Source organism: Lygodium microphyllum, chromosome 4 (assembly GCF_053477565.2).
Source record: "Lygodium microphyllum isolate KBCC chromosome 4, Lygodium_microphyllum_v1.1.10, whole genome shotgun sequence".
NCBI classification, from domain to species: Eukaryota; Viridiplantae; Streptophyta; class Polypodiopsida; order Schizaeales; family Lygodiaceae; genus Lygodium; species Lygodium microphyllum.
This window is the reverse complement of record NC_141138.1, coordinates 57,170,979-57,243,067: the sequence shown is the minus strand read 5'-3', so window position 1 is coordinate 57,243,067 and position 72,089 is coordinate 57,170,979. Positions and strand designations below refer to the sequence as shown.

Genomic DNA, 72,089 nt, shown 5'->3' with positions numbered 1-72,089 from the left:
AAAAAACACTCTCTCAAACTCCTCAAGTAGGGTCATAGCCGTTCGATGATACATACAAAGAATGGGATTCCGCACTATGTATGTCCCATCTAGCTGATTCAGGATCAACTGGGAATCCCCTTTTACTAACAACTGTCGAATACCACCTTGTTTGGCAATATGCAGTCCCATAATCAAGGCTTTATACTCCGCCATATTGTTAGTGAATCCTACCCCAAGATAAGCAACTAACTTCATCGTAACTCTACGTCGGGAATCTCGGATTACTACTCCAACACTCCCTTTTTTATTAGGGCCTCGGGACGCTCCGTCAAAATATAATCTGTACATCCACAATGGGTTTACACAGCCTGCCATCACGAACTCCTCTCGTAATTATGATAGTCAAAATTTAGCATGTTTAGAGGATGAACTGACGGCTCCATCCCACCTTCTTCATTAAACTCAATAGGGATACTTGTCAACATTCGTAAGCAGTGATGACAGAAGACTTTGATCTCCCATACAAAGGTTCTATCTTCTTGCTCAATCACTTTGTATCCTTTGCTCCACCAGATAAGTTTCCCTTGATGGTATCTCTGCTCCAGATATGGGTGCTCCAAATAAGGAATTAACCGCCCCATCAACCAGCTTTAAGCTCTTTTGCAGGTCTCAACTCAGCCTCAGCATGGACGTGCAATGCATTTTTTTTGTATTAGTATATTTAGAAATAATAAGGTTTAATCTTATTAAGATTAATCTTATTTTTAAATTCTACTCCCTCCAGATCAGCTAGTAGAGCCGTAGACTTATTTTTCCCTATCCTGACAATCTTGTAGGGGCCATCCCATCTAGGTTCCAGCTTCCCTGGAAACAACTCCCTACGCGCATCGTAGTACAGAACTAATTGCCATTTTTTAAAGGTATATTTCTTTGCTTTAAGGTTGTGCAACTGCTTTATCCGACGTTTAGCTACCTCCTAGTGTAATAAGCTCTGCAACTTCAGTTCATCCAGGTGGGCTATGGTTGTGAAACATTCAAAGAGTGAATCCTCATCTCCCAAAGAGTGGTTAATTGCAAACCATATGGTTGGCAACTCGATTTCCAAGGGTAACACACACTCTTCCCCATAAACTAATTTAAATGGAGTATGGCCAGTAGCTCGCTTGAACGTTGTATTGTATGCCCATACTGCCACATACAACTTCCTGTCCCAGTCTCGTTTCTTCTCAGAGACTATTTTAGACAAGATACCCACAAGCTGCTTATTAGTAATTTCAACTTGACCATTTGCTTGCGGATTATAAGGGGTCATTTTATTGTGCTTGATTTGCCAAGCCTCAGTCACGCTTTTGATCACTTTATTTAAAAAATGGGTTTCACAGTCCGACACTAGTTCCTTTGGTGGACCGAAATGGCAGATAATCTGCTCTAAAAGAAAACTTGCAGTCTCTTTTGCATTGTCCTGCCTCGTCACCTGTGCTTCTGACCATTTTGTAAAATAATCAGTTGCTACTATAATGTACCTCTTCTGGGTAGTAGACGACGGGGTGATAGGACCCACAAAGTCAATGCCCCACTTCTCAAATGGAAGGATAGCCATGATAGGCGTAAGTGGGTGTTTCCTATTCTCTTTGCTGTCATGTCTTTGACAGGTATCACATCTCTTAACATACTCAAAGGAATCTTGGAAGATGGATGGCCACCAATATCCAGCTCGTAAAGCTTTCTGTGCCGTCAACTGTCCAGCAAAGTGCCTTCCACATGCAGAGTCATGACACTCTTCCAAGATAAAAGGAACCTCGTTAGGCATCACACATCGGCAGTAGATATCATCAACACCCTGCCGATATAGTGTTCCTGTGATCAAGGAAAACTTCAAAGCCTGTTGTCTGATTTTCCTCTTTTCAGATTTTGATAACCCAGCTCTAGCCTCTCTTGTTGATAGATAATGCATGATAGCAGCATACCAAGATGGGATAGAAGCTGTATCAATTTTAAACATTTCTTCAATATCACTTCCTCCAGCCAAAGTCTCTTTCAGCTCCCCGAAATCCATAAGGCATTCCACAATCCCCTACAACTTCGGTGGCCTACTCTTAATCTCATAATCGAACTCTGCAAAGTGATTAACCACTTTGCCAGATGATCAGGCGCTTGTAGCTTGTTCATAAGCAATCTAAGCCCTTCCGCCTTCGTATAGAAAACTACCTTCCCATAGAGGATGTAGTGCCTGAATTTTTTAGTCGCAAAGACCATCGCAAGGCACAACTTCTTCATATAGGTGTAGTTAATTTCTGATATGCCCAATTTTCGACTAGCAAAAGCTATCGGATGATACCACTTTTCCTCCCAAATTTGGGCTAAACAGCAGCTAATACTATGCATGGTGGCTGCTAAAAATATGTAAAATACCTCACCTATTTTAGGTGCTTTTAGAACTGGTGCTTTTACTAGCTCCTGTTTCACATCCTCGAAAGCTACCTTACAAGGATCGCTCCATACAAATAGACAGCTAAAGGATAATAAGTTCATTAGTGGCAACTTCCTTTCTGCCAAAGCATTTATAAACCTCCGATAGTACCCTATCGATGACAGAAAGCTATGTACCTCTTTTGGAGTGCGTGTGGACTCATGGCAACTATGACCTTGATCTTTTCAAGGTCAGTTGTTGCGATCCCTACTGAACTGACCACATGGCCTAGTAATAGCCCATAGGGCACTCCAAAGACACACTTCCGTGGGTAAAGGGAGATACAAAATTGTCTGCAGCACTCAAAGCACTTTCTTAAAATAATCAACATCCTTTCCCTTACAATGGCTACCCCCAGGTCATCGATAAATACTTTCAACTCATCTAGGGAGATGTCACCAAAGGTCTTGTCTGCTGTTCATTGCCATGATCCAGGTGCATTGCACAAACCAAAGGCCATCACATGGTATGCAAAAGTACCAAAGACAGTAATGAAAGTTGTTTTCAACTTGTCCTCTTCTGCAATTGCCATCTGGTTGTAACTTGCAAAGCAATTTTTACAGGAATAGTATGAACAGCCAGGCTGGGAGGAATGCCTCTCAGCTCGTCATAACTCCAAGCAAAGATGTCGTGGAATTCTTAAATCAAGGACACATAGTCCTCCCTTTCTGCTGAACTGAGCATGGAACCTAATTTAATTGGCCACGAATCATTTGACGTGCCAAGGTCCAACTCAATCACATCCGCATCTCTTATCCTATCTTGCGGCTCTATCGGCTCATTTAGAGTTATCTGATAAATATCCTCTGTAGTGGACCCCTCTTTAGATTCGTCACTGGATGATGTCCCACTACCAGATGGATCATCCGGTGTTTCTAATTCAGTAGAGGATAAAGGAGCTCTCTCACTCTGAGGAGACTCAGGGTAAGCATCGACTATTACTCGATTAGTACCTCTACCTAGAACCACTCGACCAGCGGGTATATGGACTTGACAGTCTGTTCGTAAAATCCAAGGCCTGCCTAGCAAGACTCGATAGCTAGGACATCCTGCAAATCTTATCACCCTAAAGTCCAAGAAGCATTCTACACTTGCAACTGTAACATGGACTTTAGTAATACAACCTTCTGGTTGCCTTAGACTATCATCAGCCATTTTAAGAAGGGTGGAGCTATCTTTTTGGATGTCTATGTTGATATATCGAGCTCCACTCGTGATATGCCAGGGTGACCGTTGTGCATTTATGTCACCGACTTGTCAGTTGTAGATGCGGTTGGTACATCGCCCATGAATAATAGCTAGATGATAGCTATCCTTATCTACTCTAGTTCGTGGCTCAGTTAGTATGCCACCTTAGTTATTTGAGTTTGGTTTGAGACCCATATATAGGGTTCTTCTATTTCTTTGTATGAGAGTTCTTTTTGGCTTACACAACTAAGAAGAGGAAAACTGTTTTCAGTCTCCAGAGTCTGTGTGTATTCCCCCATTGTGCAAGCAAGAAAGCTACAAGTGAGACTCCTTCATTCTCTCCCACAATCTTGACATGGTATCAGAGCCTTGTTCGTGGTAAGAAGCTCAAGAAAGCAAGCCAAGCTCACGGTGTTTTAGTAAGAGGAGCAGTGTTGCTTTCATTTTCTGTTTTGGGAGTAGATCTTTGTAGGTAGCACAGCCAGAAATTGCAAGAGTGCATTGTCTCAGGTTGAGACGCCCTTCGCGGTGAAGCAAGAGGGCATTTCGGGGCCTGTTTTCGAGGCGGAAGTTTTTTGATTTGAGGCCATTTCGGGGCCTGTTTTGGAGGCGAAAGTTTTTTGCACGCACTCAGGAAAAAGCCGTGTTTTATGCTGTGCACCACTGTTCTACAGGTCGGTGAAAAGTTACCACAGATATTGCATCGTATGCTCGTGTGCAGAGACATTGGGAGTTACAGAATCATCCTTGGTTCCTGTATATGCAAAATCGTCACTAGGAAGTGACTGTGCAGTCAAATACCACTTTCGTCAGTTTTGCAGATTTGCCCTTGTGAGGCTGAAGCTATGTTCTTTGCAGTGGCAGAATTTTTTACAGTGTTCTATAATGGCGTCTGATTCTCTTTCACAAATTGTAACTGAAAAGCTTGACAAGAACAACTTCCAAGCATGGAAGTTTAGAATGACGAATTTCCTTATGGGAAAAGGATATTGGGAATTTGTTGCAGGAAATGAAGAAGAACCAGTTCTTCCTGATGTTCCCAATCAATAGCAAATGCAGGCATTTAAAGCATGGCATGAGAGAGCCAGGAAAGTTATGTACTGGCTGTCTATCAGCATTTCAGACTCTATGATTGTGCATATTCAGGATGCAAGTATGCCAAAGAAGGCATGGGATACTCTGTCAAAAATGTATAGCACAAATATACAAGCCAGGAAAATGCAGCTCAAGCAAGAGTTGCGCAATGTGCAAAGAGAAAATATGAGCATCAATGACTACCACATGAAGGTGAAGAAGATCGCAGATGCACTTGCTTCCATTGGGTCGCCAGTGGAAGATGATGATTTAGTTTCTGTGACCTTGAATGGTCTAGGAAAGGATTATGCACAGTTCCGAACATCCATTTCCGTCCGTGAAAGATTTCCTGATTTTGAGAGTTGATTTCTCTTCTAATTTTTGAGGAGCAGAGAAATGGTGGTGCATCTTCTTCAGGAGGAACTTCAAAAGAAGTTGTCTTCTACTCAAATGCTGGAAGAGCTAGAGACAGAGGTAGAGGAGGCCGATCTAGAGGCCGTGGTAGAAATCAGAATATGCAGCAAACTCAAGAAAACCAGTCCTATGGAGGAGGACGTGGTAACTCTAGAGGCAGGGGGGGCCAAAGAGGTTGTGGTGGATGGCAAAGAGGCCAAAATGCAAACAACAATGTTGAATGCTACTACTGTGGTAAAATGGGTCATATGGCTAAAGACTGCTATAAAAAGCAGAATGACATCATGAATGGGAAATTGCAACAAGGGAATTATGCATCTTCTAGTAGATAGGGTGATGACAGAAATGAGCATTTGTTTATGGTGCAGCACATGAACAATTCTGTGACAAGTGCAGAAGAAAGCAATGATGTATGGTATGTTGACTCAGGTGCATCAAACCACATGACAGGTCATGCAGAATGGATGGAGGATGCAAGGAAAATGGAAAAACCAGGATTTGTGGAGACTGTGATGATACTGCACATCCTATTGTGCAGATTGGAAAAATTCCTTTGTCTATGCAGGATGGGAAAAAGAAATACCTGTCCGACGTATTTCACGTCCCGAATATCACCAAGAATCTGGTCTCTGTTGGTCAAATGGTTGAACAGGGCTTGCAGGTCAGATTTAATCCTCATGGATGCTTTGTTGAGGATATAAAAAATAAAGGTCGCTTGATAGCAAAAGGAAAGAAGAAGGGCAGAATGTTTACGTTGGATGCAGACATGTCTGAATTGAGTGCAGCAATGTTTGCACATGGGACCGGTGTAGTTGCAGATATTGATATCTGGCATAAACGCATTGGTCATGTTAATGTACAGCGACTTAAATCAATGCAGGCCCAAAATATTGTTGCAGGATTGCCTAGATTCAAGGTTGCAGAAATGCATAAGGTATGTGAAGCCTGTCATTTTGGAAAACAGGCAAGGAAACCATTTCCTAGACATGTTCAAGAGAGTAAGAAGCCATTGGAATTAATCCACTCTGATGTGTGGACTACTAAAGCTGCATCTCTTGGAGGCTGTCATTATTTTGTCACTTTTATTAATGACTATAGCAGAAAAGTTTGGGTGTATTTTATGAAAAAGAAAAGTGAAGTTTTTGGGCATTTCAAAACTCTTAAAGCTATGGTTGAAAAAGAAACAGGCCTGCAAATAAAATGCCTAAGGTCAGATGGAGGGGGAGAGTACCTCTCAAATGAGTTTGCAAGGTTCTTGCAGGAGCATGGCATAAAGCAGCAATATTCATGCAGTCATATCCCACAACAAAATGGAATTGCAGAAAGAAAAAACAGGCATATTGGAGAGGTATCTTGTGCCATGCTCAATGAAAAAGACCTACCAGATTTTTATTGGGCTGAAGCAGTTGCTACAGTAGTCTACATAATGAACAGGACTCCCACTGCAGCAATACATGGAATGACTCTAGAGGAGAGGTATACTGGTAGGAAACTAGATGTTTCTCATTTGAAAATCTTTGGTTGCATTGCCTATGTTCATGTGCCAGATGAGTTGAGATCCAAGTTGGATCCAAAAGCTGAGAAGTGCATCTTTATTGGTTACTCTCTGTAGCAGAAAGGGTATAGATTCTATAACCCTTCTACTCGTAAGTTTACAGTGAGCAGAGATGTTGTTTTCGATGAGATGAGTAGCTGGTATAAACCAGTAAATGTGATTGATGATGTAGATACACAAAATGGTAATGCTGCACAGAATTCACAGCAGCAGTCACAAAATATTAGTGGACCTGGAGTGTATTCTAGCAGTGGTTCACATTCTTCGCCATGGACAGGTAGATTGAGATCAGGAGAATCTTCTCAAAGCAATGCAGATAGTGGTATGCAGGTTTCACAAAAAGGAAAAGAGAAGGTAGATCAACCCATGTTTAATGTGAATGCAGGTCACTCTTATGTGGATGGTGAATCCAGTGGCTCAGAACAGAGCATTGATGATGAGTTCGGTATCCCCTCTATTGTTACACCTGGAGTAAGGAAGACCAGGGATGTTTTGAGAGCACGTGGAAGTGAGCCTACTTTGCGTAGGTCTACCAGAGCTAGGTATCCTGTGGATAGACTGAAATATGATGGATTTACAGCCATCCACTATGCATATATGGTCAAAGTGATACAGGAACCAGAACCCACTTCTTTTGAGCAAGCCATGGGAAAAGAAAAATGGGAGAAAGCCATGGATGAAGAGATGGATGCCTAGGAAGCAAATGCTACATGGGAGTTGGTACCTTTGCCTAAAGGTAATAATGCAATTGGCTGTAAGTGGGTTTATAAGGTGAAGCACAATGCAGATGGTTCTGTGAACAGATACAAGGCAAGATTAGTAGTCAAGGGGTATGCACAAACATATGGCATTGACTATGAAGAAACATTCAGTCCGGTTGCAAGGATGGCAACCGTAAGAGCAGTCATTGCTATGGCTGCATCAAAGGGATGGTCTTTACATCAGATGGATGTAAAGAATGCCTTCTTGCATGGTGATTTGTAAGAAGAGGTCTATATGGAGCAGCCACTAGGTTATGTGCATGCTGTTCATCCTGAGTTTGTTTGCAGGTTGAAGAAAGCTTTGTATGGCTTGAAGCAAGCACCTAGAGCATGGTCTGACAAGATAGGACAGTATCTTGTCACTATTGTCTTTCAGATTTCCAAGGCAGATTTCTCACTTTATGTGAGAAAAACAGAGAAAGGTATTATGCTAGTCATTTATGTTGATGATTTGATTATGACAGGTGACAGTGATGAAGATATCCTTCATGTGAAAATGCTATTGAAGCAGAAGTTTGAGATGAAGGATTTGGGAGAGCTGCGTTATTTCTTGGGCATTGAGGTGATTAGATCACCAAGTGGGATACAGCTCTTGCAGAGGCAGTATGGATTGGACATGCTGTCCAAATATGGGATGACAGGCTGTAAGCCTATTTCAGTTCCTTTGGAGTAGAATGTGAAGCTAAGCGCAGATGCAGGTGAGCTTCTGGAAGACCCTACTATGTACAGACGCATAGTAGGAAGCTTGATTTATATGACTATTACCAGGCCAGATTTGAGCTATGCTGTTGGATTGGTAAGTCAGTTTATGCAGGCTCCAAGGAAACCGCATTTGGATGCGGCTAGACGCACACTCAGGTATGTGAAGTCCACATTGCAGTATGGACTATTTTATGAGACTGGGGCTCAGATACAGTTGCATGGATACACTGATGCTGATTGGGCTGGTAGCATTTCTGATAGACGATCTACCAGTGGATATGTATTCTCTTTTGGGAGTGCTGCAGTCACTTGGAGCAGCAAGAAACAGCCTACAGTTGCCTTGTCGAGCACAGAGGCTGAGTACAGGGGTGCAGCAATGGCTGCATGTGAGGTAGCTTGGTTGCATAAGTTACTTTATGATATGCATTAGTCTACAGATGGGCCAGCTGTCATTTATTGTGACAACATGAGTAGTATACACTTGGTAAATAACCCAGTCTATCATTCTAGAACAAAGCACATTGAGGTGCATTATCACTATGTGCGGGAGAGAGTTTTACTAGGTCTTATTGATCTAGTTTATGTCAGCACAGAGGATCAGGTAGCTGACATATTCATGAAGGCATTGGGCGCAGAGAAGCTACGCAAGTTCAGAGACCTGTTTGGTGTGCAGGAATTGGGATTGAGCTCGAGGGGGAGTGTTGAGATATCGAGCTCCACTTGTGATATGCCAGGGTGACCGTTGTGCATTTATGTCACCGACTTGTCAGTTGTAGATGCGGTTGGTACACCGCCCATGAATAATAGCTAGATGATAGCTATCCTTATCTACTCTAGTTCGTGGCTCAGTTAGTATGCCACCTTAGTTATTTGAGTTTGGTTTGAGACCCATATATAGGGTTCTTCTATTTCTTTGTATGAGAGTTCTTTTTGGCTTACACAACTAAGAAGAGGAAAACTGTTTTCAGCCTCCACCTCTGTGTGTATTCCCCCATTGTGCAAGCAAGAAAGCTACAAGTGAGATTCCTTCCTTCTCTCCCACAATCTTGACAGTCTAGACCCAACCTCTCCATCAACTCTGAACTCATGATATTGACGGAGGACCCAGTGTCTACAATAGCATGCTCCACTAATATTCCATCCACGTATGCTGGAACCCTAGGGCAATTCTTTTCAGCATGATCAAACCAATCTTCCCCTACTCGTGCTATGCCCAAAGGTTCTACAATATGCCCAATACGCAGGATCTTCTTGAATTCCTTGCGTACTCCTGGAGATAATTTAATCAATTGTAAGAGGTTTATATCTGGTTTGACTTTGCACAGAGAACTTACTAAATCAAAATCATGATAGGTAGCCAAAGCTCTCTTTTCTCGCCAAACCATCCTTTCTTTTGGTCTTGGGACCGGCTTTGGTGCTTCTCTTTTAGCTCTTGCCTTCTTTCTTGGCACTTCCGCATCTTTCTTAGGATTGACTTTTTTGTCAATAGGCCTTAGAGGTCCACCTTCCACGCTAGGATTCAGGACTTGCGTCCCCTTATCCCCTTGCTTAGGGCTTCCCTCAACCGGTTTTGCATTATCTTTGTCAACCTCTTTAGCCTTTTGGCCTCTTGTCACGGCTCGTAGGTTAGAGGTTTTAGCGCCATTGACGCGTACACTACAAGATATAGACCTTATATCGACGTTTAAAGCAACGAAAATACAAACAACAAAATTTGCCCCCGTCGTCGCAAAAAGCGTCGTTATTGACAATGCCATAGAAACGTCGCTATATGCGTCGCTATATGTGTCACATTTACGACGCATATAGCGATGCAACCAGTAAATTTGCGACGCTCATAGCGAGTCCAATAGTGACGCGAGCAGTAAATTTGCGACGCAAATAGCAACGGTAACAGGGAATTTTTTTTTTGTGGCACTGTGTGCTATATGAGAGCCATACAAAATAGTTTTTGCACTACTGCATACAAAGCGTTTGCAAACAAAAAGAATGTATACTGAAATCATAAAACTGATACATGAAATAAATACATGATCGCATAAAATGCGATTTGTACAATCATGAAAGGATATCACTAATACATAGAAAATGTCTACATAGATCAGGCGACTAGAAACTAAAGGTGTGTGAGCTCCAAGGATCCAAGGGCGAGCTAGAAATCCTCGTCCCTCGAAAGCTCGTCCCGCCGCAAAGGAGCATCGAACGGATTCTGCAGAAAAAGAAATAACATATCAATCCACCATACAATAATGCATTCAAATATCTCATGGTAACTACGGACAAGAAAGATGAGTGACTTACAGGGCCGCCGCGTCTATACAATTGGTCGATCAATGCATTGAGACCGTGCCTCTCTGCATATCGAGTCTCAAGGCCTTGCGGATCGCGATTTGTAATGGAGTGCTGCAAAGAAAACAAAATGCTAACTATTAGAAACATGATTGTTAGTAGAAAGAATATTTCAAAAAAACAAATAAGCAAAACAAAAGAGAAACTTACAAAGTCCTCCAAATATGTCCTGTGGCCGCCACTCCCAAGATGATGCACCACTCCGGTCTCGAGTTGTGCCCTCGCCGCCTCCCGCTGGTGACTCCAACATCCTAGCGAATCTGTAGCCTCCTCCCTCAGTCGGCGCCAGTCGTCTGTATCTAACCACTCGGGCTTTGCAACCCCACTGTTGATTGCCTTGCGTGCGTCGGATCGTCTATGTGACATGTATGTACGCATGCAATCCATCATCCAGCCCGTAGAGAATCTATCTATTACGGCTGGCACCGGAAACTCCTCGTGCAAGGATGCTAATATGTAGTCCTTGCTCCCCTCCGGTATGTTCTTCCAATGATCCAGGACGTTGTGCCGAAAAACTTGTTGGCACAACTCCCTCATGCGAGCCATCACCCTCCTCCCCTCATCATTCATGATGATGGCTCCTGACCTACTATCAACTAGGTATCCATAATCCCTAGGAGTCTGCCTAAGATGGGTCCTCTCCCATCTCCGTCCACGCTCCTGGGCATATCCAGGAGACCCCTATACATCCGGTGTACCGACGGGGGTACCCTCTCTCGGAGTGCCACTCAAAGGGGTGCCACCAAAGGGGGTGCCACCAAAAGGAGTGCCACCAAAAGGCGTGCCACCTGCTGACGGCTGCACAAAAGCCGGAGTAACTGGAGTAGATGTCCCCATAGGTGTGACAAATCCTGGAGGTGACGCAGCTCCAGCTGAATGACGAGACGGAGACACCACGTCCGTGTCTCCACAGCAGCACTCCCCTGATCCCGATGCAGTCCCTCCCTCTGGCCCAAGTCGTGAGCGTCGAGATCGTCTGCTCGAAGCTGAAGCATTTGATCGCGCTGAAGCAGATCTAGCAGAGCGCCCTGACGAAGAACGAGATAGCTCCTGGTCTGCCATCTCTCTGAATCTCGCGAGCTGATCTGGAGACATGCGTGCCATCATGTCCTGAAACTCCTCATCGCTCATCCCTCGACTCAACCTGAAAATGTTACCTGCACAGATAAAAAATGATATTAGAATAATCAATTTAAACTATACAAAGCACAGTAATATAAACCATTTTTGAAAAATCCCTCTTAAAATGCATATTATTCTTGGAGAATACTTCATTCTTAAAATGTCCTTCCGTTGACTAGTTGGCATGATTTCTAATTTGTTATGCCTATAAAGTTAATACAAAAACAATGAATTATGCATATCACAATTAGATCCCCTACTTGGACATTATGAATGACATGACCAATTTTAAGCCATCTTAAAGAGTCACCAATGTACGTGGCCCATGGCAAAGCACATTGCATACCATTATCGATAAGTCTATTATCTTAAATTTCCTTCCCCTCCCTCTCCCTCTCTTTCTCTCCCTCTCTCTCCCTCTCCCTCTCTTTCTCTCTTTCTCTCTTTCTCTCTCATTTCCTCTCCTAAACAAGCAAAAAAGAAAGTGATTCAAACATTAAACAAGCAAGAGGGAGAGTGAGAGAGAGAATGCACTCTCTCTCTCTCACCCTCACCCTCACCCTCACCCTCTCTTTCTCTTTCTCTCCCTCTCTCATTTCCTTCCCCTCCCTCTCCCTCTCCCTCTCTTTCTCTCCCTCTCTATCTCTCTTTCTCTCTCATTTCCTAAACAAGCAAAAAATAAAGTGATTTAAACATTAAACAAGCAAAAGGGAGAGGGAGAGAGACAATGCACTCTCCCTCTCTTTCTCTTTCTCTCCCTCTCCCATTTCCTTCCCCTCCCTCTCCCTCTCCCTCTCTTTCTCTCCCTCTCTTTCTCTCTCATTTCCTCTCCTAAACAAGCAAAAAATAAAGTGATTTAAACATTAAACAAGCAAAAGGGAGAGGGAGAGAGAGAATGCACTCTCCCTCCCTCTCCCTCTCTTTCTCTTTCTCTCCCTCTCTCATTTCCTCCCCCTCCCTCTCCCTCTCCCTCTCTTTCTCTTTCTCTTTCTCTTTCTCTCTCTCCCTCTCCCTCTCCCTCTCCCTCTCCCTCTCCCTCTCCCTCTCTTTCTCTCTTACTCTCTCGTTTCCTCTCCTAAACAAGCAAAAAAGAAAGTGATTTAAACATTAAACAAGCAAAAGGGAGAGGGAGAGAGAGAATGAACTCTCCCTCTCTTTCTCTTTCTCTCCCTCTCCCTCTCCCTCTCCCTCTCCCTCTCTTTCTCTTTCTCTCCCTCTCTCTCCCTCTCCCTCTCTTTCTCTTTCATTTCCTGTCCTAAACAAGCAAAAGAGAGTGATTTAAACCTTGAACAAGCAAAAGAAAGAGAGAGGGAGACTCATCGATGAGATATGGCGAGCGTGGAGCGGCTTCTCTTTGCGATGAAGGCTCCTCCTCTCCTTCACGAACAACGGCGGCGGCGGTGGCGGCGGCGGCGGTGGCAAGTCTTCTTCCTCTCCTTCTCTCACGACGGTCACTCTCTCCCTCGCTCTCGCTCTCAAAACTCTCAATGGAGCAAACAAGAAATGAAAACCACGCTTGGTTTCGGCCGCGTTTTTTCCTTGCAGCCCATCAAATAGCGACGCCGCTATCCACCGTCGCTAATCGGCGTTGCTACTAGCCCAAATCCTTGTAGTGGTACAGCCTCAATAAGGCTGACTTCATTGCCTTGTGGCAACTCTTCTATAGTGGTCTTTTCCCTTTGCAATATTTGTCTTGGTCCATCATTTTGTTGGAGGTTATTACCTTGTGCTCTATGATTAACTGGACCTGGCTGTTTACTCCCTTGTTGGAGGGAACTAATCTTACTCCAACAGGTAGCAGCTAAGTGGCCTGACTTCTCACAAATATCACATTTAACATTTGGACAATTTCTAGGGAAATGTTGTCCGCCACACCACTTACAGCTGAATCTTGAGGGACCACCCTCTTCAGGGTGTCGACTCCCTATCAGATTCTGCTGCTTCTTCAGGAAATTGATGTCAACAGCTATTTGCCGATATTGTTCAGAAATCATATCAGTGTAGTGCTTCATCATATCCTTAACTTCGCCAAGGACAGTAGGGGTGCTCGACTCATAGCCTTGATCATCTATCCATCGTTCCATTGGCCTAACAATTTGATTGGGCATTGGTTGTTGACTCACAGGAACAACATTAGGGTTTGAAACTTGGCCTCCAACATTTGGTGGAGCCAACTGACTAGCCATAGGCACAGTCACACTGGGAGGAGCTGGCAACAAAGGTACATTTTGAACCATGCTTCCTCTTCCATTAGGGCTATTCATAGGCATCCCTTGACTTCCATTTGTCAATGGTAAATTGCCTCCAGGTACTAAACCCGCATTAAGATTTATTCGAGAGGAGTAGGCCGTTTGTAATTGTGACTCTACTCCTTCTGCCCGCGTGATAGCGGTGTCTATATCAGCCAAAGCCACATTGCTCAACTGTACCTGAATATTGAAATCCAATCCATGCAAGAAGTATTGCAATTGGGCAGCCGATGGAATAGGAATGTAAGTTTGTAACTTACGAAACACTTCCTTAAGCTTCTTGGCATAGGCTTTCACATTCTCATGGGGGTCTTAGTGTGTTACATTCAAAACACGCAACCAGTATTGGCCACCTCTTTCAGGGGCATATTCTCCTCAGAAAGCTGCATAAAATTGGTTGATTGTGGTTATAGTTCCAGTCTCTATGCTATGATACCATATCGCAGCCCTTCCTTTTAATGTCATATTAAAGAACATCATGAGATGTCCCTCATCTTGGATGCGGTAATTAAACATTAATCTTTGAAATTCACAAATGTGAAACTCCGCATCTTCTTCGGCTAACCCATTAAAAATGGGCAAAGGAACTCCTAAAGCTGGCAAATCCGGCATTGTCAAAGAGTTTACTGTTCATGATATAAATCATGGGATTCTTATGAACGCAGAAGAGTTTCACTGGAAGTTATATGAGATATTTGCATACAAAATTCAGGCATTGTTATCCAATAACCACCTTAGTTATACAAGTTCTTTTGTATTTGGCATATAATTTTCAGTTATACCATGTACATTTATGAAAAATAAGTCTATGGGAACCTACTGTAAAATATTACACGGCGCAGCGAACAGAATCTGAGAAAGAGATAGAGAGTACACAACAGATAAGAGGAGAATCAGTAAATTCTTTAACTCCAAACAACTGATACAAAGATGGCTCTGTCCACCCGTGCGCTTCCACTGTGTGAAGCTTAGATGGCGATCTAGACAGAAGATAGATGAAGAGCTTAAGGCTAGCTGGAACAACAACTCTGACTGGGTGAAAGATGAGTGTGGATGGCTGCGAAGGGGTTTAGCTTTTATAGCCCGCGAAGGTCGTTAGGTTGGCCTACTGACCGACCTACCATATGAGCCTCCACTAGTCGGCCAGGGAATATTCCAGGGAATATTCCCTTTACCATCGGGCCGGGGGCGCTGCCCCCGGACCCCCGCCAGGGGGCCGCTGGCCCCCCTGGGACCCCCCAGCCAGGGGCCGCTTCCACGGCCCCCGGACCCCACAATAGGGGCCCCTTTTAACTCCCTTACCACGCAACTCAATGCAATGTGCCTCGAGTTGCTACCAGCTTAACCACTCCGTCTAACCCAAAGATTAGACCCACAACAGTCACCTTTTTGCCATCCGGTCACATAGACCTCATCTGATATACAAGTCAGGACTCAACCAATGTCCGGGCTCACATTTGGCTTCTCCTCATAATGGGGGCCTTACAACTTTGAGCACCATGGATCATTGGTAGCACCTAATGAGGGTGGGGCATTGATCATATCTAACACCCCCCCTCAATGTCCACCCATAGGTGAACTATCTCCTCGGCCCAATGCCGAGTCTCTGAAGATGAACTTGAAGCAGATCCTTCGTAAGTGCTTTGGTGAAGATATCTGCTCCATTCTCCTCTGTTGGACAGTAGACCAATTCCACTATCCCATCCTCCATCAAATCACGCAGATAGTGATACTGGATCTCTATATGTTTGGTGCGTGCATGAAACACTGGATTTTTGGCAATGGCAATGCAAATCTGATTGTCACATCTCAGCACAGTTGGTTCTTCATCCTGCACTCCCATATGCCATAGAATCCTTCTCAACCATACGGCCTCACATGCAGCAAAACAAGCTGCCTTGTACTCTGCTTCGGTAGAAGACAATGCCACTGTTGGTTGCTTCTTACTAATCCAAGAGAAAATTCCTGAACCCAAAGAGAAACAATAACCAGAAACTGACTTCCTGGAATCAATGTCTCCTGCCCAATCTGAGTCACAGTTCCCCACAAGAGAGGTTCCGAAACTGTATGTGATACCATAGTCAAGAGTTTTCTTCAAGTATCTGAGCACCCGCATCCCAGCCTTCCAATGACTCTCATGAGGTTTGTTTGAGAACCTGCTCAAAACACCAACAGCAAAACTGATATCTGGTCTGGTGTTACACAAGTAGATCAGAATGCTGACCAACCTCCTATACCTCCCAATGTCTGCTAGTGCTGATGTATCCTCAATGGATAACTTTACATTCACCTCCATAGGTGTAGCTATCTCCTTGCACTCGGTCATGCCAAATGCCTTCAAGATCTCCCATGCATACTTCTTCTGAGAGATGAAGATCTTTCCTGGCTCTTGCCAGACTTCAATCCCCAAACAGTAGTGCAGCAAGCCCAAGTCTGTCATTTCAAACTCAGAACTCAAAGCCTTTTGAGTTTGGTTGATCATATCTTCATAGTTACCTGTAATAAGAAGGTCTTCCACATATAGAACAATCACTACAGACTTTTTACCATCCCTGTAAACATACAAGTTAGCATCTGAGGCACATCTTTTGAAGTTTAGGTTTAAAAAGAACCTATCTATCCGCTGGTACCATGCTCTGGGGGCTTGTTTCAGCCCATACAATGCCTTCTTCAGTTTACACACTTTGTTCTCAGAATGGGGGGCCTCAAACCCTGGTGGCTGAGCCACGTACACCTCCTCCTTGAGGTCACCATTTAAGAACGCTGACTTAACATCCATTTGGTACACTGGCCACTTCTTGTGGGCAGCCACTGCAAGTACCGTGCGAATAGTGGTCATTCTGGCAGTTGGGGCAAATGACTCTTGAAAATCAAACCCTTCAACTTGTGAAAATCCTTGGGCAACCAGTCTAGCTTTGTACTTTTCTAAGGTACCATCAGCCTTGTAGTTTACCTTCCAGATCCACTTGGTGCCAATAACCTTCCGCTTTGCTGGTCGATCCACTAGCTCCCAAGTGTCATTCTTCATTATGCTGTCATACTCTGCCTGCATAGCAGCCTTCCATGATGGATCTGCAAGTGCTTCTTCTAAGTCAGTTGGCTCCTTTACTTCTCTCATAATCTCAACCATCAAGGCCATATTGACTATGTGAGCAGAAGCCCTCCTTTGCTCCTCTATTCTCTGAGACCTCCTTGGTCCGTCTGCCTTCTCCTCAACAGATGTAGGCATAGGATTATTGTGGTCATAGAGCTGCTTCACCCAGCGCGGCAATGGCTTTTCCGGTGGGGTGATGTCAGGTTGGTGAACTTTTTCCTCATCATCTGAAGATGATGCTTCCTCCTCCTTAAGGATAGGGATAGCTCTCGGGACAGGTTCATAGTGGACTACTTCTTCGCTTGATGATAAAGTGGAAGAACTTGCCTTCTCCTCCTCCACTGTATGCGGCTCCTCCTTGAACACCACATCACGGCTCGCGATGATCTTCTTTGCCTCTTGGTCATATAATTTGTAAGCCTTCTGCTCATCACTATAACCCAAGAAGATACATTTTTTGCTTTTTGGTTGTAACTTGTTTCTCTTCTCATCTGGAACATGTGCATAACATTCACATCCAAAAATTCTGAAATGTGAAACAGATGGTTTCTTACCAGTGTAAGCCTCATGAGGTGTTTTTCCCTTGAGAGCCTTTGTATAGCTCCGATTTAGAATGTAGACTGCAGTATTAACAGCTTCAGCCCAAAAATGGTTAGGCAATCCCTTGCCCTTTAGCATGCATCTTGCCATCTCCACAATGGTGCGATTCCTGCGTTCCACAACACCGTTCTGCTGAGGTGTGTGAGGCGTCGTCAATTGACGCTTGATGCCTTTGCTCTTGCAAAAGCCTTCAAACTCCTTTGAGTTGAACTCACCACCACCATCTGTTCTAAATTTCTTCACACTTTTCCCTGTTTCATTCTCAACAAGTATTAGCCATTCTTTAAACTTACCAAAAGCTTGAGCCTTATCACGAAGGAAGTACACCCACATCTTCCTACTGTAGTCGTCGACAATCAACATAAAATAAGAAGATCCCCCCAAGGCCTGTGTAGGCATCTTACCACACAAGTCAGCATGCACCAACTCTAGAGGAGCCTGTGCTCTATTCTTGCTTTCTTGTGGAAATGCCTTTCTTTGTTGCTTGCCCATCATACAAGCTTCACATGGTTCCTTCAATTCAGTTATTGTAGGTAGGTGAGCAACCATACCTTGCTTTTGCATCTCCTTCAATACTGCAAATCCGATGTGACCAAACCTTTCATGCCAAAGCTTACTTGTGCCCACTCCAGCGGTGGCTGTAAGAGCACTTAGCTCATACAGGTTGTTCCTTCTTTCTCCTTTGCCAACAATTGTGCCAGCACTATCAATAATTTCTGCACCTGTCTTCTTGAACCTCACTTCATGACCAAGATTAGTTATGGCAGCAATTGATACGAGATTTCTCCTGATTTCGGGAACATACAACACATTTGAAAGCTTTTTGACTTCACCATTTGCAGCAACAAAAGAAATAGTACCTGTGCCCGCAGCAGGGCATTTAGCATCATTTCCAACCGTCACAGTGATGGATTCTTGTAGAGGCTGCATAGAACTGTATAGACCTTTCTTGTTGGTCATGTGACGGGAGGCCCCACTATCCAACACCCAAGAGTCAGTGGTAGATTCTTCTTGCGCCGAGGAGCACACTTCCTCAATGGTCGCCATGAATAATTCCAACTCTACTTCAGCCGTATTGGCTGTCTCTTTCCCTTTACTTTTAAGGGTACCATTCTTTTCATCTGCCTTCTTGACACGACAATCTGCAATTGCATGTCCTTTCTTCTTACAGTAGAAGCACTCTCCTTGAAACTTCTTCTTGCCACCCTTCTTCTTTTTGTCACCATCATTTTTGGTGGAGGAAATACCTTTGCCTTTTACATTGGCAGAGAATGCAGCATCTCCATTGTTGCTTCCTTCTCGGGCTTTCAGCCTCAACTCCTCCTCCATTAATAATGCACAAAACTCCTCAAAAGTCAAAGCTTGAGGTCTCACCTGAGTATTAAGGGCAGTTACTAGTCCATCAAACTTTTGTGGACAAATCCGAAGACACCTCCGAGCTAGCTCTTCACTAGTCTTCTGTATCCCAGCGCCAGCCATCTGGTCGCGCAGATTCTTAATCCGAGTGATGAATGCTTCAACTGTCTCTCCTTCAGCAAACTTCTCCGCTGCTAGTTGATTCTCCAAGTTTTGAATCCTTGTTTGGTTTTGTGTTTCATACTGACTCCTTAGTACATTCCAAGCATCTGACGCTTTGGTTGTATGCTGAATCAGAGTCAAAACACTGTCAGAAAAGCTTGTAACTAAGGCACACAATGCATCTGCATTCCTTCGTTTCTAAGCTCGTAGAAGATCTGCATTCGGAGGAATCATCACACTAGGATTTGATGGGTCGGGGGTAGGCTGTGGTTCTGCGTCAATCCCCAGCACAGTCTCCAGAAGCTCATAAGAATCAAGGATAGTTGTAATTTTGAACTTCCACAAGGTGTAGTTTGTACCATCTAACTTGCCTTCGCTGAAGGTTGGTGGACGAATCCTCAGTGTTTGAATAGCCGGTACAGCAACACCACCTCTTGCACCGCTTCCTGATGCGCCAGAACTGCTTCCCGGAGTCGACATAGTTTCTCTTTGCTGTTGAAGCCTTTGCCTCTTGCACGCTCTCTGATCTCTAGAGCCCCCTGGGCTCTGATACCATGTAAAATATTACACGGCGCAGCGAACAGAATCTGAGAAAGAGATAGAGAGTACACAACATATAAGAGGAGAATCAGTAAATTCTTTAACTCCAAACAACTGATACAAAGATGGCTCTATCCACCCGTGCGCTTCCACTGTGTGAAGCTTAGATGGCGATCTAGATAGAAGATAGATGAAGAGCTTAAGGCTAGCTGGAACAACAACTCTGACTGGGTGAAAGATGAGTGTGAGATGGCTGCGAAGGGGTTTAGCTTTTATAGCCCGCGAAGGTCGTTAGGTTGGCCTATTGACCGACCTACCATATGAGCCTCCACTAGTCGGCCAGGGAATATTCCAGGGAATATTCCCTTTACCATCGGGCCCCACAATAGGGGCCCCTTTTAACTCCCTTACCACGCAACTCAATGCAATGTGCCTCGAGTTGCTACCAGCTTAACCACTCCATCTAACCCAAAGATTAGACCCACAACAGTCACCTTTTTGCCATCCGATCACATAGACATCATCTAATATACAAGTCAGGACTCAACCAATGTCCGGGCTCACATTTGGCTTCTCCTCATAATGGGGGCCTTACAACTTTGAGCACCATGGATCATTGGTAGCACCTAATGAGGGTGGGGCATTGATCATATCTAACACCTACAACTTGGACATCTGGAAGTAATTGACAGTCTCCAGGATAAATCACATTAATTCAGGTACAAAAATATGGTCAGAACCCAAGAATGATGCCAAAAATTGTCAAAAGTCCACTAGGTCCACATGGGACCAGAAGTAACTGACTTAAGTGACGAGCAAGTGACCTAGGCTGGTCAAAAAGTGACCAGGGACTGAGCACAGAGCAGCCAGCGTTTTTCGGTGCAAAATGCGGGCTGCACTGTCTGAGGCAAACTGGAGAGAGCTGGAGCTATGGTGCATGAAATGGAGCATGCAAACTGAAGATTAACAGGCCCAACTATTGAAGATATAAACATGGTGAGAGCTCCACTTCACTGCCTCTTTGGTCTGACGAAAATGCATGCTGAAATAGTCTATAAAAGAGGGAAATCTGAGAGAAGAGTATTCAACCTGCTCTTATGCACGACTTCTCTCATCTTGTTTACCTTATTCTTGGTCCAATGAAGCCCGACTTGTACCCAAGTACTTGAGTGACTTTGGGGCAAGCAAAGGGTGAGGATATTGAAGACTTATGGACTATTATGGGCTGTAATAACTAGTCATAAACAGGGCAGCCCACTGTTATGATCCATTTTTATGAGCAAACATGGGTTTTTTATGGTTGTAATGGAGGGAAATGACCTCTTTTCTTCAGGACATTGTTCATAGATGATCAAAAGTGCTTCTTCTTGAGTTTATGCACTCATTTTGAACTTGATTATGGGCTGGAATTTTCTATTTTAAAACAGGGCTGAAGCTAAAATTATACTTTTTCACTTCATTTCATGTATCTTTGGCCCAAATCTTGGATGTATTTGAATCTTTCAAAGGATTGATGCTGCTGCCATTAAGGCCTTAGAAGCAGTTGGGCATGAGCTCAAGCAATTTAATGGGAAAAATGTGTCCTCTTTTATCCGCCTCTACACTGACAAGATGGTCTTCTTTAGAGTTCCTCAACATGGTTGGAGCCGTTACTTTGCCCGCCTGGCTGTGCATGGTCTCCAGGATCGAATTCATGGTCTTTCCCAAAAAGATGCAGGATGGACTGTGTTCAAGAAGGCTCTTTGAGAAGAATTTTTCCTTGAAGATTCTGGCCTTATAACAAAGAAAATCTTCACCGAATGGGTCGAAAGGCCCAATAAGGGTCTAACTGCTACTGCTCTTCATCAAGAGTTTGAAAGCAAAATTGCCCAACTAGATCCCGATGACCAACAAGGTATGGAAAGTCAAAAGATTGAATTATTTTTAAAAGCTGCAGATTCTTCTCTTCAGGAGAAATTGACTGACCGACTTGAAGACCCTAACTCTGAGTTGGGATTGAAGACTGCTTGGAGTGATGTCACTGAAGCAGTTAATATGATTGCTCGAAGAGAGCGATTGTGCCTAAGATGGGGATCAACCCTTGTAACAACTGAATCTATGAAGGAGCCTATTCCAGTTTCTTGACCTCCTGTCTCTATGGCCGAGCAATCAAGAAATTCTGCTATTCCTTCTCCAAAGAAGGATGTCATGGACGAGTTAATTAAAAGCATGCGGGATCTCCATCTTAATTTAATAGAAATTAATTCTAAAGTAGAAAGGCTTGATGTTAAAGTAGAAGAAAGGGGTCAGTCAACCGCCCAAAGACCTCCACGAGAAGGCTTCAAAAGACGTTGCATTTGGTGTGATAGCCTTCAGCATGACAAGAGGGAGTGTGGTGCATTCCGTGAAGCTGAAGCACAAAAATTAGTCTTTTGGAAGGATGGAAAAATTCATGCAACCGAAACCGGGCTTCCTCTTGAGCCAAACTTCAGCAACGGTGGCATGAAGAAAAGATTGGAGGATTTGGTAACAAAAACGGCCTATGCAGCTGTTGATGCTGCAACTTATGGGTTGCAAATTGAGCCAACTAATGAAACTGTTAAGATATGTAAAACTAATGCAAAATCTAAAGTGTGGACGCAGGCCTTGGAACGCATGGAGCAAGGCAAGGCAACTAAGGATGATTTAACTGCCAGCCAATGTATTCGAGGAAGAACCGAATGGTCCGAGCCTGTGGATTCATTTTCAGCTTTTGCCCGGTTAGCTGAAATTAATAATGAAGAAGCCATGATAGAAGAAAAGAGAAGAAGATGTTGCCGGTCTTTCCTCTTCAGGACCGACTAAACACATAACAAGAAGCAAACCAGACCAACAGAAGGCTGCTGAAAATCCGCCACCACCAGAATTTGACATGGGAGAAGCCCCTCAAGCAAAGAAAACAGAAGGAAAAAGAAAAAGCAAACATCCCAGTTACAAGTTGCAGTTTGACATAGAGACCGCAACGGATCTTAAACGGTTCCTAGAAGAAAGGATTCTTGGAAGCAGAATTGAATTTACATTAGGTGAAATTCTCGGTATTGCAAAACGAGGATTTCATGATGTAATAATTGATGTAATTAAACGAAAAAGACAATATGTTGGTGAGGAAACTAAAGAATCTGTATATGCTTTTTTGCAAGTACTTCATGTGTATTTACAGGATGAAGAGAAGCTGAAAACCCAAGGGATTCGACTGGAGGCAATCAAAGAATTGATTGTAGCCATAGAAGCCAAAGAAGAAGACATTTATGAAGCAGAAGCTGAAGGAGCCATAATGGTGAAAACTTCTCAATCTAAAGTGCAGCCCATGCATAAGAAAGAGACTCTTCTTCACAACATGCAAGAAGAAAGTGAAACTCACACTATTCCAAGTGGTCACTATTCCCATACCCATTGGGCAAGGGCGACTACTGAAACTATTGTTAAAATTGGTGAGAAAGAAACTCCATGCATTGCCCTTATAGACTATGGTTCAGAAATTAATGTTATGTCAAGAAGTCTCTATGAGAATGATGGATGGCCCATTGATGTGGACCCAGGGTGGCGGATGAAGGCAGCCAATAACTCTTCTGGCGATCTTTATGCAGCATGTCCTTATGTACAAGTTACTATTGGTAATGTAAAAGATGAATTTCATTTCTTTGTTCAAGATTCCTACAGTTATCCAATCATTCTTGGACAACCATTTATTTCCGAGTCTCGTTTAGAGACAAAGGCTCTTGATGATGGTTCATCATATGCTCGGATAAGAAGCAAAGATAATGATAAAGCTGTTCAATTCCTAACTGTCTGTGTTAATCACCATCGGAATAGGGATCGATTGAGAGATCATCCTATTCCTCCTAATGCCCGAGAATTTAAGGGTTTTCAGGTAGCGCTGCTATAAGTGGAGGCTATGGTAGTGCATCATGTCACAAAAAATTGCCTCCACATATGAAGGAGGCAAGGCCAAAAGCTGATTTGCAGGTTTTTTCAGCCAATGGAGTGGGCTGTTATAAACAGTTTTCAGCCATGAACAGGGCTGAAAGAAAGTATTTGAGTCATATGGAGCAAGAGCTGAAGCAAATTGATGTTTTACCTAAAGATGAAGAAATTTCAGGACTATTTTATGGGCTGAATTATAATGATACAATGGCTGAAATTTATACAGCCATTCATGCGGAAAATCAAGTTGAAAATCAGTCCATACATGTATGCACATTGGATATGTATGATATAATTCAAGAATTTGCAGATTATGAAGCTTTTGGACAGCCAAACAAGGATGAAGCAAGAGTAGAAACAAAGTATAAAACAGTTGATAAGAAGGTCAAGCCGGTAGCTACTCCTCTACCACCTGAAAGCGAAGGATTGGCAGAAAGGGCTTCCAAACAACTAAGCCTTCGTGATCCTAAAGATATTGGTCATCAATTTACAGCAGAAAGTCTACAAAAGCTGAAAATTGGTGACAACTCTTTTCTCTTGCCAGCTGAAAAGCAAATCTTCATGCAGATGTTAAAGAACCATGGTAAAGCTTTTTCATTTCAGCCACATGAAATTGGCTGTGTGGATCCAAGCGTTGTGGCACCAATGGTAATTTTTACAGTCCCACATGTGCCTTGGAATCTTAAACCAATTCCGGTTCCAAGGGCTCATTTGTCTAAATTATTGGAGCTTTTAAATGAAAAGATAAAAATGCGAATATTGGAGCCATCTTGAGCTCCATATTCCAACCGATGGTTTACCGTACCTAAGAAGAATGGATCTTTACAATTCATTCAAGATTTGCAACCCGTCAATAAAGTCACTATAAGAAATGTTGGATCAGGACCAATTGTAGATGAGTTCGCCGAAGCATTTGCAAGAAGGGAAATCTATTCCATGGGAGACTTATATTCAGGCTATGACCAATTTCAGCTTGCTTTGGAAAGCCGTGACATTACCACAATGAAGACGCCTCTTGGCCTAGTCCGCATGTGTACTCTACCTCAAGGGGCTACGAATTCAGTAGCTCACATGATGAATGCTATGCATAAAGTATTGAGAGATTATATTCCTCAATTGACTCTTCCTTTTCTTGATGATGTTCCAATCAAAGGATGTGAAGTTCATGAGAAAAATGAAGAACTCAATGAACTTGGATGTCGAAAGTTTGTTTTTGATCATATTAATGATTGTGCTCAAATCCTGTCTAAATTAGAAGAAGTTCATCTTACTCTTTCAGGAGCTAAATCTGTTTTTGGAGTTGAAAAAGTCCTTGTGGTCGGTCATATGTGTGGTCCATATGGCCGAAAGCCTTCTCCATCTAAAATAAATGCAATCAGCAAAATGCAAGAAGAATGTACAAATGTTTCGGAAGTGAGAAGATTTCTTGGTGCATGTGTCTTCTACCTTATTTGGATACCACATTTTGCCCATGTCGCTGAAAATCTTTATCAGCTTCTAAGAAAGGGCCAAAAGTTTCTATGGACAAAAGAACACACTCAGGCTATTCGGAAACTCAAGAAAATGCTGACTTCAGCTCCCACTTTAAAGAGGGCCAACTACTCTAATGGACAGCCCATTATACTCACAATGGATACAAATCCTATTGGAATAGGATGGGCAGTTGGTCAAGACGACCTTGAAGGCAACAGATATGTAATCCGCTTTGGAGCGAAGGTTCTTAATGAACGACAAAGAAGGTATGCTCAAATTAAAAGAGAGCTTTGGGGAGTAGTAACTGCATTAAAATGTGACAGGGAGTACTTCATGGGCGCACATGTTATAGTTGAGACAGATTGCCTTCCACTCTTGGGCATGATAGCCAACTGTTCCACTCTTGACATAGCCATTCTAAGATGGATATGCTATATTAAATCCTTAAATCCTGATTTGAAACATATTGCAGGTAGGGATAATCCAGTTGCTGACATGCTTTCACGTGCCAGATATATGGATGAAGAAGAAATGATGGATGAAGAAGAATCAGAGTTTATAAATGATGCTGTTAATGCAAGTTCAACAAAATTACAGCAAGAACAACAGGTTCAGCTGTTAAAATAACTTTTACATCAGCAAGGAAGGATGAATCGACCAAAGAAGGACACTGGACAGCTAGTAAACAGCATATTCCATGTTTTGTTATGGTTTGTTCACACTTTAAAGAAGAATATTATGCAGATGATTGGCTAAAAATTAGCCAATTTTTGAGCACTATGACAAAGAAGGAAGAATAGACTAATGAAGAGTTTAAGAGAATTAAGAGAAAAGCCTATGGTTTTTTTCTTAAAGATGGCTACCTTTGGAGGCATGCAAAAAAGAAAGGAAGGGTGCCTGTTCGTGTCTTAGGTGACAAAAAGACACAAAGACAGGTCATGCAAGAATTCCATGAAAGCCTATTGGCTGGTCATAGAAGCATATGGGGTACTTTTGCTAAAATAAAAGAGAAATTTTGGTGGCAAAACATGTATAAAGACATTGAGCATTTTGTTGAGTCTTGTCATATTTGTCAAATGTATTCTATGATAAAGCATAGAGATGGGCTTTAGCCTACCTATCCTTTATCCATTCACTATAGATGGGTTATTGATTTAGTAACCATGCCTACAGGAATTTGGAACATGAGATATCTAGTACTTGCTAGAGAAGATCTCACAAATCAAGTGGAAGGAAAGGCCTTGACAACAAAATCCACTCATGCTGTTTGTAGATTTTTACTTGAAGAAGTATTTTGCAGGTATGGATGTATTGCTAAAGTAACTGCTGATAGAGGAGAATTGGATGCCGATGAGGCTCGCCGTTTCTTTGCTCAATTGGGAATTAAGCTATCTCTTACTTCAGCCTACAATCTTGAAGGCAATGGTAAGAGTGAAAGAGGTCATCAACCAATTCTTAAAGCTTTAGCAAAATCATGCAAATGAAAGTTGAGGGAATGGCCTAAAATGCTACCATTCGCATTATGGGCTGATAGAACAACCCATAGTGCAGTGATAGGATATATGCCAGCTAAACTCATGTATGGACAGCCACCTATTATGCCTATTGAGGAATCCATTGTCACATGGAGTATCTTGCCTTGGGATGAAGGCATGAACAGGGAAGAATTGCTATCTTTACGCATAAGGCAACTTGAAAGAAGGCCAGAAGATGTTAAAATAGCCATTGAAAGGCTAAAAACAGCAAGATTAAAGAATAAGAAGAGGTTTGACAAGCACCATCGACTCTGTCCAAGAGCTATTCAAGAGAATGACTGGGTTCTTGTTTATGATAGCAGCCTGGACAATCAACATAGTGCTCATAGGAAGTTAGCCAAGCGATGGTTTGGACCATATGTTGTAAATGTAGTACATCATAATGCTACTTACTCTTTGGTTGAAATGGATGGGACCATGATAAAGACTCCAATAGCTGGGAAACGAATCAAACTCTTCAAACGAAGAGAATCTTCAACTTATGAACTTGATGACTTAGATATAAGCCCTCTACTTGAAGACATGCAGGAAGAAAAAGACTTAGAGAATGAAGATGAAGAAGAAGACCCTCCTTGACCTGTAATCTTATGAAATGGCACATGCCGGAGGATGTGCAGGTTAGGAGGGGGTGAATGTCAAAGAGTTTACTGTTCATGATATAAATCATGGGATTCTTATGAATGCAGAAGAGTTTCACTGGAAGTTATATGAGATATTTGCATACAAAATTTAGGCATTGTTATCCAATAACCATCTTAGTTATACAAGTTCTTTTATATTTAGCATATAATTTTTAGTTATACCATGTACATTTATGAAAAATAAGTCTATGGGAACCTACAACTTGGACATCTGGAAGTAATTGACAGTCTGCAGGATAAATCACATTAATTCAGGTACAAAAATATGGTCAGAACCCAAGAATGATGCCAAAAACTGTCAAAAGTCCACTAGCTCCACATGGGACCAGAAGTAACTGACTTAAGTTACCAGCAAGTGACCTAGGCTGGTCAAAAAGTGACCAGGGACTGAGCATAGAGTAGCCCGCATTTTTCGGCGCAAAATGCGGGCTGCACTGTCTGAGGCAAACTGGAGAGAGCTGGAGCTATGGTGCATGAAATGGAGCATGCAAACTGAAGATTAACATGCCCAACTACTGAAGATGTAAACATGGTGAGAGCTCCACTTCTCTGCCTCTTTGGTATGACAAAAATGCATGCTGAAACAGTCTATAAAAGAGGAAAATCTGAGAGAAGAGTATTCAGCCTGCTCTTATGTACGACTTCTCTCATCTTGTTTACCTTATTCTTGGTCCAATGAAGCCCGACTTGTACCCAAGTACTTGAGTGACTTTGGGGCAAGCAAAGGGTGAGGATATTGAAGAATTATGGACTATTATGGGCTATAATAACCAGTCATAAACAGGGCAGCCCACTGTTATGATCCATTTTTATGAGCAAACATGGTTTTTTTATGGTTGTAATGGAGGGAAATGACCTCTTTTCTTCAGGACATTGTTCATAGATGATCAAAAGTGCTTCTTCTTGAGTTTATGCACTCATTTTGAACTTGATTATGGGCTGGAATTTTCTATTTTAAAACAGGGCTGAAGCTAAAATTATACTTTTTCACTTCATTTCATGTATCTTTGGCCCAAATCTTGGATGCATTTGAATCTTTCAACAATATACTTGTTCCAAAGGGTTGAAATTCATCTAAGTACATGAAATAAATGCCATTAGAGCTTGCATTTGACATTCATAAATGAATTGAGAATTTGAAAATATCCTTTATGATATGATGTATGTATCCTGAGGCATTTGATGTAATCGAGTTAGTCTTATTCCTTCTGTTCATGTGTGCTAAGTACATAGTGAGAATGCTTAAACTCTTCTTCCGTACCTAAATCATTTCTAAATCCCGGATCTTATTAAACCTCAATCCATTTTCCCTTTCCGAATCTTGAATCCTAAACTCTTCTTCTGCACTAAAAGCCCCGGTGGTAGACCTTCAACTCTTACTGTGACGACAACGTCCCTGCAGGAATTGCAATGGGTTGTGCCATGACGACAATCGGATTGACAATAGGAGTTTGGACTGATGGAATCACACCCCCACTTGAAGTGGGTTGACTTGGTGGAAGAGAGGAAGAACTTGCGCTTCCTCCTGCACCTAAAGGACTATGTGTAGGAGTTGGGTTACTAAGACCACTACCTCTTATGCGTATCGGGCTACTCCTTTGAGGAGAATAGCGACTTACAATCTCCAACTGCTGTCTAGCCCTCTCAGCACGTTCTGCTTTTTGTATTTCGGCTTGATGGTCCTTGTAAGAGGACATAAACCAACTTTGGGTCCCTAAAAACCCTAGATTCAAGAACCACCACTTGTTGGCAGCTCCCGGTAGACGCACCACTGATGGGACCTGAAATGGGCTGGCACTGGCTATGGCACTAGGCGGACCTCATACTCATAACAGACAAACACACCCTCATGGCCTCGTGGACCAGGAGCGTCTATCTACTGCTAAAGGATAAATTGCCCTAAAGCCTAATCTATGCGTTTATAGTTTTATAGTTTTGTAGTCCAACGTTTCCCTTTCTATAAACTCCTCAGAGGGAGAATCCATATACATTGGTAATAAATACCACGATAATCACATACATGGGAGGCAACCTCTCGGTAGAAACACCACGGCCCCACTGCAGCTCTCCTACATCATAGGGATTAGCCCCTTGATGCGCTGCTCACCATATAAAACAAATGAACAAACTCCACTCTTCATTTCGAATCTAGGAGATATACCATGTTTCCTTACCAAATAATCCCACAAGAACTAATGTCTATCCTACAGCTTAGGATGCCTTTCCACACTCAAACGTGAGTCTTTGTCATTGAAAACAGGTGCTATGCATCCAAGTTTTTTATTCCGATACCATGATCATCATGCACATGCAAATATGTATGATTCTAAAGTGCTCAAATATCATTTTAAAATCAGCAATGTGCTTGTGCACAATCAGGCTTTTCAAAATGCATTTACTAACCTGTTGCAGCGATAAAAGGATAGCACCAAGATAACACTCGTGCTACTATCCTCTTAATTAACATAACACAGACTCTATGACATGATGTGCATCAGAAAATCAGCAACAATCAGCACGCAAATCACACCATTCAAACATCCGAACCCCCTACGTCTAGGTATTGCTTTCGTTGCATAGGTGTAAAGGTTCATTTTGTCATGTTTTGATGTATAAAAAGCGATAAATCACAAAATTTGACAAAGTGATAGGGCAAACTGATTGCTTTGCCACTACCATACATCCACAAACATTCATCATATTTTTCTTATTTTTCCAAGACGTATTTCTATTTTTCCCCTTATTTTTTTCATTTTTTAAATTTATTTGGCAATAAAATGAGCTATTTTTTGGTTTTTCTTATTCCAATCACTTCAGCATACTAACATTCAATTTATCTTCCATATTCCCCCTATGGGAATATATTTTGCCCACCCAAAGTGAAAAAACTACCATTTTGCCATTGAAAAACTGTATTTCGGGTTTACGAGAATTAAATAAAGCATGTAAATCATTGCAAAACCAAGATTTTCTAATGAACAGCAATTACTCATAATGCAAACAACACACACACAAATTTTCATCCAATAAGAACATAATTATCATCATAAACTATAAAAAATCTTTCATTTTCTTCATAAAAATGGTCATACCGTGTTTTTACGTAATCCGAGACTCCTTGAATGACTTCATAACCAGCAAACGGAGCCTCCATTGCTCTCAATCCAATGCTGCACTTCAATCTTCAGCATCTCCATCAATTTCCATCACCACTTTCTTCATTCTTCTTCCCCGGTTCCTTCATCAAGAGGATACACATGAACAGCCCATAGAGAAGAGAGAGAGGGAGGAGAGAGAAAGACTAGAATCGGATCTGTTCATCCACACAGCCATTGCTCACGTGAAGGGCGGCGATAAGACTAGCCAAGAGGGGGAAGTTGGCCCCCAATGTCCATTGCATAGGTTCTTCACAGCCAGTAATCACCATCACGAGGATTCATGGCGCAAATTTCAGCGCCATCAGGCGTCCACATTTTCTTCATCTCTCCACGATTTCTTTCATGCCCACTTGATCAAAAATTGAAGGGGGGTTAAAATTCCCCAAAGGCACCCCCCCCTTTGGTCCTCTTAATGTCCACCTCTTCGTATCTTGACCATCTTGTGGCCATTTTCTCGTTCAGGCTCCGATTCAAGCTCTGAAAAATCCTGGGCATCCGGCTTGACATCCCGCATTGATTGGCAACTCCTGACATCCTGCACGAAAGTCGGAAAATTTATCAAAAATCCACAAGTGTTGCTCGGCGCCTTTTAAAAGCCGTCTTTCACTTGGTGCTTAAAATCGTCCTAGTTGTAGCTGCCGCCTTCGATGTTAAATATTTTTTCCCTAAATTTTAGATTTTTTGGAAAATTTTAGGCACATCCAGGGCTCAAAACTCCGCTCTCAATATTTCTGCTCACATCTCTATCATGTGAAAAGGGTTGTCTTGCCTGCTTACCAAACTGACATGCTTCGCATACCTTATGAAATTCTGCAACTCTAAATGTAGGCAAACCTGTAACCAACCCTTTGGACTACATTAATTTTAGCCTTTGTACATTTGCATGTTGATCTATAACAAATTTGCCTGCTTACCATCCCTTTCAGCTCCAAGTCTTCCATGACTTCCCGAACAACATCCTTATGAAAAGCTCTTTTCAAGATGAGAAGCTCGTATCTGCAGCACTACATTCTCCTTATCTCTCGAAGGGCGATAGTGCCCGGTTTCCATCTCCTCTTCTTCTCTAGTGGTCGTTATGCTCTATGGGGAACACCTGTTGCTACATTAGAGGAGGCTCCACCTTGTGCTCCAGGTGGTTGGCTTTGGCATGAGGCCTTCCCATGGTTGAGAAATGGGGACATGCTTGGTTGGTGTCTGCCATGCAAGCTCGAGGGGGGCAAGATGGAGAAGAGACAGAGGTTGGGGGTTCCCTCCTTCTCCTTTGTAGTTGTCTTCTCTCTTTTAGTGGATGCGGTGGCAATGGTAGTGGCAGTGGTGGTAGTGGTTGCCTCTCTCTCTGTCTCTCTCTCTCTCTCTCTCTCTCTCTCTCTCTCTCTCTTGTGTTGATCTGTCTCCCTTCTTCTCTCTATACATCTCTTCATCAACAAAAGGAGAGAGAGAAGTAAAGAAAAGAGAAAAACAAAGAGAGAAGGGATAATGCATTTACCTCAAAGCTTGAAGAAGAATCCTTCCACGCTTCTCTCCTTCTTCTTCTTCTCCTTCACGGGTTCCCTTCTTCTTCTTTGTAGTTGTCCCCTCTCTTTTTGTAGTGGATTGGTGGTGGCAGCGACCTCTCTCTCTCTCTCTCTCTCTCTCTCTTAATCTCCCTTACGCACGTTGATCTCTCTCACTTCTTCTCTCTATACACTCTTCATCAACAAAAAGAAAAAGAGAAGTAAAGAAAAGAGAAAAACAAAGAGAGAGAAGAGATAATACACTTACCTCAAAGCTTGAAGAAGAATCCTTCCGTGCTTCTCTCCTTCTTCTTCTTCTCCTTCACGAGTTCCCTCCTTCTTTGCAATTGTCCCCTTTCTTTTTGTGGTGGATTGGCAGTGGCAGCGACCTCTCCCTCTCTCTCTCTCTCTCTCTCTCTCTCTCTCTCTCAATCTCCCTTGCGCATGTTGATCTCTCTCACTTCTTCTCTCTATAGACTCTTCATCAACAAAAAGAAAGAGAGAAGTAAAGAAAAGAGAAAAACAAAGAGAGAAGAGATAATGCACTTACCTCAAAGCTTGAAGAAGAATTCTTTCGCGCTTCTCTCCTTCTTCTTCTTCTCCTTCACAGGTTCCCTCCTTCTTCTTTGCAGTTGTCCCCTCTCTTTTTGTGGTGGATTGGTGGTGGCAGCGACCTCTCTCTCTCTCTCTCTCTCTCTCTCTCTCAATCTCCCTTATGCATGTTGATCTCTCTCACTTCTTCTCTCTATACACTCTTCATCAACAAAAAGAAAGAGAGAAGTAAAGAAAAGAGAAAAACAAAGAGAGAAGAGATAATGCACTTACCTCAAAGCTTGAAAAAGAATCCTTTCGTGCTTCTCTCCTTCTTCTTATTCTCCTTTACGGGTTCCCTCCTTTTTCTTTGCAGTTGTCCCCTCTCTTTTTGTGGTGAATTGGAGATGGCAGCGACCTCTCTTTTTCTCTCAATCTCCCTTGCGCACGTTGATCTCTCTCACTTCTTCTCTCTATAGACTCTTCATCAACAAAAAGAAAGAGAGAAGTAAAGAAAAGAGAAAAACAAAGAGAGAAGAGATAATGCACTTATCTCAAATCTTGAAGAAGAATTCCTTCATACTTCTCTCATTTTTTTCTCCTTCGAGAGTTCCTTCCTTTTCCTTTACACTTGTCTCCTCCCTCTTCGTAGATGGTGGCAGCCTCTCTCTCTCTCTCTCTCTCTGCTTATTTACAAACCTATAAAATGCCATGCTCGGGTTTTATATTTTTATGAGCTCCCTCTATCTCCCGTTTTTATTTCTCTCTATCTCTCTCTTCCTTCCCCTCCCTTCTTCTCTTCTTATTTCTTTTTCCCCTCTCCTCCCCACTCTCTCTCTCACTCATCTCATTGCAAAAAGACAATTAAAATATAGAAAAAAAGCTTAAGAAACAAATACATTGAAAAAAAATGTTACCCCACCTCTCTTTATCTCTCTCTCCCCCTTCCCTCTCACTTTTCTTTAACCTTCTCTCTCACTCTCATTGTTTTCCTATTTCTCTCTCCCTCTCTCTCGCTCTCTTTTTTTTATCTCTATCTCTCTTTCATTAGGGGAGTTTTGAGGTCTCGAAAATGCCTTTTAGGACGTGGAGAGTGCTCTAGACCAATAAGAGCAAAGCCTCCGTAACGGAACTTCTATTTAAAAAAAATTAATCATTTTACAAAAATATATAAATATGATAATATTACGAATTTGTATTTTTATTATGTATTTTTAGTCTCTTATATTCGTGATTATGACATCTTTTGCATTAATGGCATAGAGTCTCGGCTACTTTTATTTAATGATATTTCTAGATTAATGATAATGACTGATGTAATCGAAATTCAAATTGGTGAAAAGCATGGCGCTCAGTTTTCTCCCTTCCTTTTATCTCCTTGATTGTTTTTCCCTCCGTTATGATAGCCTAGTCCTCTGTGGATGTATCTCTCTCTACCATGGATACAGAAATTCGACCTTCAACAAGGCGTCCAAGCTTCCAAATCACATCCATATCAGTGTTTAACTCATTCCAAACTGATGGAAGATGGATTCCTACTATCATTAGCAAAGGTAGTTGGATCACCATGCAACAAGCAAAACGTGGAAAAAGGCAAAGACATGAGAGCTCGTTTATCTCTGCTTGGAAGGGCAGAATCCGAGATTTTAAGCTTGGAGCAAATAAGAATAGTATCAAAGAGGTACTAGTGCAACATGTGTTCATGCATAAAGAGCTGTGTTTGAAACCTGGATCTTCAAATCTTCCAATGCATAGACCAAGTTGTAAGAATTTGATTCTTAAAGTTTTTCCATTCTTAAACATGGTTTAGGTTTTTCCATTATAATATTTGTTTGTCTTGTAGATGTCTATCCCTCTAATATTGAGGAATGGCAACCAGTGGAATCTATTATTGATGTTATTGATGTTATACATGGTTCAATTGGAGAAGAAATGTATAGAGGTAGAAAGAAGACAGAGCTTGCAGAGAATGGAATATTCTTTTATGACCATTCTTATGTTATTCCTATGCAGCGTTGCCAATGGGGATCAATAAAACTCCTTCCTTTGCCAGATTTTTCAAGCTTTGAGTGGCCTTTGCCAAGTCCAGCTACTAGTGAGGGCTATAGATGTAAGATATTTTCTGAGATCCAGAAAGCACTAAAATCTAATATCTCAAGTAGGCTAAGCAAAGTTACTTTATTTATGCCTATTAATATATTTATTGATTTCTTCTCTAATATGGAGATAAGAATAACAAAAACCATGCTTTCAGTGAAGAGACTAACATATGATCATATCATACAATTTGTTGATGAAGGATGGGATACAAGGACAGAAGGAAAAATTATATGTAAGATAGATCAAGTCTCTATAGCTTGTAAATATATGATTGCTACTCAAAATTTTATCCTTAGCTTTTACTATAGTCGATGGCATTTTGTTGGTAGTAGTCTAGTTGCTTTAGACCAGAATCTTAATGATTTCAGCAAGGATCCTATTGTGGATCTTGATATTTGGTTCAACGAGGATATTATTGCAATCTTAAAGATCAGAAAATCATGTACGCTACATCAAGTGAGGATGGATTTACAAAATGAAGACATTGAACTACCATGCTCCTTTGTATTCCAATTTGACAAGAAACGAGTAAGTTTTCACATCATATTATATCTACTTAGATGTATATCAAGATCTCACTTTCTAACTAACAAACATTTGTAATTTATTTTTTGCAGATATCGAAAAGGAGAGAAAATAAAATACACTGCAATGACATTCAAGAAAAGATATCTTTACTATCAATATAAAATACATGTACAAATTTTGTAGCAGATGTCTATCTGCCATCTCTATGAGATATACAAGGGCTGAAGGGCAAATTTATATATATGAAGGCCTACAAGGCGATATGGCAAAGCTATTTCTTTTTTGGAGAACTATCCTTTCTAGGAGTCCTTTTGCCTTTCTTTGATGTCTTGGGTATAGAAGGTGTTGAAGCTGTGGATTTGCCTTCCGTGGTTATAGGCACCGCATCTCCTTCATGGTGCAAATCCCCACCAATCTCTGTTATTGGTTGTATACAATTGACCATCATATACTTCAAGAGCTTTGCTCTGATGTACCAAACATGCTCAGATGTATAGAAATCCTTCGAAAACTGTCACGCATTTATAGAAAAAAAAGTTTTAGTTCATTATTGTTCTTACAATAGACTATATTTTTATCATCAATGGACTATTTGCAATTAATATCTATATTAAAGTTTAGCATCTTTCATATTACCTTTACATATTTATCATCATTAAGATAAACAAAGTTAACCATTCTTCTAGCATTTGCAATCACCCTCCAGCCACAAGAATGGCTATCATCCTGATGGGGACACTGCAACCACCAACACAAAGTAAAACTATAAAGAGGACGAATGGTAGTTCATAGAATAAACTCATGTTTCAATTATTTTAATGAATAACTTACCGCAACTTGTCTATATTGCATTGTTGCAAGCAAATCAAATGGCATAGGGGGTCTTTTCTCTAGCTCTTCAATTAATCTTTTGGCACCTCTGTATATAAAATATGTTGAAATTTAGAGTACTTACAAAAAAAAGAATTGAAATATCAAGGAGCCCTTGGATAATATAACTTACAATTTAGCATTTCCATGGCTTCCTTTCATAGAGTTGATTAAAAAGCATTGCTTATCCACAAGGTCTATTGCAATCAAGCTCCAATGAGAACTAAAAGAAATCATATATCAACAAATTAGTAGGATAAAATCTCAAAAACTCTAATAGAATATTGAATCACTTACTTTTCATTATATGGAATTATAAGCAGCTCCAAAGTATCGAAGTCAATCAAATTGAGCCAGTGCTCAATAAAACTTGCATCAAGCTCATTCCTCATAAAGAATGAGATAGATGGATCAAAAACCTCAATTTTTTGTTGTATATCCAAAGGAAACTCATGCATTATACACCTAGAAAAGGCATAGAAATAGTGAGTATAAACAAGAAAAATCTTATTGCTAAAAAAATATCAAAAAGTATAAGTAATTATGGATGGACATACCTTAGGCTAGCAAGAATAAGACTGTCATTTACTTCTCTTCTTTTATCCTTAAGAATCTGAACACATGCAGCATCAAAGGAGATAACCTCAGTTCTTTTGCCTAAGTCACCAGGTAAGAAACAAAACACACTGAATCCTTTTGGATTAGCTGCTTCAAGAAGGGTGGCTAGCTCATTTTCAAAGGACTCTAGTTGCTCTATTTCCCTTTCTTCAACCCTTTGCCTCCTATACTCTCTCCATTTATCTGCTTGTTCCTCTTTAGCCTTCTCCTCTTTTTCATGTTGCCTTGTATCCTTCTCATGGGTGACATCCTCAGCCCTGACACCAGAATCATCTTTCTTTCTTCTAGCTGGGGGCACATTAAGGATATTAAATGTCTTCATATCAGTGAGGGGAATTGGCTCAAGGACCTTTGAAAATATATATCTTAGCCTCCTAAGAATTACCATGTCCTTGTCCATGAGTGTGAGCCTATGAGCATGAGCAGCACAAATGTAGGCATCTTGGAAAAACTCAATTAGAAAATCCTCTGTGGCTTCTTGTATACAATTAAGAGATGTTCTTGTCCATCTGAAACTATCCAAACTATATCTGTCACAAATTTCCCTGACAAGCCTCTAAAAAGACAACTTTGGAATTGCATTGTCAAGAGCATTTACTGCCTTCCTAATCTCCCTTAGACACCTGACATTTTGAGAAAACCTTCTCCTTGGCTTTGATTTTCTAGAGAGCTTCTGAGGCTTTGAAGACTGATGAATCTTTGATGCTAAATCCCTAGGATCAATCTTCTCTTTTCTTGCTGTTGCCTTAGTCCTAGCCATCTGCCAAAAAAACATATGTTACTTCTTCTCCAGCATGTAAAGCAAAACGCGAGTCCCAGACAAGAGTTATCTATGCTGCATGGCGTTTTCTCGTATCAGCTGAATTTTTCTCGAGCTGTCTAGTGAAACGCGAGTGTCAAGCAAGGCGCCTCCTTGTAGCTGCTTCTTTTCGCGTTTCACCGGACTTGTTGTCCATTGTGTCCAGTGAAACGCGAATTTAAGCCAGGAAACCTGCTTGAAGTACCTTATTTTCGCGTTTCACCGGACAGCTCATGAATAGCATAAAAATTGACAAAACCAAGAAAAAAGAGCTTTGATCCAAGGAAAGCTTTTAAGATTACTTAAAATATCCACAGAATTAGGGAGGAAATTTGAATATTTCCTTAAATATCCACAATATTAAGGAATGCTTTCACTGTGGAAAAAATTCTTTTGTAGTGGTCTAGAGCTAATAATAACATAAAGAATTAAGGAAAAATATCAAAACAATGCATTGAATAGAGCTTGTTATTGAAAAGCAAGATGCAGAAATCATACCTTCTTTTTAGCTTGTTCTTCACAATCTCAGCCTAAAGATGACAATATGCTTGAAGGTTTGCTTTGTTGGGGAAGCAGTGAAATGGTTGGAGATTGAAAGGAAATGCTTGGAGATTGGAAGGAACACCAAAAACAAAGATGGAGTAGCGATGAAATGCGATGAAAGGTGAAGGCGGTGAATTTGCATGGACTCAACGTTCTTCGCAAAGTGTTAATAACACACGTGTGACGTACTCTCGCTTACCAGAATTTTTTATTTACTTGGAAAAGGGTTATTTAACACACGTGTGACGTATTTTTGGAAAAAGAGAATGCGCACGTCTTCTGAGGAGTTTATTACGCTGTGTTAAGTCAGACACGTGTACACGTATTTTTCCATTATTACACAAACTTTTTCATTGGAACTATCACCACATGCTTAACGGTCGATATAAAAGCATTTCAAACCCATTTCTCCGACATTGTCTTCTTCTTTGCCAAAATTTCATCTCGACTTCCCTTCAAGGTCCCTGCATCCTGTGTGGAGAGCAGTTCAACAATCTTTGATAGGTAACAAATTTTTTTATTACAAGCATTTTAACAAAATAAATTTGATTAATATAGAAAGAATGTTTTATAACACTTGAACAATTAAAGATGTTATGTGCTTTCTATCTTTCAAAAGCGGCATAGCTTTTCCAAAAATGATTATATCATCAATTTGTGTGTTTCCATAGAATTTATTTATTGTTTATGTTTTTTTTCTTCATTTGTAATTTTTGACCATTGAAACGCGAGACAATGTCTCTGTTGATGATATTTTGCTTAGTATCGCGTTTCACCGCCACATATTAGAATAATTTTTGTCTTCAAGCTAGTGTCCGATGAAATGCGATTTCTTCATAGGCATTTGCCTTACACACTTGAATTTTCGCGTTTCACCGGTCAACTAAAAAAATTCTCCTGTTTTGATTTTTTTGTCTTGGAAAATCAATGTTGGGGCCTGTTTCCATGATATCATCTTGTTTTATTGGATATTGGTTCTATTATGCTTTTTTTTTTCAGGGATAAATATTTTTCTGGTCAAGATGACAAAGAGGAAGCTATCTCTGGAAGGAATGGATGAGGAGGAGATAATTGAGACATCTGATGATAGGCTCTTTGATTTTTTACACACCACTGGAAATTCTTCCAAGTTTTGCTATATCAGGGAAATTTTCAATGTTCCTTTTGATTTGAAGGAGTTATTGGAGGATCTTGATGATAAACTTAAGGAGTACAGATGTTTTTATGATAGACATATGCAAGGTTTGGAAGTCAATGGATTTGTTCATTATAGTGATGTCATGGGAGCCACCAATACATCTAGGTCAACTTTGCTTGGCAGGTTCAACCTCATTGATGAGGAATTCAGAAAGAAAGAAACATGTTGCCCTTTCCACAGGTACCAACACCAATGCCTTCTGATCCACAAGGACGTTGGATTTATTGTGTATCTTCAGTACATGGAAAATTCTTCTCCAGATATAGACCAACAGAGAAAGCTAGAGGATATTGCAAGTATGGATAAGGAGGTCGAAGAGAAGGAGGAGATGTTCCAAGAAGATGTTGAGAATAAACTTGTCCAAGGTTTTGATGTAGGTTTATTCAAGAGTGACAATATCACAATGGTGGAAGAAAAGGAGATTGAGCAAAGTGCACAGGTTGATGAAGAAGGTCCTCTTGCCTGTGTTCCAACATTTCCCACTTATCTTATCAACAAGAAGAGATATGTGTTGCTAAATGATATTCAACATCTTTTTGATCTTAGAGAAGATTATTGCTTAGCAATCCTTGCAGGTTGGCAAAAATGACATGAATTTTATAGGTTATGAACAAGAACCACTAGCAAGTCTTGATGTCGAGGGAGAGAATTTCCAAGATAGCTCTATAGCCTTACATACATGTATTAATCAGATCATAGAATACGAAAAGGGGGGGCTACCTACAGAAGAAGAGTTCTTGCAGGTCCAGAAGAAACTTCATATTGATGATGTAGGGTATGAAGAGAGATTGAAGTCTCCATCAGATGAGAAGCCCAAGAGTTCAATAAATCTTTATGATGATAGTCTTCTTGAAGAAGATGAACACCCTAAGGTATGAAATATAATTCGAAGTTACCCATTGAGTTTATGTTAGACTTTATTATGCATTATAGATAAATATCTTATATCTTGTACTGTTGTGGTTTGTTCTATAGATTGAGATTGTAGATCTGGACAACTTTCTTGGAAGGGCCAAGGGATCTAGGCCAATGAAGCTTGGAAAAAATCAAAGCCTTGGCCATTATATTGGAAACTTAAACAATCAAACAATTGTAATATATCATAGTAGATTGTCAAGCTCTCCAAGTCTACCAATGATGGCTTTGAGAGCTATCTCAAAGGTAATTGGATCTCAAGTTTTCAGCAGAGGTTTGAACAAGATCATTTTGGTGGAGAAGGAAGAAGCCATAAGAGTTTTTGGCTTTATGCTTGGATACAGTGGATCTAGAGCTGGATATTTTGGAGTTCTTGGCTCCTATTTACTCTCTTATGTAGGAGATAGTAAGAATTTGAAGCTTCTTCCAGGCTATCGGAAACAAGAGTTTTTGAAATACAGAGGTCTTATTGAGTGGGATGAAACAAAAGATTCCTCTAAAGGCCCTGTCGAGCTACCTGAAACCAAGAACTCCTCTGAAGGCCCTGTTGAGGTGCCTGAAACTAAGGACTCTTCTGCAACACAATCAGACTAGAAGATGCCAAAGATTAAGGGTTTCTTGAAACCCATCTTTTCCCAACTCTTTCTTTGGTTTGTAACCATTCTGTAAATCTTTGCTTTGCGCAAGAATTTAAATACCTATCTTTTCTTCTTTGGGTAACAATTTGTATAGTCCTTGATAAAGATGATGTATTGCTTGATGTGGTTGTATCTTTAAGCTTGAATTTATGCCAAATTTGTCGATAGAACCATTGAAAGACCTCTAATAAACTGTTGGCTTTGTGTCTTCCACCTCCATGTCTTGTATGTCTGAAATATTTTGTTCTTGCTTGATAATGTGATTTTTCCATACCTTGGGTTGACCAGATAGATAGAGATCCATATTGTTTAATAAAGTATGGAGCATGGTTGTATAGAATATGCTGCATAGTCAACAAATAAGGAAAGTTATTAAAAAACATTATATGAGTTCGACAATGAAGAAACAAACATATACAAACTTCTTACCATATAGTGATTAAAGTGTTGATCACCCCAAGCTTCTGTCATCGCCTTTTTGAAAAGGTTCAATTGGTTTTTAAAGTCTTTGAGATCATCATCATTCCATTCAGTCTTATCACAATAAAAAAACACTTTGTCTAGTGTTTTCCAAACTTTAGCTTTTCTATTTCGAGCTTGTCCATTATCAGTGTGATCCTTAACTGTATTATGTAGGGATTTCCACTGATTAAATTTAATAGTTGAGCCACCATTTCTCGAGTTTATCTTGCCAAGTCTCCCATGAAAGCCTAGAAACCTTCTAGCCTTCACTCCACCAATAGATGGTTTTTTTGGGACACAATTACCATCCTTAGACTTTTGAAGATCTGGTTCAATAACAACATTGCCACCATGCAAACCAATTGCAGAATGAACTTTTTCAACCTTTGTTATAGCATCTGTTCTAGTTGATAATGGCTTCAACTTCCATGCAAATCCTATATAGAGATGAACAAGCTTTTCGATTATCCTGCAAAGTGCATGAAGTGTACAAATATGGGCATTCGCTAAAGAAATGTCCAAGACTGGTTTAAACTGTGGATCTTTATTGTGCCTAGAGGGAGCTCTATTCCAATTGCTTGAGTTTAACTCTACAGCTGGTGACATGCAGTATAAGCAAGGAGATCTCGAGTTAGCTCCCTTTGATACATTATACATACATTTGAGTGTCTTTAGGTCACCAGCTATGTGCCACTCAATCCTGTAGTTCCCTAATCCTTCAACAAATAGCTCTTCTCTTGCTTGTTGCCTTTGAATAACATTAGGTATTGATGTTTGATGAAAAACCCAATATAGTATATCAAAATTCTCAGTATCTACCTCAAATGCTCCTAGCCACCAGATGTTATATTCAGATTGAACACTAAATGATGTTGAGTGATTGCAATGACTTGACGAAAGTGCTCTATTCATCAAGGTGATAGAGATTCTCTCCAATTTTTTACATTTCAAAATCTCACTTTCATCAAGTTTAATCACAAATCTAGCCACTCCCTGTGCCTCTGCTACTGACAAGTCATAAAATTTGATCATTAAGCATTGTAGGGTGGGCAAGTCAAGGAAAATATTGTTAAATTCATTGAATGTAACCTCCTTTTTCTTGCCCTTGAAGCTAGCCTTGATATGAAAAGGCTCACCTAGAATCTCCATCACTTTGTTATTAACTCTCTGTCTGATAGTCCTAACCAATAATGGTTTCGGAAGTATGCAATTGTGTACCTGTCCTTTGCTTCATATTTGATTGTAAAAGTTGGAAAAGTTGCATATAAGCATCTCGACTGATACCAATACTATCCAGTGTCTTCTGTACCAACTCAGAATCCAAAGAATGATCCTTCACAAATGACTCCAAGCATTGTTTCTTTGCCTTTTTAAATTTCTTCTTCTCCAAAATATCCTTTGAAACCACTGAAGGAAGAAGATGATAATAAAACTGAGCTGCTTTTAAAGAATCTCTTTCACTTGCATTTGGTTGTAGAAGAGATCTAAGCAAAATTAACATCACAAATCAATGCAAGTAGTTTAAATAAAGCCATATTTAAGATTTTTCAAGTGAAAAAAAATATACCTTGCTGCTTGGATTTTTTTACCATAGCCTCCTCCTCCTCGTTTGAGATTCTCAATATTTTTAAGAGCTCTTTGTCAATTTTGAAGGCCTAATAAAGTTTGCTTTTGTTGATAAGCTTTGATACGCTTTTCCAATGAATGAATTTTTTATTGACAATTCTCTAGCTTCTGCAACAACTCTATATTGTGTTTCATCAAAAGATGATTCTCTAGTCCAAGGATATCCTTTTCTGCAACAAGATTAAGTGTATAACCTAAAAATCCAGTGTACCCATCACCAATAAACCTCATTAATAACGAGCTATTATAGAAAGGAGGAGTGCTATTTCTGCTAGGATCTTTGGGATATAGTTTTTCATCTAACCAAAGATCAATATTCTTCTTTCCTTCAAACCTCAGTATATGTTTCATAGACTCTGTAACCGTGATAGATTTTGTTCTCTTTCTTATCAGTTCATACTCACTGTCCAACTCAATATGAAGATGATAGAGAGGTCTTTTATGAGAGCTACAGAGATCATTAGATGATTGATCCATAGCTGAGTTACAGAGATCATTGGGTGATTGATCCATAGCTAAGGATATGATTAGAAGCAAGAACGAAAACAAAGAAGAGACTAATAAGGAGGAGAAAAAAAGAAGAGAGAAACGATGGAGAAACGATGGAGGGAGGCAATCGAGTATCCACCAAAATTCAAATTGAATATTACTTTTCACTTTAATGAGGAGAGGTAAGATCTTCATTATGACAACCTTGCCAACTTTATGGCGACCTAGATTTCTAGGTTTGATGTGACCACGAGAATATCACGACAATGACTTATTAACGAATTTTGATATTTTAACTTACCAAAATATAAACCTTTTAAAAATTCTATAAAATGATTTTATTTCGTAAATTGTTCTCTCTCTCTAGGATCTCTTATAGGGCATTTTCGAGACCTCAAAACTCCCCTAATGCTCCCTCTCTCTCTCTTCTTTTCACTCTCCTTCCTCTCTTTACCTCACCCTTCTTTTCTACCTCCTCCTCCTCTCTTCCTTCCCTCTCCCTCTCTCTATTTCTCTCCCCCTCTCTTTGTCTCTCTATTTCTCTTTCTTCGTTCCCTCTCTCTTTGTTTCTCCCCCCTCTCTCTCTCATTGTTTCTCTCACTCATCTTCCTCTCTCCCTCCCTTCATCTCTCATTTCTCTCTTCCTCTTTCTCTTTGTTTTCTTTCTCTCCCTCTTTCTCTCTTCCTCTCCCTTCATTTTTCTCCCTCCCTTCCTCCCTCCCTCTCTTTCTCTTTCCATGTATCTCTTTGCAAAGAAAAACAAAAAAAGAAAACAAGAGAACACAAAAATAAAGCAAGAAGAGGCAATGTACCTACCTCAAAGGCCTGAAGATGAAACCCTTTGTACCTTCTCTTTGCACCTTCCCTTCCTTCTCCCTTGCACACTCTTCAGGGATGTATGACTGATATGGATCAGAGATCATTTGGCCGTTTTCTGGGAGAGGCATGGCACATCAGAGAGCAGAGCACACAACGGGTCCCAGTCAGAGAGGGGCCCACCCAGACGACTATTACACAGTTCTTTCAGACAGACAGAGTGAGAGCTACTGTACCAGCCTCCAGCCAGACCTCCGGGCTCACACTACAGCAGGCTGAGGACCAGCGTACCCGACGCTGCACGAGGATCCGTGGGTTTCGAACCCCACAGTCACACCGACAGGAGATACGGAGGATTCTTGATCTACATCGACCACAGATTGAGATCCGACGACACTCGATACATTGGATCTCAGATCTCCAGTTTGCTCTTTCTCCACCGCCGATGTACCACATCCTGCATCCAGGAGGGATCACCTGCTATTAGCGACTCCGACGACTGCTACTACATCCCAGGATAGTATATCTCCCTACATCTGTTACATATACACATCGCACCACTTTATCACAGCCGACAATTGTTCCCCTATCACAGCCGACATTTGTTCCCCTTTTGTAGCCATTATCTGGAGTACCAGAGCTACATACTCACATACACATACACGACACTTATCACACTCACAGCACCGTATTTTCAGTTTCTAGTTTTTAGCTTTTCATTCAGCACTTTTATTTTGGATAGCTGGACCTCATTAGTTGTATCACAGTTTGTCTCATAGGCCAGTTTTGGTCTTTAGAAGACATTAATATAACTTTCTTTCTTTCTTTCTTTCTCTCTCCCTCTCAAAGCTTTAGCTCTCTCGCTCTCTCTTTCATTCTTTCTCGCAAATGTTTTCCTAGGCAAATGTTACGCTCGGGTTTTCGAAACTTTTTCCTCAAACTGGCATCTCTATTAGCGTCGCTATTTGCGACGCTAATAGAATTAGCGATGCAAATAGCGATACTGCTTTTTTGCATCGCAAATGGCTGTTGCTATTACCCCATTTCCTTGTAGTGAAGTCAACGGCTTAGGGTTTAAGGTGTAGAATCTAGGGTTTGGAGTGTAGGATTTATGGTTTCGAATTTTGAATTTAGGGTTTAGAATTTGTGATTTAGAGATTGACATGCAAGGTTCAAGGTCTAAGGTTTGGGATCTAGGATTTAACATTTAGAGTCAATGATTTAGGGTTTAGAATTTGTAGTTTCTGATTTAGGATTGGAGATTTAGGGTTTGGGGTTTAGAATTAGTGGGTTGAATATTGGTTTTTCGTATCTAGAATCTAGGGTTTGGACTTAAATAGGGTTTCATAGTCTAGGGTTTAGGATTTGTAGTCTATAGTTCAAGGTTTTGGATTTAATATTTGACTTTCATGGTATAGGATTTAGAGTTTATGATTTAGAGATTCATATTTGGGATTTAAGATCTAGAGTTTGGAGTCTAGGGTAGAGGATTTAAGGTTTGTAGTTTCATTTCAATGTTTAGAATTTGAGGTTTAAGATTTAGGATTTCAAATATGTGATTTGGAAATTGAAGGAGGAGAAAAAGGAAAAAATGTATATCATCCTCTTCCTTAAACTAGAAAAATGACTTATGGGCCACATTAACTACATATTTCTTTGCACCATTTCCTATATATAATTCATTTGCATATTCCTTGTTTTGTGAGAACAAACAAAATAGAGACCTAAAGTAACATAACTATGAAGAAAAAGAGAAGAAATAACAACAAACATCCACATTACTCAAGAAAGTTTTGAAATAAGAGGAGAAAAAATTGTACCTCCATCTTTTCCTTGAACTAGAAAAAAACCTTATGAATATTTATAAATATATTTACATGAACTTACTTGTTAATACCCTTTTAAACAATGCATAATTAAATTTATTTATAAACACAACAATAAATACTCCTTTAAATGGACATATGAATTCATAGATGATAGGCTTATAGTCATGATTTTGAAGGCCAATTTAGAGGTAACCAAATTATATGCCTCTTCAGATGCGTTTAAATGTGTGAATACTTTGTGGCTCTTGTTAGTGTAAGCACAATTTCTATCACGTTGTTAAACATGCCCACTAATACACATTGAGTGCCAACATCTCTACTTCGATTATGTTATAGTGATCAATGTGTATTCTAATAGCAATGCTTGACAACCCTTTTTTATTCAATTTGTAAGTAATCCCTTTATATGACACATCACCACCAATTCTCTAACTGCCCAACTTCTAAATCCACAAAACTAGGATCTATTTGTTTATAGATCCAAATGGGAAAAGTGCAAATTTAATGCCAACTTTTCTTTTACTAAGGAGTGGAATCTTTTTCCTTCTCGACCTTGGACGTGCATTTGCATATTGGATGGGAAGAATCGCATATCCAAATCTATCACGACTAGGAAAAAGCAATACTAATAGTTTTTGGCCATATGTCAATACAACTCTACATTTTCTCGGGTGGATAAGGGGTTTTTCCCTCAGTGTGTAACTAGCCTAAGAGTTAGTTTACTCCAAAGCCAATATACCGATTCCAGATCATCTTTCAAAGCACGTATAAAAAGAATTTTGATTGGTCCGATGAGAGATGAAACCATATTTTTCAAGATAATTCACCACACATTATTTCATTCTGCCTTATAGGATAAAGAGGCCAAGAAAGTGACACCTCTCCAAAAGAAAATGTATCCACCCCAATTGAGTGACAATTTTGCAAAAAGTATGTTGCTTTTCTGGCTACTTAACAATATGATATAATTTTTTTAAACATTACAAATGAACTTAAAATGAGCCAAACAATTGAGCCATGTAAGTTTGTTTGTATTTTAGATTTTGCAAAGCCCTAAAGCAATGCATCCTTAGTATCACTCTATTAGCCCCTCAATGTTACTCTTATAAGAGCCCTTTGTTTATACCGGAAGTCATTTGATAAAAATATCAAAACACCCTAATATTTTTGCTTTGAGCTCCGTATGATGTAAAAAGTTTGCCTATTAGAGGACGATATTTGTAGAACTCACTTGGAAGAAAACGCTATAACGGAGGGATTGTTAGATGATACTCAATTGGCCCCTTGACCGTGTACTGGACGAGCTTTTGAATGGATAGAATACGAGTAGCTGCTGCTAACTGAAGAATTTAGCTAGTGCAGGAGATGCATTGAGCTAATTGCTAGGTTGAGTGTCAGAATGACGATCAGCATATCCAGCCCATGTGATTTGCTTGGCGTGCAAACGAGCATGGTAGCGGGCGAGCGCAGTGAGAGAGAAATGCTGAGCGTACAAGTGATAGCGGATGTAGAAATGGCCAGGAAAGCCAGTGCCGGTGAAGTGAGGCTCGTGCCAAGACCCGTCTCTCCTTTGGGTTCGAATAAGGTAGCTGATCCCATCCTCAATAGCATCCACTTCGTACTTGCCCAAAGTGTCCCCGGCCGCCATTAACCCCATGAGTGCCCAGGCAGTCTGAGAGGGCGTGCTAGGGATATCCCCCTTGCCCTTTAGGGCAGGTTCATCGTAGCTATGGCACGACTCTCCCCATCCTCCATCGCCTACCGACGTACTGGTACCGTTATTGCTCGCATTCTGCACTTGTACCAGCCATTGTGCCCCCTTCGAGAGCTCCTCCTGGTGGGAGGAAGGGTCCACCAGGGACAACGCCACCATCGCCCCGCAGGTACCGTAGATGTAGTTCACACCCCATCGGCCGAACCAGCAACCTTCGGGCTCTTGCTCTTTCCTGAGATAAGCCATGCCTCTGTTGATGGAGTCGAGGAGGGGCAAGCAGGTGCAGTACTGCTCGCGCGGCTTCATGCGGCCGACCATCTCGAGCACGCGGGCCGTGACGTCGGAGGTGTTGGGGTCGATCATGGCCTTGAGGTCGCCGTAGGGGGTGGCGTTGAGCCAGTCCTGGTCGTTGTTTTTGTCGAAGGCGCCCCAGCCACCGGTCTTGCACTGCATGGAGGCGATCCACTTGACGGCGCGGGATATGGCGCCTTCCTTGACGGGCTCGCGGTGGGGTGGCAGGCGGAGGGCCTGCAGGGCCATGACGACGACCGCGCTGTCGTCCACGTCCGGGTACCAGCGGTTCACGAACTCGAAGGCCCATCCGCCGCTGCCCGGCATGGCCGCGTTCTTGAAGGTCCAGTCGCCCGGCTGCGTGATCTGCTTCTGCAGCAGCCACTCCCCCGCCCGCTGCAGCGCCGGGTGGTCCGGCGCCAGCCCGGACTCCACCAGGGCGCGCACCACCAGGGCCGTGTCCCACACGGGCGACACGCACGCTTGCACCCAGTACTCCTCTTTCGTCTCCATGGCGAAGTTCCGCAGGGCCTTGAAGCCGCGCTGCATGACCGGATCCGTGAGCTCGTACCCTAGCGTCTTCATGCAGAGCAGAGAGTAGAACATGGCCGGTAAGATGCCCGCCCAGCCGCCGGTGTCCTCCTGCCTCTCCAGGACCCATCTCTCGGCTTTCCGCAGCCCCCACCGCCTGAAGGGCACCACGTTCAGCTTCTCGGCCACCTTGAAGGCCCGGTCGACTGCCAAGAAGACGTCCGTCCACTTGCCCTCGAACTTCGCGTATGTCGGCGCGTTCTTCCGCCCTTCCGCATACAGCTCGTCGAAGGCCTGGGGAGCCACCACCTCCGAGAACACGGGCTTCTTATCGAACACCACCATCAGAGGGACAGTGCTTGCCCGCGCCCAGCTGGACATCTCGTAGATGCTTGTCAGGAAGCAGCTGGGCAGCAGCATGAACCACACCGGGAGGGAGGGTATCCCCGTCCAGTCGAAGCACCCCAATAGCGCCAGGCACAGCTTGGTGAAGATGCGCGTCTTCGTGATCCCCCCTCTCTCCAGAATGAACCGGAGAGCTCTCTTCAGAGCCGGATCCGCCTTACGCACGCCTAGGAGACGCAGGGCTATGTAAGCCTCCGCTGTGACGCTCAATTCGCCACCGCCCTCATAGAACAGCTCCCATCCCCCGTGATCGCGCTGCCGTTTCCTTAGGTATCTCTCCATCTTCTCCTTGGGATATTGGTCCTCTTGCACACCCAGTATCTTGTACAGGAGCACAGTTTCCGCCGTTATGGTGACGTTGCTCTCCAGCTCCCCCCACCAGTAGCCTTCCGGGTACTGCAGAGACAGTAGGAACTCTTGGCTCTGCTTGATCGTCTGCTCCAGCCGGGACGACATAATCGTTATGTCTGCTGACCTCCTGGTGCCATCCACCTCCGCTTCGAACTCATCATTCCGCAGGCCGCTAATTAGGTCCTGACTATAGGGTAAGTGCTGCATGGCTGCTTCAAGAGTTCCTCCTACAAGTGATTAGACAAAGCGATGAGATAATGGAAGTTCTAACAGTAATTCCGGCTTACGCATTATTCACGAACAGGGTATGAAGTGCGGCATTTCTATACAGAGGCGGCGATTGTGCACGAACAGGGTGAACGTCCAGGTGAACTATGATGGCTGAGGCTGCTCAGTGCTAACTGCTAATTGTTGTAGGCAGTGAGCCTGTTCAAAGCCGATGATCTTCATTCTTCGACAGACTAGATGGGTATTTGTAGGAGAAGAGGCACGTAATTTGATGAATGCATGGAGCGCGTTGCAGCATCAACTCTCACCGCATCTGGTCGTTGGAGTTGGTCACCCGTCTTTTCAGAGTTAATAATCGTCAACCCTTTCGGTAAAAACACAGTCGCAGTGTCCAAGGTTCATTTCTGAAGGTTTCACAACCCTTCTGGGCCCTGGCCCCTGGGTCATTATTGGCCTGTTGGAGAATCCCAAAATATTGCAAAAAAATTTCTAGCATTGTATTTGAAGGCATTTTTTTTCTTAAAAATTAGTATATTATATTATAAATAAATTTATTGATCTAATTGCCCAATTCCTAGTTACTAAGGCAAGCACAATCAATTGTGAAAGGGTATTCTCCAAGATGAACCGTGTCAAGTCAAAAGACTGCAATCGATTGAGCTTAGAGAATGTTAAGAAGCTTATGTTTCTTTCTTACAATGGCACACGAGATCCAAGAGAGGTAGATTGGGATGCAATCTACCCTACTTGGGATAGCTTGAAATTCATCGAGGCTGATAGTAAAGGTTATATCAATGATTCATAATATAGAGTTGATTAAATCGAATATGTATACTATAAATTGAATGGAAAAGTTGTCTTACACATGAATTAGAATTTTATCGTTGTTAAGTGATTTTGATTAAAAGCTTGCACAAAGTTTAGATCTTGAAAGGTAATATTGATTGCACACATCATTCGAAGGCCATATTTTGAAAAGTGACCTCAAGTGGAAGGGCAAGATCATAGAGAGACCTTTAGGAGAATATGGACTAGCCCTTCTAGAGAATATGGATCAGAATTTTATCATTGTTAAGGTATTTTGATTAAAAGCTTCCACAAAGTTTAGATATTGAAAGGTAATATTTATTGATGAACGCTGCGTGAGGAGTACTGCTTGCATTTATTTGGTCAACAGTGACTCTCCAAGGACACTGACACCAGGAGCTAGCAACGTCCCACAATGCACTTAGTTTGGTATGGAGAATTGGTCTTTGCTACTTACTGGCGAGTCGTCACATTCTAACAAACATTCAGGGGCAAGCTTGTGTGTTCTGAAATTTCTTGCCTCTCGTGGGACGGAAACTTAACGAGTTGCATGTTGCACAGCTCACGGTGGGAAAATCCCACTGGACCTTTGGTGCTTCATATCATGCTCGCATCGGAATCATCGCATTGCCTTTTGATGAGATTGGACCCCTTCTTATCAACCTGCTCTTCCTAAAACAATCTCAACGTATCCAACTTGCAAATATGATTTTCCAACAGTGCTCCATTAATTCGTGTGATGTTGGCATACAATCCAATTCTACGCAGACGATCAAATTCTACCTTACACATTGAAAACTCCAACGCGTTTTTTTGGCTCATATCTCTATACTCACCATATCTATCTATATAAGCATATACACTTTATCTATTATATAAGCATATATACGATAATATATTTTCCATGTGTGGAAAAAGATTGAGGGGTGGGTGTGTGAGTGCCTTGGGGGGGGGGGGGGGGGGGGGGAGGTATCATGTGGGTTCAACATATTGGATTTTTTAAATATTATATTTATATGTAAAAAGATATAATATAAAATAGTTATTTACATATTCAATATAAAGTGATATGGTTTTATTCCAAGAATATATATATATATCAAGCTATTTATAAATAAACTCTCAACACACGTAATATGTAGGTTATAGTGAACCCTCCCAAGGGAAAAGATAGACCATGTTTGAGTAAAGCAATAGAGAATCCACAAAATAGTATCGTTGCTTTATTTGGCTTTACATGAGAGTTAATGAGATGATAATAGGCGAGTCTTTCCGCTTTCAATTGTGGCTAGGTGAAGAATAGACTTTCAAGTCAAAAATCACGATGAAGTGGACTAGAACCTAATCATATTAGATATTTGAAATGGGCTTTGCAACTTGCAATCTTTCGAAATAATGCAAGCAAATACTAAATTAACATATTGTATAGGATTTACATTGTCCTCTTACAGTCGTATCGACTTCCTTAAATGTTTAAAACCTATTTTAAAAGTAATATTCTCTTTAGCGAACTTAGCCGTGACTGGAATAGCTTCTTAGACTACTTGATAGCAAAATATTGCTTTAAAAATAAAGAAACAATATGTGATCACTTTCTCTTAGTAGAAAGCAACTTATTTGGCATTCCATGCATACCTTAAATGCCTCTTTCATGTACAACATAGCCCTCTAGCCTTAGTTCTAAATCTTTTCTTAGTGTGTAGAGTTTATCTACCATTATGTGCCTAAGAGTCCTCTTCCTCAACCCCTTGATGTATATCAATGAAGATGAAGGCTTTGCAAAGTGGCTCTCTAGGGTTATGAAGAAGTCTTAGAATGTTTGTCTTTCTCTACCATGTGGAGGAGATGTTGTGTATGGGAGGACGAGGCATTCTCCATGCTAGCAATAGAATGTGAGTTTTCTTGGGATACCATGTTAACATTGTTGGTTCTTGCCTCATCTCCCAAGGTTGAAGAGTTGGAAGGTACAATTGATGCCCTAATAGTTGCAATTGGCACCTCCAAGAAACGTGTAATTGGGGTAGAAGAATTTGAAGCTATTTGCACTAGGGTGGATGCAATGAGATTCTCCAATCTTGCATCTTAGGTACTACCCTTAGCACAACAAATAATTCAAATTCCAGCATGGACCTAACCAAAGAAACCAAGGTTAAGACTAATGAAGCACAATAGGTAAATTTGGTTGCTCTTGTGTGTATTTTTGCTTAATTTAATGAATTTTTATTGATATTTTTTCTTAGAAATATGTAAGTTATGCTCGATATAGATGAGTTTGCTAGTATATAGGTGTGTCAAGGGGCATTCAAAAGACATGCCACCCTAGCTCAATACATAGGGTGTATCTCCCCTCGATACATTGCTATGGTTCACATCAAGTTCACCCCTACCACTTGCGTCCAACTCAAGATTCTCAAAGCACTTTCAAAGGTGTTATGTGTCTCAAGTATCACCCTGAATGCCAACAATATTATCCTTATTGAGGAGTTAATGAGATACATTTTTTGCACATACGTACATGGAAGAATCATGATCTCAATGGCTTTGGGAAGTGCTTTTGAGGCTCCAAAAGCAGAGATGGTGTCTAGTGTGGTGCAAGGGTAATTGCTTAAAGAAGTTGCCTCTTTTAAGAAACTAATTATATTTGTACTCTCATCATAGCTCTACAATGATACCATGCTAAGACACTATTTGATGTAAAAATAATTACAATATTAATATATTTTCTTCTTTTTATACGAATTGTACATGCAAATATCATGTCTAGATCTTTATTTCTATTCAATTTATATAGGCAACTACGAATATGTGATGCTACCTTAAATTGTACTCATGGATATATGTAATATCTAAACACTATTCGAGAAAGTTTGAAGAATTTACAACATGTGATGCAATTCACCATTGATATTGATGTTAGCATTACAATGACATTGCATTAGAATATCGTTTGAATGTGTTAGCATGGCTGTCTTAAGAAATAGAGCAAAAAAATTGTCATATGACAACCAGTTCATACATTGTAGCATCATTTATACTCTACTTCTCCTTTAGATAGACATACCCACATAGATAGAGGCTTATTTATACTATTGACATGTTGAAATAAGTAGTTTTGATGAAACAAAACAATTATTGATGAAAATGTATAGTACTATAGTAATCATCATGGGGGTCATACGAAAGTATTAAACACACGTGATCCCCATAAGTGAATATATAAATTAGTGAATACTCTTTAAAAAACAAGTCCAATACGACATAAACACATTTAAAAATTGATTTCATTGATGTACAATGAGAAATTGCTCCAATTCTTTTCTACAAAACTATTTCTATTGCATTGATTTATAGTGAGAAAATGAATTGCTCCAAAGGATTTATAAAACTATGGAATTTAATTCAGTTTGCCTTTAAATCTCTTAACTGTTACGCGCTTTGAAGACCAAGATGGAAAAGTTGAAAAATAAAAAATGAAAGATAGTCCCAAGGTACGAGGAAGACAGAGGACATAGGCACGCTCAAAAAAATCTGAAGACATGAAGTGCAGGGAAAAGTCTCAAATGTGAAATGAAGCACATAATAGTAAACACACTTTAATATGTTAGCAAGAAAATTGTCACGTGCATTGCAATTCATTTTGTAAAAGAGCAATGAGCTCTCTCATGTGCAAGTTGTAAAGAATGAGAGGTATGGATTGAGGGCCACACTAATAAGAAGGAGAAGGAAAGAGTAGAGGACTGGACCAAGAAGGGGATGGCTAACCAAGGAGGGAATAGGGTAGGTATAAAAGTCAAAAAATGAATGAAGAAGCTCATTCTTGCGTGTGGCCAAGCTTGTTCTCTTCTTGTGTCTTGCTCTTGCTTCCTTCTTGTGCATGAGAGGGAGTATGAGAGAGGGAGAGTGAGGGGCCGTGGAGAAGCTCTTCTTCTCCTCTCTTCATATTCATCTTCTTTTCTTCTTCCTTCTTGCGCACATGGCTATGGAGGTCAAAGCTCGAAGCTTGGAGATGGAGCTCACTCGAGGGTGCATCTTGAGTCGTGGAGCTATCAACTGATTTGTGGAAGGAGATACTTGATCGGATTGAAAGGTAAGCTCGCTACATTTGGGTGTGGAAGAGTACATATGGCTATGTGACAGGTAGCCATAGCTCTCTGCTTGAAACGCTTAAAGCAATAAGCGGTCTGTGGGACTTGCTAGGTTTGCTCGCGAGAGTGATGACATTTTGGTTTCATTGCCAAGACTAACAGATTGAAGCTTGAGTGCTTATGCACTCCAAATTGAGTGACAAAGTAAGAGTGTCCCCAAAATGACAATTGGATTTAGGTAGAAAGTGAGGGAGTCGGAGGCCATTAGATCTCTCTTGTGGATTTATTTAGGTTTAGAAAGCTTTCTGTGCATTAGTTAGAGTAGGAGAAGTGTATTTTGATAAGATTTTAGACATTAAGACCTAGGAAATAAGGAAAAGATAACCCTCTGTATAACCATGAAATAAGGAAATAGGGGAAGAAAGAAATGTTTTTTAAAATATCTAGGAAGAAAAATAGTGTGTAAGGGGAGAAAGATAGAACACAAAAGGTGAAAAAGGGGAAAAGAGAGCTCATTTGCATACTATGAGATTGAGAGAGCTATTGTGGGGGATAGGTAGTACATGTCCAGAGGCAGTAACACCAAAAAATCTTCCGCATTGACACATTCACGCATTTCATGTATGCTCTAAGTCCTTATGGATGATTGTTGCATTGATTCAAAACCTTGGGTACATTGGGCATTGATCATTAAATCATAAAAATGAATAGTTGTGCCATTCGACATGTTTTCATGCGTCAATCTAATGGCGATCACATGCCTTGGATAGTCGACCAGGCTTAGACATTCGAGTGACTTAAGTCCACTCGGATGTTGACTCAGACAAGAGTCTAACCACTCAGACTCACACCAAATTTGGGCCTCGGACGATCGAATCCTCAACCTTGGATGGCCACTTAGATGCTCAGATAGGAGTGTCTCTTCCGAGTTTGAGTTTAATCACTTGGATAGCCACTTACATTTAGGAGCCCACTCGGATGGTCGAGTCTTGGACTCAGAAAAGTTGTTTAGAATCCTATTTTTGATTGTTTTCTATCATTTTAAGATCTGTTAGGGCCTATTACCACAATTGTCCACCAAGCAGGTTGGAATTTGGACCCCAACACATGTGAGATCATAGAGTTGTTTGCACTCAAAAACCTTGACGTAGCAGTTTAGGAGTGATTAAAATAATTGGCCTTCAGCTGCTACCTTAGATAGAGACTTAAGTTGACCCACTCGGCTTAACACCCGTCAGACCACCTATAACAACCCATCAAGGACCCAAAGTGGTCTACTAAGAGTAATCAAAATCCACTAGAAAAGGTTGCAATGGCATGAAACTGATTGGATGTAGTTGACTTCATCAAATGTTACACTATGCATTGTAGACACTTAAGCGTATGTGAAAGATGAAAAGCTTGATTTCACATAACTCACATTGAGTTGCATTACTCTAGTGTATAAGTGTTTGGATTAACAAGGAACACACTAAGAGAGATTAAGCTAAAAATGAACCCACTCGTAGGAGTGTAATTCTGGAAATGAGAGAAGTGGCCCAAGACACCAATAAAAAATATCTAGGGAAAAAAAAAACATTAGAATATTGAGGGAAGAAAGGACTAGCCAAGATTAGAGGCACATCTTTAGCTGGCCTAGTTGACCTCATAGAAGCACTAGGAGGTCGGGAGACAACCATCATGACAGGCGCCAACACGAATGAGAACGATCTCAACCTTGACCTTGACCTTAACATGGTAGGGTACCTCGATGACATTTGGCGACTTGTTACACAGTACGATTGGTTGACAAGGATAGCACATCATGGAAGACCAATAGCATTGCAGCTCATTGCAAGTTATAGCTAGGAGCAAATGGTGCGCAGATCGGACGCAGGTAGCTCACGTAGTGAATTCCCAAAGGTCCCCAAGAACAAAGTTCTCTACTTTTTAGCACAAAAATCAATGTAAAAGCAAGCACGACATGAGACAAGAGACAAATTGGGTTGAATCTCCCCCATGCCTTGTGTGAGCGCTTCACAAAGCATGTATTTAATGTATATTTCCAATCTTTTTTCTCAAAAATAGCCCAATTACAAAAATATGACAAGCTTTTAGCTTTTGAGTTTGCTTTCTACCAAAAATAGGAAAATAAAGCTAATGGACGGTGCCCAAAGAGTCTGGCACGCCCAATCTCAATGTCCAAATAAAAATAACATATCCAGGCGCATAAGCGCATACAAAATAATAATAAATAATCGATGTCTCTATAGACATAATCAAAATATAGGTGTGGCGCCTATCAAAATCTAATCCAAGAGTCGAAAACCCGCTAGACTCCAATGCTTTCCTCCGCCACTGCTGCTATCTCTACACATCAACTGAAGCATTCACAATCGTTAGTAAAATAATACAATTAAACCGACAAAAGTGAATACCTAGCAGTCTTCAGCTACATAAATAAATCAACTGGTTGAAAATAAATCCTAACCTTAATTTATTACGAGTGCGCACTCTAAACTCATAAACGTTTATTAATTTAATATGCATTTTGCGGAACCACCCGCTATGGAATCACCCATGTACACACTAAATTAATGAAACGCCCGAAAAGGACAGGCGTCCCCATCAACTTCTCGCACAAAAAATCCTCTTTGCGTATGAGCCCCGGTCATCTAAGTTTACGGAATCCACCGTAAAACCTCACGGAATCCACCGTGGCGTGGAATATGCCTCCTGGCATCATACCCCCGGGGTGGGATAGCAATTGACCTCAATTGCTATTAGCTCAATGTGGAGCTAACAGAGTGGGGAAAGCATTTAGGTCTCTAGCGTGCATCCATTGTGCTTCCTCTACAGGATGGTTCTTAAATTTCACTAGATATCTAGAATACCTTCGGCCAGTTCTAGTGGTCATGTAGTCAGTGTCTATAATGGCTTCTGGTTCAAGTATTTCAGTCTCTTCTTCTAGTAAAGGTGGGTTTTCATATACAGGGTGGATAGGTAATTGTCCTCTAAATGGTCTCAATAAACTAATATGAAATGTATTATGAATTTTCCAATGAGATGGCAATTCTAACTTGAATGCATTGTCATTAATCTTATGAATGATTCTAAATGGTCCGTAGAATCTAGGGGCTAATTTGACAACTGGATGTTTATCTACACTTTGCAGTCTACGCTTTTCTATTCTAAGCCAAACATAATCATCAACTTTGAAATTCATGTCTTGTCTTTTCTTGTTGGCTTGTTTGGTATATGATTGTTGGGCTTTAGCAATCATATCCTTTACTTCATCAAAAATAGTGTTATGCATAACAGCAATATCATCGGCACTTTGTATTCTATTAGACAAAGATGCAACAGGTGTAGATAATCTATGTCCATAAATAACTTCAAAAGGTGCTTTCTTTGTAGATGTGCGCGGTGTATTGTTGTAAGCAAACTGTAATAAATGCAAATGAGTATCCCATGTTTGAGGTTTAGAGATAGTGTATGCACGTAAAAGATCTAAAATAGTGCTATTTGTGGCTTCTGTTTGTCCATTTGTTTCTGGATGAAATGCAGATGAGAAATCAATCTTTGTGCCTAGATTTGCAAACAGTGTAATCCAAAAATTATTACAAAATCTAGAATCTCTATCTGAAATAATCACTTTCGGCAATCCATGGTTAGTAAAAATAGTTTTCAAAAATAACTGTGCTGCTTGTGATGCTGTTAAAGTTTTCTTACATGCAATGAAATATGCTTGCTTACTAAATCTATCTACAATTGTCCAAATCATGTCATGGTTAGATTTAGTATTTGGTAAGCCAGTAATGAAATCCATAGATATATGTTCCCAAGGTTTAGATGGAATAGATAAAGGCATTAATAACCCATACTGTTTACCATGATGTCTTTTTATTCTTTGACAAATCAAACATTCAGAAACAAAATTAGACACATCTGCATCCATATGCGGCCAATAAAAATCTTCAGTTAACATGCGTAATGTAGAAATGATACCTCTATGACCTTGATATGGGGGACAATGAATTTCATTCAAAACAAAAGATCGGAATGGAATAGTAACACACAGTCTCTTTTCAAAGAACATGAATCCATCATTATATGACAATGAATCAACAGGAATGAAATTATTTTGAACTAATTTTTGCCAATCAGAATGAAAAGTAATATCCTGGTGATATGTGTCTTTCATAGCAATCAAAGAATCAAAAGATATGATAGAAATGTTATGAATTGCAGGTCTTCTACTTAATGCATCGGCAACTACATTTTCTTTTCCAGGTTGGTATTGAATGATAGGATGGAAACTTTGAATAAATGAAGCCCATTTGATATGACGGTCAGAAATTTGGGGTTGGCTAAGTAGATGTCTAATGCTTTGCTGGTCGGTCTTTATCATGAATTCTGAACCCATTAAATAATGCTTCCATTGTTTCAATGCTTGAACAACTGCTAAGAGTTCCTTGTCATAAGTGGAATATTTAAGCTCAGAGGGTTTCAGCTTAGAACTAGAATATGCTATTGGATGGTTGTCTTGCATTAGCACGGCTCCTATTCCTGATCCGCTAGCATCAGTCACAACTAAAAAGAATGGTCTGTTAAAGTCAGGCAATTGTAGGACAGGGGCATTGGTCAATGCATGTTTAAGTAAATCAAAGGATTTCTGCTGGTTTTCAGTCCATTGATAAACAATGCCTTTCTTAAGAAGTTTGGTCAGTGGTAAAGCAAGTAATGAGAAATTACGTACAAACTTCCTATAGAAACTAGCAAGACCAAGGAATGAGCGTAATTCATGTACATTTTTAGGAATAGGCCAATGCAATATTGCGTCAATTTTCTTAGGATCAACTTTTATTCCTTCTTTTGATACAATATGACCTAGATATTCTATTTCTGTCTTAAAGAATTCACTCTTGTCAGGATTTGCAAACAATTGATTTTCTTTCAGTAATTGAAAAACTAATGATAAATGCTCATAATGCTCTTTTTCACTTTGACTGAATACTAAAATATCATCAAAGAAAACAATCACACAATATTGATATTTTAGAAAAATACGGTTCATCATTCTACTGAAAGTAGCAGGTGCATTAGTTAATCCGAATGGCATAACTAAGAATTCGTAATGGCCAAACTGTGTCCTGAATGCAGTCTTAAATATGTCGGATCTATCTAACCTCACCTGATGATATCCAGATTTAAGGTCAATTTTACTAAATATAGAAGATCCTTGCAGTTTGTCCATAAGGTCGTCAACTCTAGGTATAGGATACCTATTCTTTACAGTGATCTTGTTTAATGCTCGGTAGTCAATACACATCCGATAAGTATTATTCTTTTTCTTGACTAAGAGCACAGGTGCACCGAATGGAGAACTGCTAGGTCGAATTAAACCTCTATTTAGTAATTCTTCTACTTGAGTCTGGATTTCTTTTTGCTCTATTTGATTGTGCCTATATGGGGCTTTGCAAGGTGGTTGTGTGCCAGGTATTAGGTCAATCTTATGGTCTTCTGGACGTGATGGAGGTAAACCTGGTGGTAGGTCTTCTGCAAAACAGTCCTTAAAATATGCAAGAAATTCCTTATGTCTAGGGTGCATATGAGTTTCTTTTGCGTGTAATTCATTCACCCAAATGAGATATGATTTAGTATTCTTGCGTAGTGCACGTTTTGCTTGAGTATGCGAAAGCAGTGGAAACATATGAGATGCATGCATACCAAATAATGTAATAGATTTTCCTTGAAAATTAATATTCATTGTGTGTGTGGAATAATCTATATTAGGATTATGTTGGTGTCTCCATGGCATTCCTAGGATAATGTCGCTAGACTGTAATGGGACAACTAAGCAATTTCTTCTTTCAATATATGGACCAATTTGAATTTCTAGATCTTGAACTTCTTGTGTGCCATTGTACCTAGTGCCTAAAAATGCAGCTTTTATGCGATAATGCGTAGGTACTGTATGCAATTTCAATTCCTTTACCAATTTTGCTGAAATAAAATCATGCGTACTACCGTCATCATGTAATATAATTCTTTCTTTTCCATGCACCATACATTTCATAGTCAACAATGAATGTAAAGTAGGCATACCTGGTAAAGTGTCGGAAGTAGTAGTAGGATCATCTTCTTCTTCAGTGAAATCCGGCATATCCTCATGCTCGTCCTCGTCCATAGCTCCAAGGTAGTTGATATGTGCTGATGGCTTCTTTGAATGACAATTTGCTGCGAGATGGCCTGGCTGGTGACACTTGTAGCATACGATAGGCTTGGCTTTGGTCACATTATTTGCAATGGCTGGGAGTCTGGGTATATTTGGATTTGCTTGTTGGATAGGCTTAGGATTTGGATTGACAGTGGATGGTAATGCAGGTGGTTTAGGCCAATTCTTGCGGAAAGATGGTGATGAAAAACGACCTGGATTAAACCTTCTGAAATTTGAATTGAATTGTTTAGATCCATAATTACCATTTGCTTGGAATGGTTGTGGTCGTCGATCTCTTCCACGTAACTTATCTTCAGTGTCGTGAGCTAAGGAGATGGCGTCTTCAAGGGTAGCAGGCTTGAACATATTCACCTCAGCGTAGTAATGTCCAAGAAGTCCAGACATGTACTTCCGCTTATGTGTCGTCTCTGGTACGTCTTCAAGCATGCGTAGCTGTAAGAGTGCATTCCAAAAACGCTCTGTATACTGTGGAATAGGCTCACGGTCGCGTTGTTGAAGTAAATCCCATTGCTTGATTGCCTTCTCATGAAATTGTGGTGGAAGGAAATTTTGCATGAACTTCTTCTTGAAATCTTCCCATGTAGCAGGACATTCTATGCTCTTGCGGACGACAGTCCACCAAAGTGATGCTCTATCTATCAGATGATTAGTAACACACTTGATTTTATCTTTCTCAGGATAAGTTTCCTCATGGAAATAGTCATCAAACTGGCTAATGAATGATAAAACAGTCTTTCCTTCTCTTATGCCATTGAAAGTGCGAAACTTGAAACTTCGTTTACTTATCTTGGATTCCTTGCGAATGGTTTGTGCTTCAAGAGTGGCGTCGATGGTACGGCGTATCAAATCTTCAGCTTGCGGTTCTTCTTTATCAGTGGACGCTCCTTGTAGCTTTGTCAATTGCGCTTGCAAGGCTTGCCTAGCTCTTCGCTCTTCGTCCAATTGTAGCATGATAAGATCCAGCTTTTGTTCCATGGTAGGCTCGGGTAGATCGTCTTCAGCCATAGGATCATCCATATGTGGGGTAGTCATCCTGTAAAACTCAACAAACCTTTCTCACTCAAAATCAATTAGCGGGATGAGCGTAGCTCAAATTTGGGGTTACAAGGCTATGTATTTTTGGGTATTTTCTTCTTCAATTTTCAGAAATTCTGAAATATTTCTGTCTCCGTTTGCTGAAAGTACTTCAACGAACTTGTAGATAGGTAAAACAGCTTGCTGCGAACAACTTTCCAGTTCTGAGTTTTTGCAAACGAACAAGTCTTCTAGGAGTTTCGAGCGTTAGTCAGTTCTGATTTAGTCTGACTTGCAGAGTTGCAGACTTAACAGACTTGCAGGGTTGTTGACTTGCTGGACTTAGCCGATTTGCAGGACTAGCAGGACTTGATTCCAAGTGACTTGCTGAACTTGACTTCTGGAGTGCGTGACCGAGAGTTTGCAGACTTCTCTGCCTTGTCTGACTTGAGAGTAGCTTGATGACTTAAGCTTAATTAGTTAAGCTTAAGCTAATAAGCTTAAGAAAGAGGACAGCACGTCGTGATTTCGTGGAGCGGGGGGGGGCCGTTTTCACTGCGCGCAATTTTCGGAGGTATCTTCTTGCCAGTCGATTGACGATTTGAAGCTTTTTAAAGTTTCTTAAGCTTAAGACTAAGCTTTAAGCTCAAACTAAACTTGATTAGGAAAGATCTTATCTGTAACTCCACGACTTCATGAAGGAAGTGTTTGAGTGGTCCTCCGCCGACAGAGAGTGGTCCTTCGCGATCTGACAGTGGAAATAGGGGTTCTTGATCGCCAGAAGTCTGCCTGTATCGACGGTTCGCGACGAGATTGACTGTAGAGGCCGTTTGTTCCTGGAGCTACGCCTTCGCCCGAGATTGGTAGCGATTGGAAGCCCTTGATCTCTGCTCCGCTCTGATACCACTGGTGCGTAGATCCCCAAGAACAAAGTTCTCTACTTTTTAGCACAAAAATCAATGTAAAAGCAAGCACGACATGAGACAAGAGACAAATTGGGTTGAATCTCCCCCATGCCTTGTGTGAGCGCTTCACAAAGCATGTATTTAATGTATATTTCCAATCTTTTTGCTCAAAAATAGCCCAATTACAAAAATATGACAAGCTTTTAGCTTTTGAGTTTGCTTTCTACCAAAAATAGGAAAATAAAGCTAATGGACGGTGCCCAAAGAGTCTGGCACGCCCAATCTCAATGTCCAAATAAAAATAACATATCCAGGCGCATAAGCGCATACAATATAATAATAAATAATCGATGTCTCTATAGACATAATCAAAATATAGGCGTGGCGCCTATCAAAATCTAATCCAAGAGTCGAAAACCCGCTAGACTCCAATGCTTTCCTCCGCCACTGCTGCTATCTCTACACATCAACTGAAGCATTCACAATCGTTAGTAAAATAATACAATTAAACCGACAAAAGTGAATACCTAGCAGTCTTCAGCTACATAAATAAATCAACTGGTTAGAAATAAATCCTAACCTTAATTTATTACGAGTGCGCACTCTAAACTCATAAACGTTTATTAATTTAATATGCATTTTGCGGAATCACCCGCTATGGAATCACCCATGTACACACTAAATTAATGAAACGCCCGAAAAGGACAGGCGTCCCCATCAACTTCTCGCACAAAAAATCCTCTTTGCGTGTGAGCCCCGGTCATCTAAGTTTACGGAATCCACTGTAAAACCTCACGGAATCCACCGTGGCGTGGAATATGCCTCCTGGCATCAGCAAAGGGCTTAGAGGTTGTGATAGGAGAGAGAGCTCAATGAGGTTCATAGATTCTAGCCATCTCAGGTAGGAATAGAACATGAGGCAATGCTGATAGGGAGAGAGTCTTATAAGCCGACCTCACAATGAGGGAGCTACCCAGGAAAAGATTGCTAGACAACACTAGTGTTGAGCAAAGTGAGGTACCCTTATGAAAATACTTATATTTGCAAAGAAAATTGATAAATACCAAGCAGGCCATGATCCCTACAACTTTGTCGAGGAGTTTGAGCAGGTGTGTGAGGCTAATAATCTCATGAACTCCACTTAACGAACATAAGCATTCGGTCTTTGCTTGGGAGACAAGGTATGAACTTGGTTTACTAGTCTAAACAATGCTGACGAACAAAATAATTTCACCCAATGGAAGGATCTCTTTATCAAGAGATTCTTGAAGGTAGGATACTCTGAAAACCTTATTGTTAAGTTGATGAATGTCAGCCAAAAAGACAAAGCGGACATACGAGACTACATCACACATGTGAGGAGTCTCTATAAGAGGATATATACAACTAAGCAACCCAATAAGAGATCGGTCTCTACCATATTTATTAATGGGATCCACAACAAAGAACTCTATAAGTTCCTAGTGAGCAACTCAAATGTGCAAAGGGATGTGCTTGCAAGAGTCTTTGAGCAGGCCATACGATTGGTTAACTTGCTTAGGAAGAGGAGCTCTCAAGCTACACAACAAGGGAGCAACACACTTAGAAACGCTGAGAGAACCACAACACTTAGCAAACGAGCAACCCCCAATGAACAAGAAAAAGGAAAGAGTGTCAACCAAACCCAAGCTATAGTTGATCTAAATTCGGGGAGCTAGCTAGACTGCAGGAGTTAATATAAAGGGCAGTATGATCTCACCTGCAGTGTGTGCACTGTGGAGCGAACCACCTGCCATTTGAATAACCTAATCCCAGATCACGGTTTTGTGCCGATTGCAGAAGATTCAGGCATGACACCATGCACTTTTGAGATTACCAAGACTGTTGCCTTACTAACAACCTTATATTTAGTCATACAATCTAGAAATTAGACAGCCATGATTCGAAAGGGGAGCCCCTTTGGCTCTACCTACATCTAACGATTCAAAGCCAACTGCTTTGAGGATAGACATCAACCCAATGGGAATCCCTCGACTACCTGGACCTATTGTGACCCATTCACCAAGGGATACTCTATTGCACTTTGTGAAGAAACCATTAGAGAAATACTCATGTGAATCCTTACATCTCTTATGACGATGAGGGTAATCCCATATTGATGGACTATAGGCATGTGCTGATCATAGCCTTAGGTAGAGAAAGAGGTAGAGTCCTAGGAGGAGCTCAGAACCATGAGCCCATATCTTGTTAGGCGTGTGACCATTGAAAGCATATCTCATCTTGTTGTCCTAAAAAGGAGTAAGTAAATAGCGAGAAAGCCAACTTGAGGTGTCCCAAATGCAGAGTCACATACCTATTCATCGATTGCCCTATGTGAGAATCCTTCACTATTTTGTCAATCGTGCCATCTGTGTCGCTCAGACTCTTTTGTGTCAAGGCACTTGACAACAATGGCACACCTATCCCCCTAAATTTCAGAACACGAGCCCAAACAAAGTAGGCTGATATCTCATTACTTGGACTTAGCAATCTAGATGCATCCTCTATGGGAAAAAAGAGGTAACAAAGGAGGGAAAAGAGGAGTGAGACAAAAATAATGCTCAAGACAGATTAAGACCATATTAGCAAATGAAAATAGATCACTGATGGTGAAGTAGAAACATTTGCTCCTAAGATGAGAGAAAAGGGAAGCGCTAAGGTTGGAGAGTACCTTCACCCCAATCAGTAGCTAATGGTTGTGGATAAGGTCAAGGAATGGATAAAAGAAGCATAAGCTCACTTGTAAGATGCTGAAGGTATCATTGAGGATATGATCAATGAACTCTTAACCATGATTATACTAGTCTCTCCCACATACTTGAGAGTAGGAGAGGCAATACCACTACATGAACAACTGCATAGACAAAATGAGGATGCCCCGAATAGGAAAATGTCCAAGATGTTCAAGATTCAGAGGGAGAGAGAGAGAGACAAAGATATGGAGCTATAACAGAGAGTAGTGAACTCTCATTGTTCTCTTCTTCTCATTATTCCATAATGCTTACTAAAGTCTAATTACACATAACTGATAAACACACTAGGTCACTAAGTGACTGTACCACTAACCATGGTTGAGTCTGATCGACTCAGTTATTACAACACACATGTAGAGTGATAGCTAAGATGAAAAATGTCTAGATAAGGTTGGTCATGTGGGTGATACTGATCACAAGCTTGATTCTCAACACTCTCTCTTAAGCTCAAGCTAACTACTATACTCGAAGTAGCTCCCTGAAATGCACAAACTTCTCTTTACCAAAAGTGATTTGGAGTAGATCAATCTTTCAAGCAAGTACTATCTTCTTGATAAGATGGTAATGAACTTCTATGTGTTTGGATCTAGCATGATAGTTGGGGTTGCTAGCTAGCGTCACACTATTGAAATTGTCACAATGTTGTCGAAGGGTTTGTGAAAGCAATGTCGTAACCACAGAGGTTCTTGAGAAATTCCAAGATGAAAGATCAAGCAAATCAAATAATCAAGACGAATATGATGCCAGGGTTTAAGTGTATCACAATTTTTGGTTCAAGTACAAGTAACAAGATGGATCAACCCAAAGAATCAATCCTCGCAAGAAAACCACTTTATGTTATAAATCAGAATACAAGAGCATCAGATATGTCATCCAGTCTTCAAGAGAATATCCTCAAAATAGACTCTTCTTCAACTGATAGCTCAGCTAGTATGTGTCATGAATGTAGCACTAAAGTCAGTGTCAACGGACTGAGGGAAAACACATTGGGGTAAAAGAAACTCTCTCAAAAGAACAAGATTGGGCTGACAGCGTAAGATAATTGCTTCTCCATAAACAGGTTTAAGGGTGATTTCATGTCTTATGCCCTGCATGATGTCATCATTTATAATCTCAATGTCTTCATAATCACCTTGTGGATTCAATTAAACCACTTGCTGGTCCCATTTTATTACAACATACTCTTTCTGCTTTACAAACAGTTTAGGAGTAAACTCTGTTTCTGGTTTGATCTTCAGACTGTCTATCGTGAACTGTCCTTGCAATTCTTCTCCTGACCAGCTCCAATAATTCAATGAATTTTATCACAATTGCCATGAGAGTCTCTCCAGGTGCAAGAATCCCATTAGAAAGGCGCATGAAACAGCTCTTAGGAACATTCTTCTGAAGCTTAAAAGCAACTGGAGACTGGCTAATGTTTTTGTTTTGGATAAAAGAGAAGGCTCACTGGTAAAGAGGGCTTGAGATATTCAAGTTGGAGAAGTTCATTGCTAGTGCCAGATTTTTCATGATGAGAGTACAAGATTGTGTGTCCTGTCACTCAGGAACTGGCAGATTCAGGGTACAGACACTATCGATTTTTCTGTCATCGTAGTATCATAGAATGAAATCTGCATCGGAACGGGATTTGTATCTCATCGATGCAATAACGATTCGTTTTAGCCCTTTGTTTGCACTCCAGATGACGATTTTCAGTTCAGGTTTTAATTCGTGCGGCTCTGGAAGTCGAAGTTCCCCATCTGCCCCTCTCTGAACTTCATGGATTAATCCTTTTATCTCCGTTCAATCTTCGTCCTCCACAGCAGCAATAGAGATCATCAGTCCGTCCAGAATTACAAAGGGGAAACCGAAGCTGAAGATGATGGCTCGAGTTTGTCATCTCGTATCAGAATACATATGCCGCAGTCATTCAGCCCTCTGCGTCCAGCACTGTCACCTTTAGTCGCTTCTTACTGTCATCGTCCAATTCAGCTTGTATAATTCTGCCATATTCAAACTATTACTGCCATTATGTCCTCTGAGTGAGGAAGAAAACACCCTTTTATGCTCCTCTTTACGATGACGGAGATTCTGTTTCACTGTTATTTAAAAGGAATGAATACGTTTCCCATAAATCAGTTTGAAGATACACTCCCAGGTAACAAAGGTGATCGACATGGAAGATGCGTCATAGAAGCTTCCGAGAGCTAGGAAAGTCGTCTCCCAGGATAATGACCTGCCGATCCTCCACCTGTTCCCTTCTTTCACCGCAGTCGATTCCCCTATCCATTATTATTACAGTTCCTTCAGCATGTTAGGCTTTCGACGACACAATCCTCTTCAAGACGCGCTCTCGAATAACATGTACAGACCGCCACTGTGGTCTTTTTCCCTCACAAGCCACGAACTCACGGTCCTCATTTTCTTTTTCTGCCGCGTTCCTCCCTCCCAAAATACCTCTTCTTCCTTTCAAAATAGCTCCCCTTCTTTTCCTCATTCGTATCCTCTGTTCCCCTTTTTCCCTCCTTCTTTAGCTTTTCAAAAATCCCCTCTTTTTCCTCTTCTTTTCGTGTTTTCTTTTCCCCTTTTTTTTTCTCAAATTAGCTTCCCTCTAGAATTAGAAAAGCACCAAGGAAGAATAGGCCCAAAGTAGCCGCGAGCTGTAATGCCAAAGAACTTCAATCGAAAGTGTTCCCGCTCGGAAGAAAAGCACAATTTTAGCATCACATGTGTATGTAAGCATATTGAATGCATGTCAAAGGTTCAAACTTTTCTGTTCTGTAAAATCCACTCAGCTGAGTACATGAACAATAGTGCTAATGAATTTTGGCAAGCAGTGGTTCCATGATCAAGGATAACACATGAGCCTCATGTTCATCTGAAAATTCACTGGTCTTCTTAAACTCCCTTGTTGATACCATTTGCATCTCCAGCATAAGCAAACAACTTGTGAAGCTCGGAAAAACCATACTCATTGCAGATCTAGAACTCGTTCTCCTTCTAATTTGTTTATACCAAATATCAGATTCAATCCCAAACAGCGCTTGTCTCTTCTGTAAAATTGAACATGAACCAACTGAAAGAAAAATGTTCAAGCAAAGCAAAGCACAACGTCTACGCCAAAGTATGTACAAAGTAACAAATCTCATGTACAACTTTTGGGTGGTTTTCACACCTCAAATGCGCAGCAATACGACAATGTAAGGTGACCTTCTTGTCTAACTGTATACCCAAGTCATGCAGCAGTTTCACAAGCTAAACTGCTTCGCATGCCGCTAAGGATGCACCCCTGTATTTTGCCTCTGTATAAGATAAAGCAACAGTCGGCTGCTTCTTACTACTCCAGGTGATCATACTAACGTCCAAACTAAAAGCATAACCACTGGTTGATCTCGTGTCATATACACAACCAGCCCAATCAGCATCCATATAACTTATCAAGTCGAATGATTTTCCATGCTCATAAAATAGCCCATAATCAATAGTATCCTTCACGTATTGCATAATCCTCATGATTGCATCTAAGTGTGGCTTACAAGGTTTTAGCATAAATTGGCCAATCAGTCCCACTACGTAACTCAAGTCAGGACGGGTAATAGTAAGGTAAATCAGGCTATCCACCATCTGTCTATACATAGTGACATTCTCTATCTCAATCCCAACATCAACTGCAAGTTTGACATTCTAATCCAATGGTGTTTCCATGGCTTTACACTCCATCATGCCATATTTTAGCAATATATTGTGAGCATATTGTTTTTGTAATAGCCATATACCTTGAGGTGTAGACACAACCTCAGTCTCAAGAAAGTACTTTAGGTCACCAAGATCCTTGACTTTGAATTCAATATGTAACATTGCTTTAATTTCAGCAATCCCATGATCATCATCTCCTGTGATGATCAAATCATCACCATAAACCACTAGAAAAACATAACCATGCTCTGTCTTCTTTGTAAACATGATGTGATCTACATGACCTATGTGAAAACCAAGTTGCTGCAAATAAGTGCTTATGCGAGCATCCCATGATCTGGGTGCCTATTTCAGCCCATACAAGGACTTTTTCATCTTACACACATATGTTGGATAATCAGGGTGTATATAACCCTCAGACTTCTCCATATATAGATCTTCAAGCAAGACAGCATTTAAGAATGCATTTTTGACATCCATTTGCCATAATTTTCAGCTCTTAGAAGCCACTAATGCAATGACTATTCTCACCGTTGCCATCTTGGCAACCGGGCTGAAAGTCTCCTCATAATGTAGGCTATACTACTATTGTGCATATCCCATTGCAACCAGCTGAGCTTTATACCTTTCCAATGAAGCATCTGACTTGCATTTCACTTTATAAACCCATTTGTAGCCAATGGGTACTTTGCCTTCAGGCACAAAAAAACCAATTTCCATGTCTCATTTTCATCCAATGTTGCATATTCCTCATCCATGGCAGCATACCAATTCTCATCTGTAACTGTCTCATTGAACTTTGTAGGCTCTTTGTAGCCTAACACTTTAGTCATATATGCATAATGTCTGGTTGAATACCCACTGTATATCCACTTGTCAATTGGTTTTCTGATCCTTTCAGATCTCCTCAACTATGGTGCGCTCTCGGCTTGCCTCTCATGAGGTGGCACATACTTACTTTGCCTTGCACTAGATGTCATCAAGAATATCACTGTCAGGTGACTCATACCCAGATGTAAGTGGGCCAGTCACATCATCAAACATCTTTTGTTTGCCTTTATCTAATCTCCCCCTCAGCACTAACATATCCATGTTAGTGGATGTAGTAGCATGACTGCGAAGTCATCCTGTCCAAGAACTAACAGTGGATGAACCATCACATGTCAGTCCACTCATAGACGTACTATCTAAAGGATAATTTTCAACGTAAGTAGGGTTGGCTAGTCCATGAGAGACCACTGCATTTAGATTACCATACCGTGAGGCTAGCTCATAAAAAACTACATCCCTGCTAATTAGGCTTTCTCGAGTGGATGGATCATAGCATTTGTAAGCCTTTCTCTCATATGCATAGCCAAGAAAAATACTTTTGACAGCTTTCAGTTTTAACTTCTCCCTCTTTTCATCAAGCACATGTACATAGGCAATGCAGCCAAATACTTTTAGGTGACTAATGTCAAGCTTGTGTCCATAGAGTTTCTCATAACGGAGTCAAATCATGAACCGCAGTTGTAGATGTTTGGTTTTGTAATGCCCCCATTACTTAGTTTATTTTAATATGCATATACATTTCAAAGAAAATTGATTTATATTGCACATTAAAACAAAATAAAAATAAATAAACTAGCTCTAATTATGAAACTGACTCTCATTATGAAGATAATAATAATTATTAATGAGGTATTATATGCCAATTCATGGAAGAAAGACTTGGGAGACCCTCCCAATACTAGCTTATTAAAATTATGTTTGTAGTATAGAACAACAAAAAGAACTAGCCTAGTGGATAGTCACTTGGCAGTTAAGTGCACTTAGGTGACGACACTGTCGGGATGGATGACCTTCTGGGAAGATTTTCCTATAAGCTAGTGGGATCTTCTTACATGTAGCCAACAATGCCAATGAAGCCTGTGTAGCCCGTTGCCAAGTATGCCAAGGCCAAGATGCCAAGCCCTATTCCTTGGTTGCCGCCTTAGTCGTCACCTTAATCATTGCCTTAAATGTAAGCCTTGGAGTGACGGCTTCCCGACGATGCGCCATACGCGGTGCTCGCCCATATATTCGTAAATTTTTATATTCACGCTACAAAAATAGAACCCCCTCTCTGACATCATCAATGATGTTATCAAAAGTGCTAAAAGAAAGTGTTCTCTCTTTGTCATCGATAATGTCATAAATAAACGCTAAAAAATAAGTGTCCTCTCTTTTACCCCCTGCAAAACTATAAATTGAGGGCTTGGGGATAACCAAGGGGAGGGAAAGAGTAATCCTAACTAGGATGAGAGGATGATCGAGAAGGAGGAGACTTTATTCTGCGAGGATGAAGAGACATCATTCCATTCAACCTAAGGAAGGGGATATATTGAAGGTCTCTCATCCTCTTATCCTCTTCTATTCTAATCCAAGAAAAGAAAGTGAAGACCTTTATCCTATTCTATCAATCCGATTGGAATTCATACCTCTATTCTCATCCCTATTCCGTCTACTAGAGAGAGAGAGATCATACCTATTCTCTTGCTCTTCCTCTATACTAGAGAAAGAGGTACCCTTGTTTTTACCCTTGCTTGCCAAGGTGAGAGAGAGAGAAGTATTGCCCTCCACAAAGAAAGAAGAACCATCCGCGAGGCCTACATCATCGAATCCCACAATAACCATCATCATCATTGTGAGTCTTACACCTTTGCTAGCCGGTATTACTACCGTGTTCTTCTTTTTCTACGAATCATATTTCCATCATGGCCCCGAAGAAAAAGAATTCAAAAGTGAAAATCGCCAATGATCGTCCTAATGTGGAAGCAACAATTGGAGTTACGAGCACGGGAGTCACTAACGGAGGCTCGGGCATGGTAACAACCCTTTATCAATCACGATACCACAGGTTTTTCTAAAAATTTTCTATTCAAATTCAATAAGAATAAGATAAGTTTCTTAAGAAATATTGCAATCTTAGAGCATTTACTTAGTAAATTATTAGAATATCTTATAGGCTAGAAACTGTTACGGGAACTATGAAAACCTAGAACTCAAGAGAAATCATGAGGAATTTTAATGTTAACCCCATAGAAAAGCAGACTAGTGAATTCAAGATGAATTTACTAAGAACAAAACCCTGAAGAAACTAGCCAAGGATATAGTTTAAATCTAGAAATTGGAAATAACTCCAAGTTAAAGAAACTGACTTGAGACCAAGAAACTTGGTTACAAGAATAAACCTTAAACTAGGAAGTTAGAGACCCCAAAATCTAGATACCCTTAGTTAAATTCCAAGGG

The 72,089-nt window shown here is 40.8% G+C and overlaps 1 pseudogene; it reads right to left on the bottom strand.

The window, feature by feature from the left end:
• Window positions 1–46,817: 46,817 nt before the first annotated feature.
• On the bottom strand, window positions 46,818–49,576 carry LOC148037075 (dammaradiene synthase pseudogene; annotated as a pseudogene).
• Between the last annotated feature and the right edge of the window lie 22,513 nt (window positions 49,577–72,089).